This window comes from Eurytemora carolleeae, unplaced genomic scaffold, assembly GCF_000591075.1.
Source record: "Eurytemora carolleeae unplaced genomic scaffold, Eaff_2.0 scaffold1574, whole genome shotgun sequence".
Lineage (NCBI taxonomy): Eukaryota > Metazoa > Arthropoda > Copepoda > Calanoida > Temoridae > Eurytemora > Eurytemora carolleeae.
In genome coordinates, this window is record NW_019397461.1 from 1502 (window position 1) to 66144 (window position 64643).

The following is a 64643-nucleotide window of genomic DNA, read 5'->3' on the forward strand; positions in this document are numbered from 1 at the left end:
ATACTAGAGTATCCTGTATCCAGTATCAAGTATATGCAGTATCCAGTATACACTTTGTATACTATATAGAGTATCCAGTATCTAGTATACACCCTGTATATGCAGTATCCAGTATACAACCTGCATATCCAGTATCCGGTATGCAGTATTCACTCTATATACTACATATAGTATCTGCAGTATCTAGTATCCATTATCTAGTAAACACACATACAGTATTCACCCTTTATATCCAGTATCCAGTATCCAGTATACACCCTGTATACGGTAGGGGGAGAGGGGGGATTTCCTCACTATTTTTTGTATTTATTCTTTGAATTACTATTCTTCTCAAAATCATATTTTACAAATATAAAATTGATTAAATCTCTGGAAGGGTTTTAGAGAAAGGTTAAGGAAGCATTATCTTCTTGTACAGGGTGTCCCAAAAAACATGAGTTTTTAATACTTCACAATAACCTCCCTGGAAGGAGATGATTCATTTGGTGTGTAGTCCCGTTTTGCCGTCCATGTTCTGTCATTCTGGAACATATCCCGATTTTGAAACAGTTACCACATTTCAGCTCATGTCGCGTTTTCGGAACATATCCTGGTTTGAGATAATTACTCGAATTCCTATCAATGTCAATTTACGCAGTTACGTAACAAAACAAGATTTTTTTATTGATATGGGCCGGGATCCTTAAAGCCCAGTCTTTCAATTTTTCACCCATTTCTAACACTCAGTGTTAGAAATGGGCCAAGTGTTAGTTTTGGAACTAATGTCCCCTGTATTTAGAAAATACCAAAATTAAGAGATGTGTTTTACCTTAAGTGCGTTACTATTATTAATGTGTTCGGAGGCCGAATTTAAAGAATTTGAGCCGCAGCTTAGATTTAAGACACGGCTGAAATATGGTTGGTTCCACTTAAAATTGTATCAATGTATCGAATTCATTAAATTCGGACGTTTTGGAACACTCTGTCGAGATATGTTTGCATATTGGTTTTAATTACCAGTTTTTACCCTCAACCGCTCCTCAAACCCCAGAACCCACTCAAAAATGGTCATACTTTTGAACCGTGCCTAAAATACAGAGTGAGTGAGTGAGTGAGTGAGTGAGTGAGTGAGTGAGCGAGTTAGTGAGTGAGTTAGTGAGTGAGTGAGTAATTGAGTGCGTGAGTGAGGGGGTGTGTGAGTGTGTGTAAAGTGTGTAGAATTATCAAACAATAGTCCTATTACTCTACCCTGTATACGGTATAGAGAGTGATATTTCAAGTTTCAATCTAGCGACCATAGATTAGTTTTCATGTAAACCATGAACTATGTAACTTGCTTTGTTCAGGACTCATCTGTTCCGTTTAACCAATGAAATTAAACGCTTTCAAGTCAACACAATGGAAAGATTAAATGTGCAAAAAGAAAAGTTTATCTTCGTGCAAAATTAAGCCGAAACTCGTGGTTTTTCATTCTTTTGAAAAATTGCATAACTTTTAATATGGTTCGATATTAGTTGGCAAAAATTTAGATTAAAAATACATTTTAGACATTTTCTTAAAACTGGAAATTGGAACTTCTTAATTCCCGTTTCATTGCCTCAAATCGTTTTAAAAATTGCAAGCCTGCTTTGTTTCACAAATTAATTTGTTCAATTTGACATTCTATATTTTGACCCTTAAATCAAAATTAAACCTTCATTTCGACAAAATAAAAGAATTTTTAGTTGATAAACAGACAAATTGTGAAGGTTTCAAATTGAAACTTTTCTTATATTTCTCATCTAGAGGTTTGAGATATAAGTAAGAAATATTAATTTCATGCTTGTAATCGGATTCTATTTGATTTCTGTAGATAGGATGAATACCAGGGTTTAAAAAGGTCCCACCCAAGACTTCACGTTCCTTGCTGTACTTTATCCAGTACATGTGCAGTACATGTGCAGTACATGTGCAGTACTTGTTAGTAACTGACAAATAAGTACTCTGGAAAAAAGTCCTATAAATAAAAAGTCACTGGAAATAAAGACTTTATTTTTTAAGAATATTCATAGAAAAAAAGGGGTTGGATATTAAAAACGCCCCTGGCTATATTCAAAATGCAGATGAATAGAAGAAAAGTCATTTTTTTGAATACGTCTCAGACTTTAAGTCCTGTAATTTTATTTCCTGAGACTTTATTGGCAGCCCACATATTATCTAGGAAAAAAGTCCTAGGAATCTAAAAAAACTTTATTTCCAGTGATATTTTGTCCCAGAACGTTAGACTTTTTTACCATAGTTTTTACCATAGTTTTTACTATAGTTTTTACCATAGTTTTTACCATAGTTTTTACCATAGTTTTTACCATAGTTTTTATGTCTAGGTTTTTTTACAGAAATTTTTTTCCTGTGATTTCCTTACATAGATTCGTACATGTTAAAATAACAGCAAATATTAACATACTTAAAAATTAAAATTTAAAGTAAAAGCACAAAATAAACATTTAATGGGTAATGAGGTTAGGACTTGCTAGACTTATAATCGGGACCTTGAGTACAGAACATGACAGTTATGTGGTATAGTACATTACAGTACAGTACATGTTATGGTGCAGCCTCAGAATAGATATACTATATGCTGCTTCTGCCACCTGTTATTCTATAGTATATATATTCTGAGGGTGCAGTAAGTTAATTACACAGACACACAGACTGCTCATACACTATACCTGGATAGGGCGAGCAGGCCTATATTGTCCCTGCACGCCACGTAATGTTTTTGACTGACATCTCACGGCCACTTGTTGTATTCAGGGGTTAAGTTTTACAACTTTTAAAGAAATCTCCAATTTTTAACATAAAACGTTTATGAATTTTTTCTATTTTTTTTAAAGAATGAATTTGAATTTCCTATTCAAAGGATCCTTAAAAAAAATATCCCCGAATACAGATGTCTCTTGATTGGTCGTGTACAGTACTTGTCCACAATAGAACATGCTGTGGAAAATATCGCATATTATAGGTGTTAATCGATCTCTGTAACTCTCTTATCTCTGGTTAATTACAGTACACTGTATCAAGGTAATAAGACAAGGCAATTTGATTGTTGTAGCGTATTCTCTGCGTACATATTGAAACTAGTTCTCTCTGGGCGGTGCTTGTAAACAAGAATAGAAGAATCAGTTTTCCTCTTCTATCCGAGGAGGATAAAAGCATTTAATATTAAAAATTTTGATAATTCACATAAAAATTTCCAATGACCAGAATATTTCATTGGTTTGTTATGTGAAAGATGGATCCCATGTCAGGCTATGCCAACCGTCTTGTGTTCACTTAACAGCCCAGAGAAAGTACACTGCTGTACTAAAAATGCTTACACCTCTGAAATAACTATCCTTGCATTATAACCTTGGATATAACTACCTCTACATTATAATTCTTTGGTACTGTATGTACAATACAGAATACAGCCCAATTCCTTGCAGTAGAGAACGTTTAATGACTGCATGTTTAATGTATTGTGACATATTGTTTATATTTCATGTACCTCCGTGTTTTTTAATGCGTTTAATCCTATTTCTATTTCAAAACAAATTAAGAAAACAACTTTTACCACCGTCTGACACAAATTACAGATCCATTCAGCGTTCTGTTTTAAGAGTGTAGCAGGATATTAATTCGATTGATTCCCCAACCATTTTCTTGCTCGGCTGTCTCTTTAAAAATCCTCGAATAATTTTCTAACAAATCCAAAAATTACAAGTTTTCATTTTCAGTAAAAGAGAAGATATCCAGTCATCCATCTCTTTAATTGCAGGATCAATTTTGTTTGAAATCCCTTTAAATATTGAGTACTATAAACGCTAGTATAAAGAAACATCTAAAGAGAAAGGCTGGTATCCTGGCCCCTAGTGAGTATATTTGTATACCCTCCTCTCCACTCCTCTGCATAAATGTAAATTTAAAAATAAACAGAGAAAACCTGGATTATTCCTCTTCTTGCAAAATTTCTTATTCAGACAAGCATAAACACACCCTGTAACCCCATCCCCCCCCCCACCCATTTGCAAACAGCCATATCCCCCTGGCTCCACTATTCAGCCATACCCCCCTCTAGGACTAGGACAGTAACAAATGCAGGACAGAGACGAATGTCAGCGTTAAATGTATAATAGACACAAATGAAGGACAGAGACAAATGTAGGACAGAAATAAACGTAGCAGAGAGACAAATATAGGACAGAAACAGCTGCTGGACAGAGATATATTAAGGACAGAGAAAAACTAACTCAGAGATAAAAATGAAAAATTAAATAATGTAAGACAAAGACAGGAATAAGACAGACTCAGACAAGAATAGGACAGAGTACACGTATATAGACGATTTGGGAGTTGTCTATACTAAGAACTTTCATGGAAATGTTAGACTTAGAACAATAAAGGATATGTTAGAATAAGAATTGTCAGATATATGTGAGACTAAGGACTACCGCGGATATGCTAGACTAAGAATTGTCTAAGATATGTTATATTAAGAATTGTCTAAGATATCTTAGACTAAGAATTGCCTGAGAAAGGTTAGACCAAGATTTGTCCAAGAAAGGTTAGACCAAGAACTGTCAAAGAAAGGTCTAACAATTGTCTAAGACATGTTGGACTAAGTAGTTTTTAAGAGATGTAAGATAAGAATTGTCTAAGATATGTTAGACTAAGAATTGTCTTAGATATGTTAGATTAAGAATTGTCTAAGATATATTAGACTAAGAATTGTTTAAGATATGTTAGACTAAGAATTGTCTCAGATATGTTAGACTAAGAATTGTCTCAGATATGTTAGACTAAGAATTGTCTAAGATATGTTAGATTAAGAATTGTCTAAGATATGTTTGACTAAGAATTGTCTAAGAATTAATGAAGTGTAGAACTAATTGAGAGATTAATTAATTACGATGAGAAGTGTGTAGTAGAATATAACCCTTTATTTAAAGGTTCGGGCCATGTAACCGGATATTTAACCCAAGTTTCTCTTCGTAATTTAGGAATTCCCCTCCCCCCTTCATNAGTGAACACACTGAAGTGAACACACTGAAGTGAACACACTGAAGTGAACACACTGAAGTGAACACACTGAAGTGAACACACTAAAGTGAACACACTGAAGTGAACACACTAAAATAAATATTACAGTGAACATGTAGCAAATATGGAGGCTCATGGTAAATTACATTGTCCATATAGCTAAATGTGCCCATTAGTAAATACGTAAATTGTGGCGGACAAGTCGTCCTACTTTCCGCCGTAATGTCTGCAAGTAGTTTCCTCACATAAACTCATGTGTTATATATTTAAAAGTCGCCATCTTTGATTTATTATTTCTTTGCACTTTTTATGCAAAATATAATTAGTTAATTTACAAACTTTTGTCTTTTATTTAGCCGTCACTAAAAATCATGTATTGCGATTAACCCATTCATTGTACGTAGGAATAAATAACTCTGTCATACCATATTGTGACTGCTTAACTATGTTATATATAACAGGGCATAACTTTTAATTACGCTGTAAAAGACCCAATTCTAATCTAAACGGAAAAAATATACCTTAGTTGAAATAGAGACTCCGTGCTGTTTACTGTGAGTGAGTAATCGTTCCCTGTTTTCATAAACAGGTTGAGGATTGTACCCATCAATTTGGCATTGATAGTTGCAAGCTTCCAATTGATATTAATAGCTGATGAGATCGGGCCCAGTGGAAGTGGCATTGATAGATCACGGGATGGTTTCCTGTTTTGATAAACAGGTTGAGGATTGTCACATTGTGCCTATTGATTTGGCATTGATAGTTATGAACTTCCGATTGATGTCGATAGCTAATGAGAACGAGCCCAGTGGTATTTGCGTTGATAGTTCACGGGATTGCAGCCGTATGGTTCCCTATTTTGATAAAATGGTTGAGGATCGTGCCCATTGATATGGCATTTATAATTACGGGATTGTAGCCGTTTGTTGACATTGATAGTCAAGAGAATCTGAGTTGTATCCGGATAGATACTTGTGCGGGAGATTGTTATGGAGTAGGGCATTTACTACAAACACATTAAAGTACACACAACCGAAGATAGTTCAAATGAACACACTATAAATGTGAACAGTTTAAATTTTTGGCTCCATGATATTTATCCCAACCCTAATGTTAACATGCTTCTAGACCATTTTATAGTTGCAAAAGGATTTTTAACGATTAATAGATTGTTTAGTTTAAATTCATTAATCAATATTCAATAATGTTCCTAAACCTAGACTTTAATAGATGTAGTTAAAGCGCTCAGCAAGGAGTATATGCACTATGGATTAAAAAACACAAAGATGTTTCCATCTTGAAGTTTTACCGGTCAATTTAGAGCCAGGTGATCAGTCAAAAAAAAAGTCTCTCACTGATCATATCGATAAGAACTGAGCACTTCTAAATTCTAACCTTTAAAGTCTTAAATTCAAATCTTCTAAAAAGCTCCGCATTTAAATCTTACAACGAAAATAAAGATATTGAAAGTCAAAGAAGTTATACTTTTTAAGCTTATTTGTGTGTTATTAAAAGATTTCCCTAAAAAGTATGGTTTGGTATTTTTTTAGATTTTTAATTAAATTTTGTGAATTAAAAACGTCTGAAGAAAAATGTTATTATTAAGTTTCTAAATAAAATTTTTTGACCAAAAATTACTTCCCCTTATGAGCAGTCTTTTTATTTCTAGGTCTATAACTGGTCAAGGATGTTTCAGGGTCAATCTTTGTGTTAAAGATTAATGTAAAGCTAAGAGGAACATGATGATTTAATCATCTAAATTGTTTAAACCCGAGCACAGTGGGCTAATTCAACTCGAACAATTGGATGCACACTGGGTTAATATTGTAAACCATGGACATGTCCTTAGATTTGATAATTGCGTCGTTAAATTAATAATATAATTATGGTGGACCCCTCATTTTCATTTTACATCTTTCTGTTCTACTACAGGGTTACCCACAAAGGATGAGACTTCAGAGACGATTGTACGGAATTTTTTTAGCCCGTTTTCTTGCATTCAGGGTTCCTTGCCGGCAAAAACTGTCTTATTTATGTACTTAAGCTCTTAGTAAACCATCAAATACCTTATTAAATGTAGAAACCAAAAATCAAGCTTTAAATCGTTATATTTTTGAGTCGTCTTTACAGTCTCATCATTCTTTATATAATTCATTTATCACTCATTTATCATTCATTTAATATCTATTTATCATTTACTTATCAATCATAAATCATTAATTTATCTTTTATTTATCATTCATTTATCTTTCACTTACCATTCGTTTATCATTCTTTTATCTTTCATATATCATTCATTTATCATTCATTCATCATTCAATTATCTTTCATTTATTATTCATTTATCATTCATTTATCAATTATTTAAAATTCATTTATCATTCATTCATCATTCATTTATTATTCATAAACATTGATGGGAGTTGTCGGAATTAAACACTTTTCAAAAATTACGATATTTTCCACATTGTTGATCAGATATTGGTTTAAAGCACAATTATCTCTCTAGATGGTTCATCTTCCGTTTTACTGTCTGTAGTCTGTTTGCATACTGTACAATTCTAGCAGCATAAAAGTTAGTACAACTCTAGTAGCCTGAAAGTTAGTCCAGTACTGTACAACTCTATCAGCCTAAAAGTTAGTCCAGTACTGTACAACTCTATCAGCCTAAAAGTTAGTCCAGTACTGTTTAACTCTAGCAGCCTGAAAGTTATTCCAGTACTGTACAACTCTAGCAGCCTTAAAGTTAGTCCATGACTGTTCAACTCTAGCGGCCTGAACGTTAGTCCAGTACTGTACAACTCAAGCAGCCTTAAAGTCAGTCCAGTACTGTACAACTCTAGCGGCCTGAAAGTTGGTTCGGTACTGTACAACTCTAGCACCCTGAACGTTAGTCCAGTACAGTACAAATCTAGCAGCCTGACAGTTATTCCAGTAATGTACAACGCTAGCAGCCTGAAAGTTAGTCCGGTACTGTACAACGCTAGCAGCCTGAAAGTTAGTCCGGTACTGTACAACTCTAGCAGCCTGATAGTTAGTCCGGTACTGTACAACTCTAGCAGCCTAAAAGTAAGTCCAGTACTGTACAACTCTAGCAGCCTAAAAGTTATTCCAGTACTGTACAACTCTAGCAGCCTGAAAGTTAGTCCGGTACTGTACAACTCTAGTAGCTTAAAAGTCAGTAAGGTACTGTACAACTCTAGCAGCCTAAAAGTAAGTCCAGTACTGTACAACTCTAGCAGCTTAAAAGTTAGTCCAGTACTGTACAACTCTAGCAGCCTGAAAGCCAGTACGGTACTGTACAACTCTAGCAGCCTGAAAGTCAGTACGGTACTTCAAATGAACAGGAGTTTAAGCGCAAGTGCACGGTTGTAAATCGGACATACCCCTTTTTAATTGAAAGGTCACTTGAAACTACGTCTGCAGTCCCTTTATTGTTTAGAATTTCTTAATTGTTTTAGTTGTTGCAGTACACCGTGCATATCACTCAATTACTCCCTGCCAGGCAAGAGGTTTTGTGAAGAAAGACGTAGTAATCAATTCGAGGTTGCGCGATTTTTGATTCACATTACTGTGCTAAGATTAATAAAATCTGTGCACAGAAAAATATTTTATTATTTAGCATATTACTGGCTGAAGTGACCGAAAATAAAATATTTTCGAGAAAAACTACTTAGATTTTTGAAGAAAAAAAATCTAATTTTTTAGCCCCCAGCGTATCTCTTCAGCCACAATTTGTTTCGCCAGCTATAGCTAAAATATCTTATTTAGATATTATTATTTATCAGGGATACACAGGGTTACCTGAAAAGGATGAGACTGTAAAGGCGACTTATACCGTCGTCTTGGTGTATATCAACACAATAAAGACGACTTTTTATTTTGATTTTGATTTCTACCAACCCTTCCAACAGTGCGAAACGCTGAACTGAAACATTTAAACAAAGAGAAGTTTTCAATTTTCAGATTCTTTTTGTTTTCTTGTAAACTTGTAATTAGAAAACTGGTTGCTAGGGATCAAAGAGAAGTTTTCATTTTACAGATTCTCTTTGTTTACCTGTAAACTTGTAATTAGAAAACTACTTGTTAGTGATCAAAGAGAAGTTTTCATTTTACAGATTCTTTTTGTTTTTTTGTAAACTTGTAATTAGAAAACTGCTTGTTTCGGATCAAAGAGAAGTTTTCATTTTACAGGTTCTCTTTGTTTACCTGTAAACTTGTAATTAGAAAACTACTTGTTGGGGATCAAAGAGAAGTTTTCAATTTACAGGTTCTCTTTGTTTACCTTTAAACTTGTAATTAGAAAACTGCTTGTTAAGGATCAAAGAGAAGTTTTCAATTTACAGGTTCTCTTTGTTTACCTTTAAACTTGTAATTAGAAAACTGCTTGTTAAGGATCAAAGAGAAGTTTTCAATTTACAGGTTCTCTTTGTTTACTTGTAAACTTGTAATTAGAAAACTGCTTGTTAAGGATCAAAGAGAAGTTTTCAATTTACAGGTTCTCTTTGTTTACTTGTAAACATGTAATTAGAAAACTGCTTGTTAGGGATCAAAGAGAAGTTTTCAATTTACAGATTCTCTTTGATTACCTGTAAACTTGTAATTAGAAAACTACTTGTTAGGGATCAAAGAGAAGTTTTCATTTTACTGGTTCTCTTTGTTTACTTGTAAACATGTAATTAGAAAACTCCTTGTTAGGAATCAAAGAGAAGTTTTCAATTTACAGGTTCTCTTTGTTTACTTGTAAACTTGTAATTAGAAAACTACTTGTTGCGGATCAAAGTCTTGTTTGTTGATTGATTAAAGAAAGGAACAAGATTACAGATGAAGGAAATAAAAAAAAATATGAAAATAGTTACCAGCCTAGCACACTTATGTTTTGTGAGTAACTCTGTATAACCTATTCTGAGAGATACATGTTGTCCCACGAAACATGACAGTTGGTGAATAGTTTAAAATGTCTTCTTCATGCATATTTTGATTTATTGTTTGATACTAAAGAGACTAATAACATATTTTATATTACAGTTATACTATAGTAAAATTCATTTCACAGTAAAATATGTACGAGTTAAAAAAAATTTAAAGAAATAAACTGCAAAAGGTTGTAATATCTAATACAGTATTTGGAAGAAGACATTCAAAACTGTTCACCAACTGTCATGTTTCGTGGGACACCCTGTAGTTAACAAAAATTAATAATTTTACTTGCACAGGGCCGCGTTTTTTTGCTCAGTCTATTCCACTGGCAACACCGAACATTTTGTTATAAGCTAAAGAAATTGAGTCTTTGCCACAAACTCAAATCTTCTAATCCATTTCACTTTGCAAGCTAGTGATGGTGTGAACCTTTTATATTTCAAACTAAGATTATTTGATACAACAGAATTCACAGTTTAAAATATCTAAGGCTCTAACATTGGGTTGCTTGGATGTAGAGGTTAAAAAAAACTCAATTCCTTTGTAAGTGGCACAGGGCAACATGAATTTCTCTAACACTAAACAGTAGAGCTGGGGTTGAGAGGACAAACACGTGAGAAATTACGTGAATGTGAAAAGGATATAATTTAACTTGAATTACTAGTATAAATTATAATTATTTATAATCAACTCCTTCCGTCGTATACTACCTACCCCATTTTTTTAACCCCCTCGGCCCCTCCAGCCCTCCCCCCGAGACGAGCCCCGGTGGTTTAATGATAAAATCATTAACTCTTGAAATTGTCACTTTACAGGAAGTATGAGAGTTGAATAAATCCACGGGAGGTCGGTTACTTATATTACGTGGAGGGGTAATAAGAAGGATTAGCTCTGCAGAGTTAATTTAGGACCATTTTCTTTATATACAATGGTGTCCATAAAAATAATAGAAGGAAGAAGATTTTCGAATTTGCAGATAGTAAAATCAACATGAAACACAGAAATTATGCTGTGGAACACACGCAATTTTCATGCCACCTGGTATTGCCGCCTTCATCATCGCTTTAATGTCGTCTTCCAATTCCACAGTTTTAGGGTTCACTTCATATGTTGTTTCATATCAAAACTTTTATCAACTGTCCTACTTTAAACTACTCTAGTAACCTATACACCGTATCTGTTACTCTGTCTGATATATATCAAATGTATAAAATTCCTGTCCTGAATTATATGGAAGGAATGAGCGAAATACAAGGTCCTTGCATTATCTCCCGCATTTTTCAGATGTTTGAATCTGAAAGATGGCGCGGAGGGGGAGGGAAAGAACACTTTCTTGCATTCCTCACCAGATGTCTAGCCCCAATCATCTCGGACAATGTCTTCTTTAAACATGGAATTTGATTTACAAACATTCAGAGGTCACAGTTTAAAATAAGCCTCACTAAATTCCATTTTTTCAAAGATATCTATTTTTTTTCAGAAACACATTCATCCAAGACTCCATCCGCCTTAAGGTCTTGCGTGTCTGCCTTGAGATCCGGTGATTCTGCATTGAGGTCCTATATGTTTCCCATGAGGACCTATGTGTCCGCCTGGAGGTCTTTGATTTTCACCTTGAGGTCCTGCACGTCTGCCTTAAGGTCCTGTGTTTCCGCCTTGATAACCTGTTGGCTGTGTTTCCGCCTTGAGGTTCGCATATGTCCGCCTTGAGGTCTTATTTGTCCACATCGCGGTCATGTGTGTCTGGTTTGAGGTCCTGTAGTCCACGTACCTTGAGGTCCTGTATGTCCGCCTTTAGGTTCTGTTGTCCGCCTTGAGGTCCTGTTTGTCCACCTTGAGGTCCTGTTTGTCCACCTTGAGGTCCTGTTTGTCCGCCTTGAGGTCCTGTATGTCCGCCTTGAGTTCCTGTGTGTCCGCCTTGAGGTCATGTATGTCCGCCTTGAGGTCATGTATGTCCGCCTTGAGGTCATGTATGTTTGAGATCATGTATGTTCGCCTTGAGGTCCTGTAGTCCGCCTTGAGGTCATGTATGTCCGCCTTGAGGTCATGTATGTCCGCCTTGAGGTCATGTATGTTCGCCTTGAGATCATGTATGTTCGCCTTGAGGTCCTGTAGTCCGCCTTGAGGTCATGTATGTCCACCTTGAGGTCATGTATGTCAGCCTTTAGGTCCTGTGTGTCCGCCTTAAGGTCCTGTATGTCCGCCTTGAGGTCATGTATGTTCGCCCCCTAGTGTTAGGTGAACTTGAAAACAAGCATTGTATTCAGCTTCTGCCTTGATGGTCAAATCAAATTCCAGCCCAGGATTGATAGGTTACAGTATACACCTACAAGATATGGAGGGCTGGGCGGGGGTGCAGGGAGGGGGTATCAAGTGGGGTGCAGGGAAGGTACAGGGAGGGGAGGGGTATTAGTGGTTTAAAATGAGAGGGTGGGGTGAGGATTCAAAGATTTGTAATTCTATTGTATCCTTTATACAACTATGCAGTTCACGTAAATAACGATTCAGGGAGATCTAGTAGATGGAGATATATTAGATAGATAGATAGATAGATAGATAGATAGATAGAAATATAAATAAGAAAATATATTAGGGAACTATATTTTAAAGGTAGAAAGGGAAATATATTAGGGAGATATATTAGATAGGTAGATAGGGGGATATATTAAATAGTTAGATAGGGGGATATATTAAATAGGAAGATAGGGTAGATATATTAGACAGGTGGATAGGATTAGGGAGATATATAAAAATAAGTAGATAGAGAGATATATTAAATAAATAAATAGAGAGATATATTATATAAGTAGATAGGGAGAAAGATATAATAAATATTTCATAAGTTGGAAATTCTATAAATTGTGTAAAATCATAAAATCATAAAATCTAAAATAAGATATAAGATATAAAAGATTTATCTCTTCAAAAATAAATTTTATTATAATATTGAAATGGACAGGTATTTTTAACGATTTTCAAAACCTTTTCTTGGTTACAATTTAAAAATTTATTGAATATACAGGGTTACCCACAAAGGATGAGACTTCAGAGACGACTGTACAAAATAAACACTGTCTTTTTCTTTCTATTTAAGAATCCCGGCCTCTGTGAATCTGTTTTTTTCTCTGTCCATTCATTAAAAAGGCTAGAAAAAGACGATAGTTTTGACAGAATACTTAAGTTAACCCTGGAAACGTCTAATAAAAGAGTTTTAGGTCGTCTTTACAGTCTCATCCTTTGTGGGTAGCGCTGTATGCATAATGTTTTCGTTACTATTCAAATTGTTGGTGTGTTTAACGAAATATTGACTGTCAATACCATTAGAATGGTTGATTTTATCAATAACAAAAATGTGTATGTCAACTCTGATATCGATCATGTTTCAAAATTTCCCCCTGGATTAAAAGGTATGTGTTATAAAATGTCTTGATCAGATGCAATATTATAAAATGTCTTGATCAGATGCAATATTATGCAATCTTAAAAATCATGAATCTGAAACTTGAAACAGAAGATTTCTTGAAATAATGTTGTCATATAACGGATGAAATTTGTCAAGATATTTTGCATGCTTTTTCAAAATATGAATTCTGTTACAAAAAAATTTGCAAGTTTTAAATATTAATATAAGGTTAATCCTACTCAGCTATAATGTTACAGCTTGTACAGAACAAAAGTAATCAATAATTTCAATATTTTAATATATTAAATATGTTATATTTATCCCCTCGGAGATATTATGATAGATAAACGAATTTTTTAAATAACTTAAGAAATCAAAATTGGTTTTTACTGAAGTAGAAACCAATTGTCTAAAGTTTCTGGTGTAGAATTAAAGTGTATCAATACGGTTGGCAGACTGATACAAAGTCGTGATACAGCCTGATGGACATACAGCTTTCATAATCATTGCAGGAAGGGGGGGGGGGGTGCCCCTGATGCAGACATACATCTTTCATAATCATGACAGGAAGGGGGGGTGTTCAATAAGAAATGCGCAATGTCACTTTTGAAGAAAACCCACAATCGAAAAAAAATCAGTTTTCGAAATTATTGACATTGATATCGAATGATATCTAGTACAACGCTTGTAAGGGGTACCGTTGTGAATCGGGCTTTGCAATCTTTGCATGTTAAGTTGATGTCTATATAATCAACATAAATATGCATATTGTATAAATACATACCGAGGGCCTTGTATAATTCATACTTAATCATAACTTCATAATTTTGAGAGATATTTATACCCTTTGATGGATCAATTCGATCAAAAAAGTTTTTGAAATAAGAAATCAATGAGAGAAAAAGCATTAATATCAATCAAAGATGCACTAAACATATTCAAGTGAATTATAATAACCAAAGAACCATCAGACTTTATATTCTTTGATCAATGAAATATTCTTTGATCAATGAAAAACAAAAAACAGCTCTCTCGAAAAATGTGATCTTTAATAAAATCTTTTTAATGTTTTATTTTTTTAATCTACTTTACAAAACCAAATATAACAAAAGTATATAAATACTAACGAAAAATATTTTAAGACAGGCACAATTCATAAATAATAGAAATATCGAATTTGGGTCCGTCTTAAAAGGGAGTGTTCGCGAAAAATGAAAGGGGTATATGCTGATATCGAATTAAATTCGTTATTGATCGCTACTAGTTTTAATTTCATAAGTTGCGCCTAGAAGAAGAAAATGGTTAAAAACGTCTTATACCCAAGAGTGGAATAATGCATCTCCGTGAATATGTATGGGTCCGACGTTCTTTGGTTATGAATCGTTTTTAAGCCTTTTCTCCTTAAAGACTTAACAGAAAGAAGTAAAAATTCAATGCGACGTCAACCTATACCCCCTTTCATTTTTCGCGAACACTCCCTTTAAGCAAAGTCAATGATTTGTTGCGTTGCTAGCAATATGCTTCTAAAACTATTGTGCTAAGCAGCGGCAAATCTTTTTTCCACCGACGGCAATATGAATAGGAAAATAATTTTGGTGTAATTTTTGGCTTTTGAAATCAGCAGCACTTTTAGTATTGTCATTGCGCATTTCCGCAAACTTCTCATTATTAGCAAGATCTTGGTTATTTCCATTATGATCTAGGGCAAATTCATTATGACCAGACCTAGTCCCCGTATTTTTATTGTTATCGTTTAAGAAAGGCATCCAACCATCACTAGTGAGCGTGAGACCTTTCCAATCATTCACTAGTTCTTCAGATGTTTCAAGAGCATTTTCATTTACACCATTAAGAATATCATAGTGATTACTTGGAACATCAATAATATCAGTGTGATAGCTTGGAGTATTATTATGATATAGATTTATATTTGGAAGAACAATCGTTTTATTGTGATCATTTAGTATATCATTTTGAAAATGATAAACATTTGGAAGATCAGAATTTAGTTTTGTATTCTCCATATTTTTTCTCGAATTTCTGATCAAGTTTTTCCGAATCATGTTATTGGGATGGTTACTTGAAAAATTTGTCTTTGGTTGGTCGAGTTGGTCTCCATATTTGTGTTTTTGTTTTAAAACGTTATCCTCAAAACCCCGGAACCGATTGTAAGGGTTATGATAATTTACAAGTTTTAAAGGATCTCTGGATTTTCTATTTTGATGCATCAAGTATCTTAATCTGCTCATTTTCAGATCTTTGGCCATATTAGTTGGGTATTTGTTTGATTTAACAAAGGATTCAGTAGTGATCATATTCCCGTTCATTTCCATATTGGTTTTCCCGGATTCCTTGTCCATTTGGGTTGGATAATAGTTTTGCTTTCTAGGGGGTTTAGTGCTGTTTTCCTCGTCATCCATTTCCAGCTTGGTCTTCACAAAATCTTTGAATTCTCTGAAAAAAATTAAGTTGCTTATCGTTTAAACTTAATTAGTTAAAACTAAGTAAAATTATTACTAATTTAAAACATTTTATTTTAACATAATTTCCAGCAAAATTTTAGAATTTGGAAAATGATGATAATCTCAAATTTTAAGTTATTATAGTTATTATAGTTATTATAGTTCAGAAAATTTATTGAGATTGGAACACTACTAAAATTATGTTCACTTAACAATGCCGCGCGGAAAAAAGACGATTTATCAATTGTCACTAAATTTCCATGATTTTTGGGACACCCTATAGAGAAAAAATCAATTAAAAATAAAACAAACAATAAGTGATTCAAACAAATAACATTATAATACCTTTGCACCAGGCCCTATATAACTAAGGCAAGAATATTAAGAATAAGAATCTGAATACATAATCAAAACTATTAAATTCGTATTTTTGGATTGGGAAACCAAAATATTCGCAGGAAGGGATTGTTCATATACTTTGGTATTAATTAAGGTAACAATTATTGAGTGTTTTAACTCGAACCTTAGCAATACATTTTCTGAGAGAGCGTTCTCAAACCATCCATATTGTTCTCAAACCGACCATATCGTTCTCAAACCGACCATATCGTTCTCAAACTGACCGTATAGTTCTCAAACCGACCAAATCGTTCTCAACCCGACCATATCGTTCTCAAACCGACCATATCGATCTCAAACCGACCATATCGTTCTCAAACCGACCAAATCGTTCTCAAACCGACCATATCGTTCTCAAACCGACCATATAGTTCTCAAACCGACCTATTCGTTCTCAAACCGACCATACAGTTCTCAAACCGACCAAATCGTTCTCAAACCGTCCATATAGTGCGAAGAAATTAACGAATGCAATGAAAATGATTCTTGAAGAAACTGAAAGAATCTTATATAAACGAAAGAGGAATGTACGGGTTTAGGCTCATCTTCAACTTCATTCATAAAATGAAAGACATCGTTAACGATCACACATTGCTGAAGATAAATCATGGTTAACAATCAACCATCGTTATCGAACTAACTGTCAATGAACGGTAAATTTTATTGACAATCGTTAATAAAAAACGGAACAAAATTATTTTTGGAACAGAGCGATTTGGAAAGGAACGAACGATCCAGCTTAAGGCTCTCGTTAACGAGTTGGGACGAATTATTTTTAAAAACCAAGGCCATCCCAGTCTTAATTTAACTCTCTTGTCAAAAATAAACTTGAAACTCTGACTTTACCTGACATTTTGAATTAATGTGAATGCCTCGTTGAAGAACTCAAGAATTAATTTATACTCCTGAAAGAAAGTATTTACAAACTGTTAATATTTGTTTACCTATAACCTAAAGTACCTACTACATGTGTCTAAAGTACAGTAGGTTGTGAACCTATTACATAAAGTGCCTACTACATGTGTCTGAGGTACAGTAGGTTGTGTACCTATTACATAAAGTGCCTACTACATGTGTCTGAGGTACAGTAGGTTGTGTACCTATTACCTAAAGTACCTACTACATGTGTCTTAAGTACAGTAGGTTGTGTACCTATTACCTAAATTACCTACTACATGTGTCTGAAGTACAATACATTGTGTACCTATTACATAAAGTACCTACTACATGTGTCTGAAGTACAGTAGGTTGTGTACTTATTACATGTGTCTAAAGTACAACAGGTTGTGTACCATTACATAAAGTACCCACTATATGTGTCTGAAGTACAATAGGTTGTGTACCTATTACCTAAAGTACCTACTACATGTGTCTGAAGTACAGTAGGTTGTGTATGTGTACCTATTACATAAAGTACCTACTACATGTGTAAGTACAGTAGGTTGTGTACCTATTACCTAAATTACCTACTACATGTGTCTGAAGTACAATACATTGTGTACCTATTACATAAAGTACCTACTACATGTGTCTGAAGTACAGTAGGTTGTGTACCTATTACATAAACGACCTACTACATGTGTCTAAGTACAGTAGGTTGTGTACCTATTACATAAACGACCTACTACATGTGTCTAAGTACAGTAGGTTGTGTACCTAGTTTTCCGTAGAATAAGAAGACGATATTTTTGCAAATTTAGTGTATTTGATGTTTTCATAAAGAAAATTGGTTCAGTTTGAGTAGCTTGAGCTTATCAATTGAAATGTGCTTGTCTAGTGTCTACATTTGCTATATTTCATGTTCATTGGAAAATTCAAATTCATACAATAAGAGCCAGAAAACAGTGGAATAGAAAGACGACATTTAGAGCAATAATTAAGTGCATTTAATGTTGTTACAAAGCTAATTGTTATACTATTAATAACTTATTAAATTATTTATTAAGTGAAATGGGTCTGTCTACACTGCGACTTTGTTGTGTCTAATGTTTATTGGACTATTCAAAGTCAAACCTTGAGTCTAAAAGCCGTCTTTCTATTCCAGAGTTTTATGGTTCTCCCTGTATACTTTAGTCATGCATGTCGTCTTTTTTTCCCCAGCTTACTGGGTCCCACTGCACTCTGAAGTACAGGGCAACCCACAAAGAATGAGTCTTCAATGACGACCTTAAGAAATATTTCATAACAATTTAAAGGTTGAATTTGCTCTCCTATTCTGTACTGTAAACTGTAAACTGTAAACTGTAAACTGTAAACTGTAAACTGTAAACTGTAAACTGTAAACTGTAAACTGTAAACTGTAAACTGTAAACTGTAAACTGTAAACTGTAAACTGTAAACTGTAAACTGTAAACTGTAAACTGTAAACTGTAAACTGTAAACTGTAAAATGTAAACTGTAAACTGTAAACTGTAAACTGTAAACTGTAAACTGTAAACTGTAAACTGTACCGTCTTTACAAAATTATATTTAATGATTTGCAAGTAAAAATTCAATATAAGAATTTTAAAGCTTTAGGTCGTCATTATAGTATCATCCTTCCATGTAGCCCTCATATAGTGGCAGGGGATTATATCAACACAATGAAGACGACTTTCGATGTCAATTTTGATTCATATCAAGCATTTAAACAGCACACTTAAACATCTGGAGAACCCAGACCGCCATCGGGTGAACGCACTCAAACATAGAAGTCAAGAGAGGCTGTTAATTACTACACCATTTATTTATGTATTTATATCTATGAGTGTGAGTAAATCTTTATAATAATAATAATTAAAAAAGCTTCTCTTTGATCACTTGTAAACTCTTGCAAAGTTTTAGTTCGAAATAGCTTGTTAACAATCAAAACTAAAATGAAAAAGTCGTTTTCATTGTGTTAATATAATAGCCTACAAATGTAGCCCCTCCCTGTATACGCCGTGCAATGCATGCACCTACCTTGGTGCCTGGGGGATCAGGCCCAAACGGGAAAAAATCTGGTCCAAAGAAAAACGGTGCACTGTTCTCAATACAGGAGAGTTTCTTTCCAGTTTTATTTTAAAACTTCAATTTTTACTCTTTCATATCTTTAAAGCATGAGTTTGTTAACTCGTGATATTTCATAATTATGAATATTAAATATAGCAGAATTTCTAGTTTAAAATATTTAAGTTATATAGTCGTCGTCATAATAAAATGAAGACGACTTTCTACTTCAATTTTGATGTATACCCTTCTTTCAAACAGCAGAGACGTATAAACATGTAAACAAAGAGAAGCGGTCAATTAACAGGTTCTCTTTGTTTAATTGTAAACTTGTAATTTGAAAAATGCTTGTTAGGGATCAATGCATTATAAATTAAAAAGTTGTCTTCATTGTATTGATATAATTGCTGACTTCTGGCACAACATCAGAGATTGTAAAGTTAAAGGATTAGAAAATTAGTTAATGTGGTTTAGTTCCTCTCTTATTAAGAAAACGACGGTAAAATGATAAGAATTAAGAAACATAAAAGAAATTATCAGATTTTTTTTTCAATCGAAAACAATAAAAGAACAATTTTTTAAATCGTTAAAGAGTAGAAGATGTAATATTTTAAAAAAATTCTTTGTGAGGTATTTACAACATTCTACAGTGGAATAGGAAGACGACTTTAAAGCAATAATCAAGTGCATTTGGTTTACTAGTAACTTTTAAATCTGTTCTGGAGTAAAATGGTTCTGTTTAGACTGAACAATGTTCATTGGACTATTTGAAGTCATAACTTAAGACTAAAAGTCGTCTTACTATTCAAAATTTCAACCAAAATGTGCTTAATTTCGAATTTTTCTGTAGTTATTTCATAATCTAGCTTGACTTAAAAATTATTGATTGCAATTAAAGTTTTCTCTATATTCCTTGAGCCGGTCTTAATCAAACTCACTGCCACAAATCCTGGAAATAATATTAAAAATGATATCCAGAAAAAAAAATACATCTCAGCTACTATATCTATAACAATACTTTGCTTGTCTAGTCTGTCTGTTTGTTTGCATCCAATAAATGTCAAAACGATTGAACCGATCGGGCCCAAATTTGTGTAAGGCCCAGGGAAGGTTTATAAATGCTTAGAATTTCAAAAAATTTAGAAAGTTCACGAGAAAAAAAAAATTATTATTGCTTCGTCGAATAGAAAATGCGGAAAGATTGAGCAACAATTAAAAGCTGAAATAGACGATGGACGCGAAGCGCCTGATAGCATATTTAATTGAAAAATTAATACTAATTGTTTAAGAAAATTGATTTTAAAATCTATTAATTCAGAAATAACTAATCACACTTTTACAAAATAGAGTAACCAATGACATACAACGAATATACAGAGAGATTCAGAAAACTTTGGAATGAATGCTGTCGATTTTTGTTCTCGCTCTTATGTAAATTTTAAAGTGTTGCAGTGAAACGAATATATTTTTAAAAGGTTCAGAGCTGAAAACTTTAGAATGGGATATCCTCAATCCCGATCTGCTAATTAATCTGGAGATTAATAACATGAGAAGAACAAGCAATATTTAATCTGAACTGAAAACTTTAGAATGGGATATCCTTAATCCCGATCGTTCAATTAATCTGGAGATTTATAACGAGATAAGAACAAGCATTATTTAATCTCGAGATTAAGAAAAAGAGTGGATCAAGCATTAATCCCGATATCCACCATTCAAAATTTCCCAGCTCAGGACAAGTTTTAGAAAAAGTTCAGTTGCAAATTACAAAATCGGAAATTCCCATTATAAAATAAAATGTCCGAATAAAAACACAAAACTAAATTATAAACAATAAAATATAAAGAATAAACTAAACCTGTGAGAATTGCTGAGAATATATGCATATTGATGGCCTGCATAAAACTGCATTTATTGACTAGACTGTCACCAATGTTTATACCATTCTTTAAATCATAAATCTAGAAACTGCAAAGAGTAGGGCTGGGCAAGATAGAACTTTTTTTAAATACGTTCGTTAACGGTTTGTTGAAGAAACATAGCAATTACCGTTCGCTCGAAACCAATAACTTGAAGGTTCTTTTCGTTGATAAACGGATATTTCCGATGTGGACAGAGGTTGAGTAGAGTTAGAGGTTGAGGATAGCTTTTTTTCATCGGAGGAATAACTAAAATGAAACGAATTCGCATAGATTCTTGAATTAAAATTGCCCACAATGGATATCTATATCACGCAATTAGTATAATGAGTATACAACAGAATAATTCCCAGCTCTGAAAAGACAAACTCTGAAAAAATAAAATAATGGAAAGTTTTAAATAAGGCATTCATATTTTTTCTTTTATTCTAGACCAGGTTAGACCATGTTAGACCAGGTTTATCTGCCAGGGAGGATGAGCACTGCGGATAGAACAAGCTGGAGGCATGGGTCGACTTTGAAGTGTCGCAACGCCTTGGCCTTAAATTTTACCTTATTAACTTATTTATACTGTTTTGTAGCATTACATATGTTTATTTTAGAACTTATTCTTTAAGGCCAAGGCGTTGCGACACTTCAAAGTCGACCCATGCCTCCAGCTTGTTCAATTACTTCTCTTAAGCAATAATAAGCAAAGGTCTTACAGATTTTTGGGAGAGAGCTTGGAACCTCTGTATCACTGTGAGTTATCGATGGCTTTTGGTCTAACTTTTTTTTATTAATTGCAACCTCGTTTTCGTTTTGACGTTCGTCATTAAAACTTTCACTAATTTTTGAAAAACTTTCGTTTTTTCAAACAAAACTTAGCCAAGCGTCAGCCCTATCTAACAGAGAGAGAGAGAGTGAAGGTAAAAATATATTTTACAAGATTTGCATCACAAAAAATCACCAAACATAATCAAAACGTATCTTTTAAATATTTAAAAAAATTCAAAATATACATTTTGCTAAGGTTATTTGGATGTTAGATACAGGGTGTCCCACATCAAATTAGACCGCGTCAATGGGTCTAAATTACGATTTGGGGGACAAATCAGAAAAATTAACCCTATCCCCGCTGGGGTACTTGAAAACCAGGATACGCTGGGGGGGGGTCAATTTGACCCCCCCCCCTCTAAATCCCATGTTTTATGTCCAAATATGACAAATGATACATCATTAGAAAGCTCTTGTGCTCTACTTTTAGAAATTTGCAAATTTGCGAAAATTGAATTTTTTATCGCAAAATCCAGTTTTATAGTAAAAATGTTTGCAAAAAAAAATTTGTCCAAAAAATGACAAATTATACATTTTTGAAAAGCCCTTGACCATGCCATTTCAAATATGCAAAAATTTTTGCAAAATTTTAAATATCCTGATTTTTAATCAAGAAAAACTAAAAATGTGCAAATTTCCTTTGACAGGTTGTTTGCAAAAAATTTGCAACTTTTTTTTCGCAAAACTTGTGCAATCCGTTTCCTTATGTCATAGGCTTTCCAAAAAGCTAAATTTTATCAAAATCTGACAAGTGAAAGTGGGTCAAAAACAAAGATTTAGTTTGCTACAGGCAAAAGCAGTCATTCAGGCAGTGTGCCTGAGGACTCAGGCAGTTAGTATTAAAGCCCGGTTTTAGGCCTAAAGGGAGGGCTTTGGGTATGTAAGAAAAGTCAGAAAATTTCAACAGCCTCAGACCAATACTTTTTGAGTTATGTAAAAAAAACTACAGGGGGGGGTCAATTTGACCCCCAGCGGGAATAGGGTTAAGAAGAATGAAATATTTTGAAAAATTTAATAAGGCTAATAGAACTTTTTTTCCCAGAAAATGCTAGATTTTTTGAGTATTATGTGCGTTTTTTGGCGTTAAAGATTGGAGATAATCTAAATATGATATGGGACGCGCTGTATGATTCTAATCTTTTAATTTAAGGTAAGTACGCTTATAGTAAAGTTAAAGTAATAACAACTGAAAACGCTCTTCAGTTGACACACGTTTTTATATATCTTGACAGAAGACTGAAGGGGTATGTTTGTAACATGTAACAAATATAAATCTATTCATTTTTGTTTTGTTTACATTATTACTAACAATACAAATATAAGTTGCAATAACATTTTTCGCATAAATAAACATTTAGTGAATTGTACACTTTTCAAATACAAAATAATAAAAAACAATATTTAGAGATCTATAATGGTTTCTGAAATTCACTTGACCCTTCATTTGCCATGTCCGATGCAGGGAATAGGAATAAAGGGAAAGGAAATGGCGCTGGTCTGGCATGAGAAAGCCAGTCACACTGCTTTGCAGACCAGTACGTTAAACTAACACACACTCTTTTGGTACAGACACACAACATAATTACAGTCAAGGAAATTGCAGAACAATGTTGTCAATTATAATTAAACTTGAATAACGACTTTATTTGTTGTAAACTTTAATCAAGTTATATTCTTTGCATGAACATTTGGCTTATAGTGTTGACTTAAATATATAAATATTAAACTTATTTTTAAGTAAACAATTAACAATAAACAAATGTACTCTCGTAGACTGTACAAGTACCGAGATTCGTATGTACTGCATATACCTACAGTACACACCTTCGGTACTGTAAACTTACACACACTCTTTTGGTACAGACACACACACATGACGTTTCCGCCCCCTGGTCCGATGTACAAGGATGACTTGAGGTACACATTTGCCATGTCCGATGTACAAGGATGAATAAGGTACACATTTGCCATGTCGGATGTACAAGGATGAATGAGGTACACATTTGGCATGTCCGATGTACAAGGATGACTGAGGTACACATTTGACATGTCCGATGTACAAGGATGAATGAGGTACACATTTGCCATGTCCGATGTACAAGGATGAATGAGGTACACATTTGGCATGTCCGATGTACAAGGATGAATGAGGTACACATTTGACATGTCCGATGTACAAGGATGAATGAGGTACACATTTGACATGTCCGATGTACAAGGATGACTGAGGTACACATTTGCCATATCTGATGTACAAGGATGAATGAGAGATACATCATGTTTATACTTTAGCTACTGGATTCTCTGTAAAAATGATTGCAAATTTCTGCTTCTGCAGGAACAACGAAAGAATTGTTCAGAATTTAACACTTTTTAAGAAAGAAAAGTAATATCCTTCAAATGTTACAAGCTTTGATCAAGATTAAAGGTTGATGTTGCGAAATTTGACACGCCAATCTTGGAGGAACACTTTAAACCACGCCAACTGTCACTTTAGGTCAAAAATGACTTTGCATAACTTTATTTTTTTTGAAATTTAATTTACTTCAGAATTATATAGAATCTTGAAATTTTTGAAGAGCTGGGGGTAAAAATTGAAATATTGGACATGAAAAGGCAAGTTTTTAAAATCCTTTTCATATTTTTTTCCCAATTTTTTTATTTTCCCCTAAAACCTATATATGTTCCCTTTAATTAGCGAATTAAACCCTTTAAAAATACATCATCAACTTCTAGCGTGGGGGGGTTTATTTTAAATGTGGGGGTCTTTATTATGCTTTCTTTCCATCCACTTGGGGCCTGAAAATCCCATGAAAACTATAGATTTCACCGATTCACGGATTAAGGAAGTTTAAGACTTTCGATTCCCGAGGGGGTGGGGGGAAATCGTTACACACATAAGGAATGAGTGGGTTCAGATCTATACATCATAAAAATTCCTCTCTTAACAAAAGATCCACAAATCTAAAATGATAAGAAGGGTGTGCATGAAAAATAGAAAAATTTTCAGATATTGCATTTAAATGGTAAACCTTGCAAAATTAGGATTAATTCGACTTACAGTATTTCGATAATCCAAAAAAATATTTTTTTCAAAAATAAAATATAATTTTTCACACAACCCAGTAGAATGATATTTGATTTTGACCAGATTTCTCCCAAGTATTGAAGTATACCAAGAAGAAAGAGGAAAATTGATTTCTTCCGCCCAAATATGGAGATTTTAGATAAGTTTATTTTACGCTTGGATTAGATATAACTGTATCCAGCTGAATCACGGGGGCTCATATTTCACAACACATTGACTAGACGTGTATTTTTTCAATAAATTTCAGAGCGCTACTCGCCCCTCCCTACCTTTCCTTTATCTGATATAGACAACAGGGTGTTCCAAAAAACATGGGAATTTAGTGACGAATTCGATATCGTCTTTTCAAATAATTCTTTGATTTAGTATAGTGATACCTACTGAGAAAGCTGTAATCTGTAAGAGTTTCGTCTGCTATGTTCACATTTTGTTTCTTTATGTTTTGACTGCATACGGTTGTTCTTAGTAAAACAAGAAAAATCAAGTATACAAACAGAGTAACAAAGACGATATCGAATTCGTCACTGAATTCCCATGTTTTTTGGGACACCCTGTATATACTGCCCCTCCATGCCTTTCCTTGTACAGAGTGTCACAATAAACATGTGAATTAGGTGAGAAATTATACACTGTCTTTGTTCGTGAAGCATTAAGAAGTAAAATCAATTTTAGTAAACGTGGTCGGCTTTTATATCGATGCACTAAAGACGACTTTTCTATTTAATTTAATTTTATTTTATTTCAAACTTACGCTTTTTTCATGTTACAAGTAAACAAAGATTAACTGGAAATTGATAGCTTGTCCTTGTGTCCATGTTTATTCATGTTGTTTGAAAGCTTGGTAGAAAAAAAAATAAATACTAAGTCGTCTTTGTTGTATTGAGATATACGACGACAAACATCTGTTAATTCTCTTGGAAATTCAAAAATCTGGTTTACCAGTTTTGACGAAGATATTGAGAAATATATCCAGATTGCTCCAGTTAAATCAATATGAACGAAATTCTTCAAATGTTTTAAGATCCAAAGAAAGCGGAGCTAGCAAATTAGAATAGACGTACAGTATTTTCGCATTATTATTCAATTACAGGAAATCCATGACGGTTTTCTAATCTTCACTAAATTTCCCTTTTTTGGGGATCCTTAGGATAACATGAGGTGACAAGTAATTACCTTTAAACGAAAAAATTGTAAATTTAATGTCTAAGATTCCAAAATGGAGAAAAAATTAACGGAAAAAATGTTAATTCAGAGTTTGGATTTGCTAATTATATGGTGATACTCTGGAATAGAAACTCGACTTTTAAAGGGACCGTTCACTTATTTGGGTAATTTCAGGGTAAACTAAACAGCCTATTCGCTCTTGATTGGTAATAGTCTTACTTTCCAAAGACAACTGTGGCCGGAGAAAAAGCCGATTTTTCGTTCAGAATTCGAGCGTAAAGGGACGGTCCCTCTCTATAGACACTATTTGATGCTTTTTTCAGTAACAACAGCCCAATAACATTTAAATCTATTATATTTTAATGTCATTATGTGTTCGTTATTATGTACTAAAATATGAAAACTTTTTATATTTGAGTTAGCAAGAAATTTACGTTTTTCGTATTAAAACATGTAAAATGTGTATACAAAGACGACGTCTCTACGACAATCAATTAATCATTACGCGTATTTTGGTTCGTAGATTTTATTCGCGTATGTGCACAACTTTTCATTTTTCATGCCGCGTTCAATTCAGCTTTTTACACAGGCAATACACAATTTTAAATGCGATTAAATAGTGTTATTTTAGAAATAGAAAGTTAAAAACAAAAAAAGATAAAAAATACTGACATTTACAGTTAACGATTAGATACTACAGTTTAATTTTATATTCGAAATTTATTTTGATTCACTACATACTGGAAAAAAAACATTAAATAGTGTTCATAGAGAAGGACCGTCCCTTTGCGCTCGAATTCTGAGCGAAAAATCGGCTTTTTCTCCAGCCGCAGTTGTCTTTGAAAAGTAAGACTATTACCATAAATCAGTGAATAGGCTGTTTAGTTTACCCTGAAATTACCCAAATAAGTGAACGGTCCTTTTAAACTAAAACTTTTATTTGGTCCAGATAGCATAAGGCACAGCAATTGTGATTTAATAACTAACTAGTAAAGCTACTTGCTTTGCAACAACCTCAATATTGTTTAATGTCGTCTCCCTATTCTGGTTAGCCCAGTTTGTTTCATGTCGTTAGTATTCTTTAGACATAATTTCGATCGACTCCGTTTTTAAAGATGCTCGTGTCCGCTATGCAATTTTCAAGATATAAATACGACGATATCGATATCGGGTAGAGGTTGTGAATCGACTTACCATTCTGTTCATCAGGGGAACCTTGATGTCTCCTACATGAAACTCTGAAATAGTAAGACGACTTTATCGCAATACTTGGCGTTACTACAAAGGAAATAGTCTTACTACAGGTTAATTAAATCCCAAATTAGATGAAATGAGTTCGTTTACACTGTACAATTGCTGTGTCCCATGCTAATTTATAGTCTTAACTTGAGTCTGCAGGTCGTCTTCCATATTTAGGAGTTTTCTAGTTATCTCTATATGAACACTGTATCAGGATGTATTTTAGAAAAAAAACGCTTGTGCTACTAAAAATATATTATATTTATTAATATATTATTTCAATTTTTTCAAATTTTAAACACATTTTTATTTTCCATTTTAAACTTTGTAATGATCCAGTCAGGAAGTCGTCCGCCAGTGTAATCTCGATGAAACCTGAATAAGGATTAAATAATTGAATTATAATGAAGTAAAATATACATTTAAATTAGTATGGGTATGTAAACAAACATGGGGGCTTCAAGTGCGCTTCTTGCACTCTTTAAAGGGAATGTAAGCGTAACTTCAAGTGACCCTTCATGCGAAGATGTTAATGATAGGAAAAACACATCCTTTTTAATGTTTAATTTTTCCTTCAAGAGTATCGAAAATAGGAAAACCTATTGATTGGTGTGTGGTTAGGTTACCGAGTTAAAATATGGAAAACCTAGTGATTGGTGTGTGGTTAGGTTACCTAGTTAAAATATGGAAAACCTAGTGATTGGTGTGTGGTTAGGTTACCTAGTTAAAATATGGAAAACCTAGTGATTGGTGTGTGGTTAGGTTACCTAGTTAAAATATGGAAAACCTAGTGATTGGTGTGTGGTTAGGTTACCTAGTTAAAATATGGAAAACCTAGTGATTGGTGTGTGGTTAGGTTACCTAGTTNCCCCCCACCTCCTTGGAATTTGAAATTAAAAAAAGATAAAGCCCAACACACTTTTGAAGAAAAAGCATACTTATTCTGTACAATTTGTTGCAGCCTGACATCTGTAACAGTAACTTTCTTAATATCGGAGACTTCAATGCTGGAATTCCGGCGCAGTTCATCAGCCCAACTGATCTCAACCTGAGAGGGGAGAGTGAATAAATAGAATGCCGAAAAAGATGTGAAATACAAGGCAGCCTCCTTTTCCGTTTTTGTCTCATCTCAAATAAAATGTAATCAAACATTGCACTAGACTTACTAACTTATTTTTATGTCGACATTTTGACATAATTTCATGTAGTTGTTCAAAGATGATTTTCTATCTGCAAGAACGATGATAGTTATTTCTTCATCTATTAAGGGTTTGCAAGGGACATCAATGCTTAAAATCCAGCCAGGACAATCAAGGGGTTAGCCGGGAAAATGAAGTTGTAAGCTGGGACAATCAAGGGGTTAGCCGGGATAAATAAGGTGTAAGCTAGGACAATAAAGTGACAAGCCGGGAAAATAAAGTTGTAAACTGGGACAATAAAGGGATCAGCCGGGAAAATAAAGTTGTAAGCTGGGACAATAAAGTGACAAGCCAGGAAAATAAAGTTGTAAGCTGGGACAAGAAAGTGACAAGCCGGGAAAATAAAGTTGTAAACTGGGACCATAAATTGGTCATCAGGGACAATAGAGTGGTAAGCCGGGACAGTAAAGTGGACATAAATAGAAAATAATTAATTATGTACCTCGGTTCTAAACCGTTTCAGTTCAACCCTGGAGAGAAGTCCTCTCAGTTCATCCATCTTATTCTCAGCTACACATTGGAGAACAGCAGGCACAGCTACCCGCACACCGGATTCAAAATCTTCTTTCCTAATCAAGCAAGCAATCAATCAACCGTGGTTTTCTTTATATATATACTTTGCTTGTCTGTCTGTTGTTCTGTCTATCTGTTTGTTTGTAATTGTATCCAATAACCGTCAAGACGGCTGAACCGATCGGGTCCAAATTTTGTGCGGGACTTCACTTATCACCAAAGAAGGTTTACAGATGATTAAAATTTCAAAAATTTGCCTCCAAGAAAATTATATTTTCATTAAATTTAAAAATCCATATTTTTTTTTTAAATCCGCGAACTTTTGAATTTGTTCTTGTTTTACAAAGGGAAAATGTTCACAATTGAAAACGAAGATGGGCGGGAAGTGCTCTAAAAGCCTAGTTGGGTTTATTTTGCTAACACAGCATAGTTATAACTGTGGGGATCCCAGTGCTGTCTTATCTCCATAAACTTGAGATGAATCTTGAGAATGTTTAACGGATTCTGAATATGAACAATAAACCTGAAACATGAATAGAATAAGATTTGGTTTTGCGTTTCGATACCATGAGTCCCATTTAACTGTATTTAAGCGTTCTTATGAGTATTTTATGCGACTAAAAAGTGAATAGGTTTTCCAGTGACTTAAAGACCAACTTATTAAGTAAAATGGGTCTAGGTAAATACACTGTAAGTAAATTGTACATTGCATAATTGCTGTGATTCTTGTTAATTGGATTATTTAAAGTCATAACTTGAGCCTAAATGTCGTCTTACTATTCAACAGTTTAATGGATCTCCCTATATTAAAAATCCGCGAAAATAATAAGAAAAACCTGTCTTGATGAGATGTTCTAAATCCTCTAGAGCTTTGATATTGAATCCTGTCTTGAGTAAGGTTTAAGTTGCCTTCAAGACCAGCTGTTTGAACTGATGCATGTCCATTAGTAGGTGAGGCATAGAAGCTGTTTTTATTTGATGGTCTTGCTAAACGAACAGGAAATCCATCTTTCTTCTCTAAATACGAAAACATTGTAAATAATTCAGACTTTTTAATTATAACAAAGGACCTCATTTTATCCTATAAGCAGACTGAGAAAGAACGAGTAACCCGATCCATCAGCTCCCCCATTAGATAAATAGATGTGGGCCTCAGGGTAGGGGGCTTGTTAGGATCGTTTACTGGTAAATACGACCTATAAGGTCAGGCCGCATGTAGGACTTAATGAACCACAAGACATAGTTCAACAATTCGTCTGCAAAGTTCAGATACTTGAGAACATAGTAACAGTGAGAACCAGAAAACTTAGGAATGAATGAATCTTTGTGTCCTTTAAGCGAACTTTTTTTTACATAAACCTTAAGTTGCAAATTACAAATTCCTGAAATTTTTTTAACTGTTTTCTGCTTATTCTCACTTAAAAAAATAAGTTATTTCATCAAGTTCTCAACATGTTAGCCAACATATCTATTATTTGACTTAAAGGTAAATTAGAGGTAACTTTAAGAGACTCGGATAATAAAGTGACGAGGCATTCACAGCAATAAGTTTTAAATCTATATTTGAGAAACAATTATATTTTCATCCTTCATCCTGCAGCATTTTTTTGCTCAAAGGTTTAAATGAACTGTTATTAATGTAGAAGGTTTACGTAAACCTATGTCGACAGTGTCCCTTTAAGTTCTAGATTTACAATGAACAATTATTACCTAAATAATAAGCAACTAAGGGTAGAGCAAGTTTATCTTTCTTCCAAGATTTTTTATTTTTAAAATTCAGCTGTTTCCATCCTTCCTCATCCACTTCCTTTATGCCCTTGGTAACCTTCACAGGGTCCAGAACCAATATTTCAACTCCTGTATCAATATATCAATATCAGGTTGACAATTAGATGTCTAGACATTCATCAAACATATTAACAGAGAGACGACTTATAAATCGTCTTCGATATTTCAAAGTACTCTAAGTCTCATATGACAGTGGCTAAAATGTCGATGGCAAGCTGTAGCTTTGTCACCAAAAAAAACAGCATTATATAACTACAAATTTTGCGTCATGTTAAGAATTTTAAAAGCTTTTTAAAATTTTTATTTCTATTTTCTGAATTAGTCTAAAGATACCTAAATGTATGTAGTAGGAGTTACAATGTTACTGATGTAGGTTCGCTGGGAAATGGTTATCATAATAAATCTCTATTTGAAGGTTTCTTCTGTTAGTAAATAAGGCAGATTTTATGCATATTTAAGTAAATTATATAATATGATGATTACCTGCTTTAATCTGCTTTAATGAGAACCCTGCTTTAAGAAGAGTCCCAAGGTTTGTAATATACGATTCCAAAGGCTGGGAGCCCTAATCATATATTCAATTAAAATTACTGTAAAGGAATTGCAAGTAAACCTCAATTCAATGACGGCAATGTTTGATTAACAATGGAACCCTTGAAACCTTTGAATGTTCGTCTTGTACAAAGATATGTGTAAACTTACCTGAACCCGCGGCAGCTTGTACGGTCAACTGAAAATGCCGGTTGGCCCTGCACTGTATTGAGTTGAGACTGTACCTGTACACAGCGGCAGCGCACACCGGCATTTTCAAAGGGGCACTTGAAATTACGCTTACAGTCCCTTTAAGTTATGGAATGGTTCAGTACATATACTAAATGATAATTTACCGAATTACTGACTTTCTAGTTTATCAATTGTGTGAATCGTTTCGTAGTTAAAAATAATGCCAACTTTATTGCAAGATTCACAATAGTACCCTGTAAAAATTGACAATATTTTAATCAGATAATGTGTAATTGGTACCATTGTTCATTGGATACGCAACTTTTCAAATTGCGTTAACAGTCCCTTTCAGCCCAATTAACTTTAAAATGCAATTTATAAAACTGTTATTTACTGCGAGTTTGAAAAATATTTTATTTACTCTAAAAAATAGATAATTCTAATCAATATTCAAATGTTAATTTATGTTATTTACAAATTGCATTTTCAACAACTTGCGATCAATTCAATAACTCACATAGAAGCTGTTAGCCTGGTTGATCCTGAAACCTAGTTGAGGTTCATCCTTCAGTCTGTCATATATTTCCTTTAGCTCGGATGAACTAAAATAATATTGTTTTTATTGGCCAATCAGGAGTAACCAGCGATATTGGTCAAAAAAAATCTTATAACAAATTGAACTTTTTTAATGAAGAAAAAGTCTGAAACGAAAAATAAAAACGTTGAGAAACCATTAATATTTCAATAATAAATTGATTAAATCGAAATATACAGCTACATGCAGCTGACTGGTTAGTAAATCTCTTTCAATTGCTAGATATGCAAGGCGTTCCGCGTCAATGATCCATCTTTGATCACATGATCTGTGACAAGGGCGGTACCTAAAAAATAAAATGACACCTGTGTTTAATATTTACCAGCCGGTCAGTTGTCGACTCTGGATCAGGCAATTTCCAGTTTACCATTTTCTAAAATAAACTTCTCTTTAAATAAATATTAAGAAGGTTATTTTTCTGTTTTCGTAAAAAAGCTAAAATTTAGGATTAAAGAAATAAAATAAAATAATTTAATTCAATTTTTTTAAATTATGTACAACATTAAAAACGTTGGATTAAATATGAAACAGAGATCAAAATTAATAAAAAGCGAGAAGTCACTTAAAAAGTCTACTTAGTCTAGTTGAACTTATTTATTTGTTAATCTCCATGGCAATTAAAGTATTTCAGCTAGGCCGGAGAAATTCTTCCCCAAACAAGTAAATTCAGCTCAAACAAAATTAAAATTTTTACATTAAGTCACTGCAGTTAAAAATATCCTATCGTCGTATTCATCCTTTATGTGACAAACAAGGAAAAACCTACGATATCGGTCCATGAGAACAAATCAAAAAATATTTTAAGCAATTAAAGTTCTAACCTTCAGTATATTTGTATGTGGGTCAGGTTGTTAAGCGTTGTCTGACCAATTGAAGTTCTAACCTTCAGTATATTTATATGTGGGTCAGTTTGCAGAAGCGCTGTCTGATTCTGGGTTAACTCACTCACTCTCCTGCTGTACTCTTCACTTCCCACTAACAATCAAAATTCATTTTTTTTCAAACAAAAATTTTAAAGTGCTAACCAGAAAACTATGGATTAGGAAACCGACATTAAAGCAATGATTTAGTGTAGTTGATGTTATAACAAAAGCAAATAGTTTTATTAATAACCTTTTGAGTCATTCAGTGAAATTGGTCTGTTTACACTGCAAAATTGCTGTGTTTCATGTTTATTTAAATATTTAAAGTTATAACTTGAGTCTAAAAGTCATCTTCCTATTCCAGAGTTTTATGGTTATCACTGTACCAAAATTTATACGTAGTGCATTAGATCGAATCCATTATGATTTTAAACCCGTTACTGGGAAAAAAGATGGATTTGAATCCAGATCTGGACTATCTACAGTGATAACCAGAAAGATCTGGAATAGGAATACAACTTTTAGAGTCAATTTATGACTGCACAGAAGAACCACATTTGCTCGGTGTAAAAAGGCTCAATTCTCTTAATAAGTTACTAGTGTCACTATTTGCTTTATATTTGTAACCACATCAAACGTAAGAATAATTGCTGTACTGTCGTCATCCTTTTCTACAGTTTCTTGGTCATCACTGTAAGAATCAAATGTTCGTAGAAATGGGGCCTTAAATGGATTAAGTTCAGCAATTATCTGCACATTCATAAAACGAATAATAAAAGTCTAAAACTTTGATAGAAAAAATTAGAAGTTTTGTTTTAAACAAACTTGATATATGAATCCAAAGCGCTTAGCGATAAAAAGTACAAATGGTCATTTGTCCCTTGAAAGTCTCCTCCTAGCTCATCATTTATTTGAGTAACCAGCTTTCTCAGTAATCTGATCAGGTTGGGGTCACCACTGTACAACAGCTCACTAAACCAGTTCTATTGATAAAACAATTCAAATTATCTAGGGTCGGATGTTTTGTATGAAAATCAACAAAGGAAAATTTGACATTGATAAAATCATATCAATCAGACTTTTGAAGATACAAAATTTAATTCAATAGAAGTTGTTGCCTAGAATGATTGCTTGAGAACCCTACACTGATCAAAAACTCGTAAAACTGATGAATTGATAAAGATTCATCGAGAAAAGGAGCTTGTGTTGTCAAAACATTCTTAAATCCTAAACATTAACTTTTTAGATTATTTAGAATTTAAGTTTTGTAAAAACATAATTTATTCAATAATCAAACATAGTGGATTACTAACACGAAAAGGAATACAAAAGATTTTGATAGGTGTTTTGCTGTGGTTAACTCAAAATTTCTGTTAATTACAAATTGCGTCAGTAAAAGAAATTTTGTTTTCATTATGAAAAGTTAAGAACAAACAAAACACGTGGAAAATATCATTATAAAGATTCAAGGAAGATGTTCAAAGAGAAGCTCAAATTATGATTTCTAAAAGTCCATTAAACATGAATCCCCAGAAACGTGAGGTGTGCATTGTACACCCATGTAACTGCAGTGAATCATTTTGCTTTATCATGATATTGGTTTCACATAAAATTGCATAAAAGTCGTCTTCCTAGCCTATCGTTTAACGAGCTTCATTGTATGAATTAAAATAGAAAAAAAATAAACGGGCCATCATTTTTTCATTGGGAAATTTGTATAATGTAGATTAACCTGCTTTTATCAATTGAGATCTGTGCTCTAGTCCAGTATTCTGGAATAGCGTTGAATCTACAAGGTTTAGATGAATAAGAAGCTCCAGAGGATTAAGTAGAGGTAGAATATTTCCATTCCTTCAAAAAATCTGGTTTCATCGGTTGATATTTTTTTAATAGAATAGGGAAAAAACCAACTGATTCTTTTATCAATAACAAATGTTTGCTCCAGATTTTTTATTTAGAGCTAAAAACAACATTTTTACCTATTTCCTGAGAAACCCTTCAGAAACGAACTCTTCAATTCAGTAAAATCTAAAATTTTAAATCTTTTTTAAATATTGAAGTGACCTTTTAACTGTGGAATGTGCATCTTCAATTTTCCTTTAAATTGTGAAGTTTTCTAAGGATTTTAAATCTTTAATTTTAACTTAAATTTTTTTTCAAAGGTAACGTTACACATTACAAAATTTTACAAAAAAATAACCAACATTCTTTCTTAATCCCACTACGTCAGATATATAATTAAGAATAAAAAAGATCAAAAGCACGCACTTTATAATATTCATTTATATCTTTAGAGCTTCAAAAACTATAGAAGATTCCATTTTTACATTTTAACAAGCTTGGGAATCCAACTTGAAACTTTTAACCCAAATAAACTAATATTCAAGTGTTTTCAACGAGTTCCCCAATCAAAATTTGAGGCAAATTGGTCCTCCGGGGGTTTCTTATTTATGATCACTGATCAGACATCCAAACATAAAGAAGTACTCTATATAATATTTACCTATTTGCATAATATTTCTGAATATGTACACGTTTCTTAATATATTGAGTCTGCTTAAGAGAAAGAATGGGTCAGATATCATAGCATTGGATTTACCACCCGGTGGAACTTGAAATTCAAAATCTTCTAAAATTTCAAGCAATTCAAACTTCATTATTCTTTAAAATATTAGAATAAAAATATAAAATTAAATAAATCATAATCATAAAAAAGAACAATATCAAGGTTAGGTTAAGAAATTTAACATGTTCATTTAAGGAAAAAATGGCTCTAATAAGATAAAAATATTTCCGTTTTTGAAAAATTTGAGTTTCTTTAAGCTCGAATTCCCTGAGCTGAAAGGTTGATCTCTGATTAGCTGTTCATAATTTAAAATTTCTCTTTGCATATTCACCATCTTCTCATCCTGCATTTCAGAAATAAAACCCTTTATCACCTAAAAATATATTTAAAAGAATTTAACAACACAGAAGGATGTCAAATACAGGGTTACCCACATAGGAGGAGACTACAATGACGACATAAGACTTTCATCAATCCGAGTCCGAATTTAATAAATTTGAGCCATGTCTCAAATCCGCCCAAAAACCGGTTTAAATTGAACGCCGGCCTAAATCTTGAAACATTAAATAAAATTTTAAGTGGAACCAACCCAATTAGAGTCGCGTCTCAAGTTTAAACCGTGGCTCAAATTCTTTAAATTCGGCCTCAGAAGGCTGAATTATGTTTTCTTCCATGCATAAAGTTGTTAAATTGAATACTTGATTAATAATTTGGCAAAAGATTCAAGACATAACATTCGCAAAAATGTTCTTGTGTAAGATAATAAATAAGATAATAAATCAGAGAAAAGTTTTACCTTATTTTTTACTTTAGTTTGTAAAATCTCAACTGCAGAGACGGCATCCATATTCTTTTCCAATATAAACTCAATCCTTGTTTAAAAATAATAAAAATTTCGTTTAATTAAGAAATAGACAATAACACCTGAAGTTTTGGCAAAAATGCGTTGATTCTCTTAACCAAAACTATCAACCCAATTATTTTCAAAGCCCAGAGGTCGAATTTCAAGAATTTGAGCCGCGGCTTAAATCCGCCAAATTCCGGTTAAAAGAAAGCGCCGGCATAAATCTTGAAACATTTGATACAATTTTAAGTGGAACCATCCAAATTTAAACCGCGGCTCAAATTCTTTAAATTCGGCCTCAGTACTGATAAACATTTTACCTTCTTGCCACACATTGGAATGCATAACTGTTCTTAGTAGAGTCCATGAGAGTATCCAGGAGTTTGTAACTTGCAAACCGAACATTCTTGTCCTTTTAATCGATGCATTGGAAACTTTACATAAAATTCAGATATTTCAGCAGGATCGAAAAGATAGTAAAATGCAAAGATGGGAAAGAACAATAGAATGAGAAATAACTGAGATATATCTACCTTTTAAGAGCCATATGAAAAATCTACAAAAAGTTTTTTACTCTTCAATTTTTTGTAAAGCTTAAGTTTCCGACATAATAAAGACTACATTACTTTAAATCCCCAAAATAAAGAAGGTTGATGATATGTTCGTATTTTAACGGAACGTCACTACTGTAGTTTAAAGTGACCCTCCATTTATAGAGTGGCATGTTCAATTCACAATACTACCCTTTAATCCTTTATTCGAGTAACAACGGGAAAGATATCGTCTTATAAAATATATCTTGAATAATGTTGAATTTAAACTATTTCCTTCTTTGCCTCTGCAAAAAAAAACCACGATTTCAAATAATTTACCAAAAATCAAAGGGTACCAGTGTGAACGTAAATGCCACTCAAAAAACGAAAAATCACACAAAATTCAGCAGACTGTTCCTTTAAATACACTTTTTATGGTGTTTACAGAATATTACTTTTCCATGCGTTAGTTCCTTTAAGTTGTTTTCATTTAGTATCCGTTGAAGACGTTCAGCTTTTATATCACAATTGATGTGGGAGAACTGGTTTTTAGGACCGGGGAACTCTTCAGAGAGCAAAATATTTTGGCATCTTATTCTCTTCTCCTGGGTCCCTTAATTTTCATATACATATATATAAGAGCGCAAATGCAATCTTCAAAATCCTCATAGATTGTTCATTTTAGAGGGATAATTTTGAGAATCGGTTTTATTTAAATTATTAAAGAAAACGTAGCAAAAAATTCTACAAATAACTAATTAGTTGCTTAGGAACAGGTTGAGAAAATAAAAATTAAGTAAAATAAGTATTCTTATTCAGTTATTGGTTTCCGTAATGTCTCAATGGTCAAAACGATTCTCTAGAAGGAAACAATTTTATCTAACATTTATTTCATGACAAATTTCTTATGAGAAATATGTTCCTAAACATCTTATTATAACTATTAATTACTACTTAACTAACTATAGAAATTCTGTTACATTTTTCTTCGTAGTTTTTGAATAATTTCGATAAAACGGATTCTTAAAATCATCCCTCCAAAATAGACAATTAATGAGGATTTTAAATATTGAATGGGCGCTCTTGCTGAACAAATGTGCACCCTAAAACAGTCTGATAGGTCTCAAATAAATCCTAAAATAATTCTTAATGATACTGCAATCTCAGTTCAACTACCATACATTGCCGGTCACTCACTTTTAACAAGATTCGCCTACAAAAATGCATCGGCCAATCAAAAGCCACAAAAATCTGCCAATGAGAAATAGGGAAAAAAGATTAAGCTTAATTTAATTCAGGATTTAATCGAAATTAAAATCATTAGCGTAACGCTCTAAATATCGAGTATAGATGTTATTGATTAGCCCATAAAAAATCCAACCTCAGTCATATCATTATTGGGACCCAAAAGCTTTAAAGTCATTTGTTACTGTAAGTTCAATAAAATTGTTGACGTCTTGTGTGTATTTGATGTTATGTTATCCAATAGTTTTACCAATTGCTTTAAAATAAACTTTTTAATTAGAGTGCACTATTACCGTGTTTCATGTTCAATGCAGTATTTAAATTAATAAATTTAGTCTAATAATTGTCTTCAATTTCCATAGTTTTATAGGTCCCACTGTAACACTGTATTAACCTATTTTTAAGTAAATACATTGAATAAAAGATCTGGTTAGTACCTGACAGTTTAATGTTTGCTAAAAGATGAGTTTGGCTGGAAATATAGTTCATCTCAACAGGATTCAATCCTGGAATCAAATATCGCAGGTTTCTCACATCTTCATGAACAAAACTGAAAAAGAAACAATTTAAATCTATATTTTGATGATAAAAGTTTTGAATTAAGAGTTTAAAAAAAACCTTTTCTGATTCTTATACAGGAAAACATTCCATTTTAATCTTGAAACATTCATCTGAAATATTTTATCTTAGACAATCACAGAAAAGTCAATAAACAAGTGTGGAATAAAAAATGAAACAAGAACGTAAGGAGTCCAAAAAAGAATGACAGGAGAAATAAGATTTCCAGAATTAAATAACTTTCTTTGATTAAAATTTTAAAAATAAAAAAATATTTTCATGATTACCCATTTAGACTCCAGTTTATCAACAGTTAAAAAATACTGCTATTTTTCGGTTCAAATTTCTTAAAAAAGAACTTTTTACAAAAAAAAAACTATAAATTTTCACAAAAATCAGGTCACCGATCTACCAAGGTACTTCCTAATTAACAAACAATTTTTAAAAAATGATTTTTAGCTGAATTTTTTAACAATTTATCTTCAATTTAAATTTTTTTAACAAAATTTTAACAGAGCAGTGAATTTTTTCTCCGACCGTTGTATCTTTTTTATCTGATCATACATCTGTTCTTCTCTTTTAGATCTACGCATTCTAAACTCTTATATACAAGGAAAAAATGCATTTTGACACATATTTCTGATTAATACTTAATTTGATATCTTGGCGCCAGAAAAATCAAATTAAAATAACTTCCAGAACTTGTAGATAAAAAAAAAGAAAAAGAAAGAAATTAAAAATTTAACTTTAACATAAAAATGTTTTTAAATATTCAAAATACATTAAAAATCATTTTAAAAATGTTTTCCTTGGTTACAGTTGGGTTATCTGGGTTTCCGGTCAGCGTACTCACAATCATATACATGTACAGGAAAAAACTTGCCAGATGATATCCCATAAAACCTAAAAATTAAAAAATGTTTGCAATTTCTCACAATTTTTGCAAACTTTAGTTTTTGATGATCTTCCTGGTTCAAGGTTACGAAAAATCCGAAAAGTTCAACGCAGTTAGCATAAGATACATAACAGTTTTGAACATTTAAGCTCTAAAACACATGTTTGGGCTATCAAGGTTGAGTTAAGATTTTAGATTAAAAAAGTTTGGTCATTTGTATTTTGAAATGTTAAAAAATCCCTTCAGAGCTTCATTCTATCTGAGGAAAAGTCGTACAACAGTCTCATTTTTATTTCCCTTTCTCTAGTAATGAAAGGAGCTCGGTAGGTTTAACCAATTTGAATACATTTCTGACTCCTGTCTTCTTTTTTTGAGGAATCTGAATGAAATTTTGGATATGGGCATTATTTGTGCTCTTTTTAAGTAAAGTAAAAAATAATCAGTAAACAAATATTTCCTCCCCCTTTTACTCATTTTTTCTATGTTTTTTAAAAGCTTTTTTTTTCATTAAAAAGTCTGATTCAAATATCAGCTAGGCGTTTTAAACACCGGCTTGTTAGTCAAGAATATAATTACTAATATCAGAACGAAGTTTAAGGTTTTTCATATCCCATTTTCCCCTATTTTAAAATATTTCTACGTTGTAAATATTTTCAGAGTTTCTGCATTCATGAATTAATTTAATTAAAAAATGTTTTTCAAACAGGCCTCAATTGGATAGTATTGTAGAACAAAATAAAAAAGGTGAACAAATTTTTCCCCCTTTCTCCATATTTTTTAAAGCTTTTTTACCAAAAAGTCTGATTCAAAGACAAGCTGTTAGTCAAGAATCTCATTACTAACATCAGATGTAAGTAATGAGATTCTAGACTTTGAAGGTAGGTGTTTAAAACCCTTAACTGGTATTTGAATCACACTTTTTGGTGAATAAGTTTTAAAAATCATGGAAAAAGAGGGAGGGCGGAAATAATTTTTCACAACTTTTTTTGTTGTTTTTTAAAAAGTATCCAATTGAGGTCTGTGTGCAAAAGATTTTTTAATTTCGATGAAAACTAAATCCATGAATCTAGAAAATGTGATAACTATTAACAAAGTGGGCAAAAATATGATAAAATAGGGGGAAAATGATCTGAAAAAACCTTAAATTTCGTCAGTAGGTAGGTGTTTAAAAAAATGAAATAACTTCCTTTTTGCTACTCAATAAAAGATTTTAAGAGTACTGTTGTGAATCGAGCATTAAAATCATTAAATCGAAGGTCTTTTTTAAATCACGTCGATAATTCCATTAATTTGTTGAACTATACCTAGACATTCTGCCAAGTTAAATCTCAAATCATCCCTAAACTATACCTAGACATTCTGCCAAGTTAAATCTCAAATTATCAAACTATACCTAGACATTCTGCCAAGTTAAATCTCAAATTATCCCTAAACTATACCTAGACATTCTGCCAAGTTAAATCTCAAATTATCCCTAAACTATACCTAGACATTCTGCCAAGTTAAATCTCAAATTATCCCTAAACTATTCTTAGACATTCTGCCAAGTTAAATCTAAAATTATCCCTAAACTATACCTAGACATTCTGCCAAGTTAAATCTCAGCTTATACCTAAACTATTCCTAGACATTCTGCCAAGTTAAATCTCAAATTATCCCTAAACTATATACCTAGACATTCTGCCAAGTTAAATCTCAGCTTATCCCTAAAAGAAGTAAATTTTAAAATAAAATAATTGTTGTCTATTATAATAATAATGATGATAACGGTCAATACTTCAAATTAAGATTTTAGAGTCAGGATTTAATTAATTTGAGCCAACTCTCAAAAACCGGGTTCAATTGAGCGCCGGCTTAAAATCTTGAAACATTTAATAAGATTTTAAGTGGAAACAACCATATTTAAGCCGCGGCTCAAAATCTTTAAATTCGGCCTCAGATTGACAAAATTTGCGCGACACAAATAATTTATAAGTAATAAAAGTTCTTCATTTTTGAATCATTTAAAACCATATAATTTTCCGAAAAATGACTGATTAAACAAGACCTGTTGTGGATCTCTGTTGGATCATATAGGCCTGAATGTCCTGGAGCTTGCTTCAACTTCCTGCAAATATATAATGATAATAAAACTATTATAAATAATTACAGGGTGTGTCCCAAAAAAAAGTTTTTTACGGGGGAATGAATCTACTCCCTCCCCCTATTGAATACGATAATATGCGAAATACTTTTACAATTATGGCTTTCCTTTAAAAGTAACCTGTGGATTTATGCCTGAGAAACACTGAAGAAAATTTGCAAATATCTATCTATCCAAACATATATATTAAACCTAGTAAATGATCTAGGATCTGTTTACCTATAAACAAGCCAGGAGGAGAAGGGAAGAGAAATAATTAATATTTTCCACTCTCCAGAACAGAGAAGGACCACACTGTGCAAAATCTAAATTAAACTTTTTGTATTTGTCCTACTGGATTTATATATATATATATATATAATCACCATTTAAAAAAAGTTTTTTTCTTGAAAATTTATATGTACTTTGCTCGTCTGTCAGTCTGTTTGTTTGCATAAAATAAACGTCTAAAAAGTATTTTTTTAAAGGCGCCAATTATAATAGAAAAATACTAAAGTTTGAGAGTGATTAAAAACTTCAAGTGCATCAGTTAAATGCTGAAATTTTTATAAGCCTAGTCTATTTAATATTTCGATTGCATATTTGATCACAGTTTAACAATATTCAAGTTACCACAAAAAAATGTTTGATAAAAATGAATGAAAAACTTGAAATAATTAATTATTAACCTGCAGTCCTATTCTTGGAAGAGTCCAAAAATTCATTTTTGCCGCACAATCTCTAGTGTTCAAATTCATAGTTTATTTTTAGCATAGAAACTTTTGATCTGTATCAAATATTTTTTCTTTGGAACGAAACACTTTGTCAGTGACGACACACTGTAGAAAACATACAACAACACAATACACCTCGATGGATTGATTGATTAGCTGGAAATATAAAACTTCATCCAGCTGACTGTTCAGTAAATCTCTTTTAGGCTAGATAGGCAGGGATGGTCCGTGTCAGTGATGAATCTCTATACTACCTGATCTGTGGGGACTATATGCACTTTTGAAATTGAGGGTAATCAGGGGCGTATATAGGAATTTGTCCGGGGGGGCTAAAAAAATTTTTCTTTCCAGTGGCCTGAAAACCCCCTAAAATCAAAAGATTTCACTAGTCCAGGGGGGGGGGGCTTAGCCCCCATAGTCCCCTAAATACGCCTCTGAGGGCAACTGCTTGATTTTTCATTTAAAATTTAAATATGACCATCACAGAGTATCGAAAAGAACTAAAATAATACGTAGCTCTGTATTAGATCAATGCTTGTTCCTGAGATTCACAACAAAAGTTTGAAACATTAATTGCCTGTATGTTATACATTTAAAAAATTAAAAATGATCCGAATCGGATGTTTTAAGGGCTACGTCGAACAAACATTATACATTCTTTGCTAATATAAAGTTCAGGATTCATGGGCGTTATCATGATTTGTCCAGAGGGGGGCTTCCATTTTTCTTTTTTTTTCCAGGGAGGGGGAATCAGCACCCATTGGGGCCTGAAAACCCCATGAAATACATAGATTTCACTGGCCCAGGGGTGAGGGGGGGTGGCTTAGCCTCCATAGCCCCCTCCCCCTCCGACTTTGCATGTCAGAATTGTCCTTAAGGTCGAGCCATCAAAGGTTCATGACAATCATCGATTTTGTGAGAAATTATGAAAATGATGAATTCCTGCTGTTAATATAATCAGATTCAAGATCTCCCAGCGTTATCATTAAATAAACTTATAAAAACAAAAATATTATTTTTAAACTTCAGTTGTATTTTCTCTATCTATAATAAAGTGTCCCAATAAACATGGCAATTGAGAGACGACTTGAATATCGTCGTGTATTTCCAAAAATTGATAAATGATATTAAGATTGAAAGTCTAATGAGCTTTCCAAAATGTGGTCTGTCTTCTTTGTATCTTAAAATTAAACATTTGAACAGTTTTGTTGATTTTCAATAAACTGGAATCTGGACAAATTTCCTAATATCTTCGTTAATTTTGATGGTATAAAAACCATTTTGGAAATCCCGAGGTGTTAAATGTTTTAACTGTGATACTACAAAATTATGATAACGAAAAAATCCCACAAGGAACAAAGGCGATATAGAGGTCGTCATTAAATTCCCATGTTTATTGGGACACTGTACAATAATCCGCTTAAGGAACGAAGACGATATAGAAGTCGTCATTTAGTTCCCATGTTTATTGAGACACCCTGTACAATAATCCGCTAATGAATATGTGATTATATTTAAAGTTGTCTATCTCTAAAAAAGTGCCCCGTATATTAAAAAAGAAATACACTGCAATATTCTGCTTTAAGTGGATTAAAAGAAAAGGGAGTATAAACTTAAGTTCAAGTAACTCCTAATAAATAGTGTGCCAGGTTCGATTCACAACAATACCCTTAAAAGCTTTGCCAGATCAAGATGGCTAGAGATATAAATCATCTTCTCTTAGAAAGTTGATTATTTTCAATTGTGCTCTATATATGTGACTGAGGATTTCTGCTTCAAAAGCAATGTTGAGGAATTTGTCAAAAAACATAACTTTTCAAGCTAGAAAATAATAAAAAGTTCCAAGGTTACCGTTGTATATCGAGCATTCGCTTCATTAAATAAGAGGTCGCTTGAAGTAACAACGAACTTCCCTTGGAAAAGATTTTTGAAAAAAATGCCTAAACAAAACTAAGAGTGTTAAAAAAATGTACTACTTTTTTCTCAGATTTTTTTGTCCCTAGAGTATAATTACAAAAAAATAATTTTTAACTTTAATTTCAGATTCACAATTTTTTTGTGCTTAGTTAGAGGACTTAATGTATGAACTAAAAAAAACTAAAATGTGAAAAAAAACACCAAGGTTGATTTTTTTTTATCAAATTAATAATCGAACTTGGGGCTAAGAACTTATTCAAATCCCATTTTTATTTCAATGTGTGATGAGGGGGGGGGGTCAAATCCAAAAAAAGTGGTAAATATTTTTGTTCCTGTAAGGAATAACAGCAAACTGGAAACCAGGATACAAATCATGTAGAAATATTCAGAATCCATTTTATATCTGAAAATGCAAATAATCTTTTAAATCTTATTTTTATTTATTTCTAAAAAAAACTGGTTTCCAGGGTTTCTCAGGCGACGCAAGAACACAAGGGCATCTGGATTCTGAGTCCTGAAAACAAAAACGAATAAATCAAAATGCGATTTTAAAACTTACTAATTTTGTTAAGCTTTTTTTTCATACCTTAAGCAATGTTCAATTTTACCCTCTTCCAGCTTTTGCAGTCTTAATTCTACAGCAAGTTCATCCAGCCTAGCAGTGGCCAAAGGAACCTTAACACATAAACTCTGACACAAATTTCTATCAAATTCAAAAAGTGACAGCATTTTCGAAATTTTTAAAAACCGCACTAAACAAAGAATGTTCTTACTCAACAATTAACAGATATTAACACTGATTTCTTTATCCTTGACGATCAGTTTAAAGGGTACCATTGTGAATCGAGGACGTCCGTCTTTACATGGAAGGTAACTTAAACTCACGCTTACAATCCCTTTAAGGGTGAATTTGGAACCCGTGTCACAAACTAATTTGATGATCCTCCAGAAATTAGTTTACTTCACGTTCCTTCTTCTTAAAATAATTTTACCTTTAATTGATACTTAAACTGCAAATTACAGGATTTTCGGTGGATTTTCATTGAATCATTTTATTGTTATATATTTCGACAGATTGAGGTCATGAGTCCATGAAATTTTTCTTTTTATATATAAAAAAGTACAGTAACAAAAATGCCAAATATGTAAATTTTGATTTGAACTAACCTGGGACGGATTGTGTACTAATATTTCCATTTCTCCAAGAATAAATCCATCATCAAGTTTGTCAATACAGATATTAATATCATCAATTCTCCACAACTCTCTAAAATTATGAATATTCTGTTTTCCAACTGAAGTTTTTTTAATGCAAATATATTCATTGCATATAATACTTGCGTCATGCGTGAAAGCTGGAATACAAATTTCAAAATTTAAAACTTCCATCTTTTTAAGATTATCTGATTATTTGTTGGCGAGCTTAGTGTATGATAAACCCAACAAACAAAATCTATAAATCTTTAAATATTCGGTTAATTGAACAAAATGAATATATATTACTTATTTTCAAACTCATCAACGTATCACCTGGTTGTTGTTAGTGTGAGCAAAATCATCCAGTCATTATCCGATTTATCTTCAGAAGTAGCATCAGGAGTATTTTCAAGGTTATCATTCTTTGCTTTCTTACCAAGTACATCTCCAGGTTTAAGATCTTCTAAATCTGCTGGAGATAGGTTGGGAAGTTTGATACCAAGTTCTTCATTTATACTTCGAACATCTTTCAACTCTCTAGGGAAGCAATCATGTCATGTCATTTTTAAATATTTTAATGATTTGATATGATATATGATATATGATATATGATATATGACATGACATGACATGACATGACATGACATATCATATCATATATCATATCAAATCATTAAAATATTTAAAAATCTAATTACAACGGACAATGACAATGAGCCAGATTAAAAAAAAGGATCCGATATTTCTGCTTTTATTTGGGTAAATTCTTTTAAAAAATAAACTTTTAAATTTTTTCTTTTGTTTAAAGAAGAAACTTGATAAACCATTCAATGATTTGGCTGATATTAAAATTAAGAATAATGTTTTTGAGCAATCAGTTTTTTTTTTGATGTTTTGGTTGATATTTTGCTACTTGGATCCGGCTCCTAAGCACTGCTCTGAAGGTAAGAACAAGGCAGTTGCATAATATTCCTGCTAACCTGTAAGTTGAATTAGAGTTCAAGTGATGAATATTCTTTACAGGACACTTTAGTTCAACCTTGCCATCCCTGCAAATCAAATCAGATCAAATCAAATCAAATCAAATCAAATCAAATCAAATCAAATCAAATCAAATCAAATCAAATCAAATCAAATCAAATCAATTTTTAGGGACGTCCTACAACCAAATAAACAATCTTGAAATGAAAGGTTTACGATTCGTAACGATTGTCCGTAGTTGCAATCCAATGCGATCATTAACAATTTTCCATGTTTAAAAACTACATGTCAGAAAGACAATAAATTATAAATTTGATCATTATGTCAGACATCCGACATTAATGCCAGACAAAGAACAATTTTTCACTTTTGAAATTCAACAGTTTAAACTTAAAAATAACGTTTTTTGTCTGGCTTTAGTCATAATACGTTAATTGTACAAACAAATATTTGAGATTAAAGGGATTGACCGGCTATGTAAGGTAGTCGAACTGAGTATGCAGTGTTGTGGAAAACTTCTTTCGGATTAATTTGAGACATATTAAACTTTTTAAAGATCTGTAAATCCTGAGTTTGAGCGCAAATTCGACGTTCAAAACTCTTACTTTGAGGGTGGATACGTTTTCAGATAATTTTTTAACTGATATTATTTTTATCCATCTTTTTTATTTGTTTTTAATCTAACCTGAAACGTAACCAATGATCTTTCTTTAGGAGCTGCAACCCTTGTCTATCAATATACACATCAGTAAACCTGGAGGTCTAAAATATAGACATCAGTAAACCTGGAGGTCTAAAATATAGACATCAGTAAACCTGAAGGTCTAAAATACAAACATCAGTAAACCTGAAGGTCTAAAATATAGACACCAGTAAACCAGAAGGTCTAAAATATAGACACCAGTAAACCAGAAGGTCTAAAATATAGACATCAGTAAACCTGGAGGTCTAAAATATAGACATCAGTAAGCCTGAAGGTCTAAAGTTCTACATCAGCAAGCCTGAAGGTCTAAAATATAGACATCAGTAAACCTAAAGGTCTAAAATATAAACATCAGTAAACCTGGAGGTCTAAAATATTAACAGCAGTAAACTTGGAGGTCTAAAATATAGACATTAATAAACCTGGAGGTCTAAAATATAAATATCAGTAAACCTGGAGGACTAAAATACCCCCTTCAGATTTTTTTCTTCTATTTCTCAGAAATTCGCAAAAAAGATAATTTATAATCTAAATGATTTTCCAAGAGGACGTTCTTTGAACATAAAATTCAGTGTTAAATAATCTTTTATTTTATCAAATCAAATCTGAAATGTAGATGACAAAGAATCATTTTAGAAACAGTTTTCTTATTCAATTCTTTAAATATTTAACCCTGCCTAATATAAACCAAAGCTACCTTAATCTGTTGAGCTCCTATCTTCTCCAGCATGATATTGGTATATTCTGAAGAAACCTGGAACTTGAACTCAACTTCTAGTTCTTCACACATAGGGACACTTCAAAATAATCCAATAGTTAGGAATCGAAGATTTTTCACTCTTTTTAATAATTCTAGTTTGATATTTAAGATTTACAAATTCTATACCTAAAGATGGAACAATCGTGTATAACTCGTGAAAAAATTAAGACAATCTCAATTATCTGTTGTTAATGTTGATGCTACATCAACAACACCATCGATTGTTGATACTTTGATACACTGTCGTGAATTGTTAATACACTTTTTTCAATTGAAGATCGCTTTAAACAATTTTGTAAGACTGTTATAAGACTATAAGTCAATTTAAAGGGAGAGTTAGCAAAAAATGCAAGGGGGTTTATGCTTACTACTTTGAAAAATATTCTTTAGTGATTGCTACCTAATCTTACTTATGTTTGTTTCGTCTATGAGGAGAAAATTGCTAAAAACGACTCATACCAAAGAAAGTAGCGTCCATACAAATTCAGAAAGTTGCAATACTCAACTTGGATAGTACAAAAATTTATTTAATTCCAAACATCATTCAGATGTAACAACTAATAATCATCGATTTTTTCTGACGCATTCGTATATAGTTGATATTTCATTATATTTTAGATTTAAAAAAAATTAATATTACACAATACAAGTTTACAACTTGTTTTCAAGGATTGTGCTGGATTATCGAAAGTTCCTGGAAAATGTGAATATGTCGTCTTCATTATCAAAAATCCTTGAAACAGAAATGAATGTTTCCAAAGTAACTCTAAGATCATAAAAAAATTATTATGAAATATTAACTATACAGGAATGCGTCGAAAAAAATCAATGATAATAGGTTGTAATATCTGAATGCTTTGTTTGGAATTAAATTGATTTTTTTAACGATCCGAGTAGAATATTGCAACTTTCTGAAGTTGTTTGGACGCTGCGTTCTTCAGTATACCTCGTTTTTAACAATTTTCTCCTTATAAACGCAACAGATATAAGTAAAATTAGTAGCGATAACCATTAAATATTTTTCGAATAAGCCTACCCCCTTTCATTTTTCGCGAACATTCCCTTTAACGATTCTACAGTCTACACTCTACAGGGTATCCCACAAAACACGAAAAGTTAGAGAAAACTACGAAGAATCTCTTGTTCATGTGTTCTTAGATGGAAAATAGGTAAAATAGCCCTAAAAACAGTGAACAGGCCCTTTTATAAATAAAAAAAATCTTTCCCAGGCGTATATATGGGGGAGCAGTGTCTCCCCCTAAACCTCCCGCATATCCCCCCCCCTGATTTATTTCTGTATGCGCCCTTAATTCTTTCGAAGCAGTTGTAATGTAACAACTAAAAATGTATCATGAATTTAGAAGTTCATATCATACTTGCGTCGTCTTCAAATTATCATGTAAAAACCAATTCCTTTACCTGGAGCTTTGATCTTTGTTTGCCTCGTAGACCAGCCTAGCCCAAATGCCGCGGCAAATTGTTACAATCTTTGCAGTTCCCGCCAATTCCCGCATTCCTTCAATATCAATGGAGGGTTTACTTCTGTATTTCAAATAAAAGTTGTAAAAGTTAGATGACAGTTAAATTATTATGTCAGAAGTAATTTACATAGAAATCGTTTCAAGTAAGAGAAAGTTATTTATTTTTTATGAAAAATAACAAAAACAAAATTAAGTTTTTTATGAGAAAATATTAAAAAACCCTCCCAAAGCAGAGGTTGTGGGAATATTTCCCCCCAATTCTAAAGCGTTTGTAGCGTTTTTAATATTAAAGGTTTACTTAAAAAATTAAAAAAAATGTCTTCAGTCGTTGAATTCAAGAATAAGTATATGAAATGAAGAATATAACTACCAAGTTATGACAATTTCATTGCCAGATTCTAAAGAACAATTACAAAAATTGTGATAGATAAATACCTTTTGCTTTAGTTTGTTTGAAAACTCTTTTTATGATAGTTGCTGAGGTAGAATACTTTCCTTGCTGCATACTGGACATGGCAACAAATAGCCAACACTAAAATACAAAATTCTTAATTCAGATTAAAAGATACCTTAAATACCTTAAATACCTTAAATACCTAAATACCTTAGCAATAACAGTTTTATCGCCAAATTTCATGGCAACAGCTAATTGTTTCATGGCATTCTCTCCTGCTCTGACTGCGAACTCCTGAAAAATCTAAATTGTAGAAAACAAGTGTTACATCTGTACTGTACTGTACTGTACTGTACTGTACTGTACTGTACTGTACTGTACTGTACTGTACTGTACTGTACTGACCTGTCTATGTTCTCCTAGGTTAGAGAAAGCACCACCTAGTGTAGAGAGCCAGTGAAGAGCATCCTCAAGTTCAATAAACTCCCAGAGCAACTACAGAGGGCGCTATTTTAACTTTCGTTTGTTGTTTAAGCAAAACAGATTTTTCGTCGATAAAAAGAATAATTTTTAAGAAGTTTATGGCAGAATTTTTATTTTCAGAACAAGAAAAAAATGAAAGCGGAAATTTTTTAATCCATTAATAATATTGCAAAATAAAATGTTTTTCAAAGTTTCTATGAAATTCTGAAAAAGGAGCTGAGTTCTTGCAACAAATTGTTAATCGATTGTTAAATCTAAACATCTTAGCATCCCTATGTCAAGAAACTTTCATATTTCAAACTATGATCTCTGTTGGATCAGTCTAAGTTTGAAGTACTTAAGGTTTACATCATCAGTTTGAAAAGATGTAGAGATTAGAAAATTTATGTTTGTGACAGGAACTCGAGTTCCTTTAAAGGGAGTGTTCGCGAAAAATGAAAGGGGGTATAGGCTTCATGCGATAAAAAAGCGCTTTTGATCGCCACTATATAGTTTATATTTTATAATATTTTTTAATTAATTTGTTTGTTTCTCTTATCGCTTGCGCAACTATCTAAGAATGCCGCACACCACTCACAATTTTAGAAATCCGTTGAAAACGTTTTCTAAAAAAATAAAATTTATAAAATATAAACTATATACAAATGTGGCGAAAGATAATCGATGACTATTTGTTGTAATATTTAAATGATTTGTTTGAAATTAAATTGATTTTTACGGTCTAGGTCGTATGTTGCAATTTTCTCAATTTGTATGGCCGTTAAGTTATTCGGTATGAGACGTCTTTAACAATTACTCCTTATAGACGCAACAGATAGAAGTAAGATTAGTAGCGATCAAAAGCGCTTTTTTTATCGCATTAAGCCTAAATCCCCTTTCACGCGAACACTCCCTTTAATAAAAATATTAAGACGAGTAAAAAAATGAGATCTAGTCAATTAATAGTTTATCTTCCTTGTTAGATATGTGGCATCCAAAATAATCAACAGTTCTTACAGCAGGTAAGTGCAGTTTTATTTTTAATATCATATTAGGATCATCTCTCTTAGCCAGGGGAGAAATATTCCGTATCCCTCGTCGGGTCCAAAACCGACAAAACTTCCTCCGATAGATATCACTTTTTGATATAAGATCAAAAAGAGCACTGAACAAAAATTCTATAAATCAGTCGCCTTTTAAATCAAAGATTTTTAAGAAAATAATGTTGTAAAATTCAAATAATAATAATAATATCTAATAATAATATCTGGGCTGGGAACTCTTGTATTGTGTATATCGAGATCATTGATCTCGATATTTTGTTAATCTTTTTTCGGTATGTTGATCATGGTATGTTAGGGATTTAAGAAACTTTTATAAGGGGAGGCATAACTGAAATGAAAACATAAAGCATTGATCCTCACATTGTTAGTGCCCACAATGGATTTAGGGATCAAGTGAGACTCTAGGGAGCTCTGTATAGTCTAAAGGAAAACTTTCGACACAGACCTTGCGTGTTCAGGATCCATAACTAGATTCTGTATCTGCGTATCCTCACTCAGGAGAATAGGTTGAGCAGTAGATGGTTCGGCTGGAAACAGGATGGGTGACCCATCTCCTCGGGGAGCAGGGGATCCAGATCTCGGTGAGCTAAATACATATTATTATATTAGATCGTTGACGTCAATCCTAAATTATTATCTTCTTAGTGTTAGAATTTTTAATAACACAAGTTGCAGGAAATATGTGATTGCAGAAAAAAAATATATATTTAAAAAAAAATTAAAAGTTAAAATAATAAAATCTCAAGCACGAATCAAAATCTCAGTGTAAAAAAATATTTAAGAACGATAATCATAGTATTTAGTAAATATCTTCGTGTCAGTTTTTCAATAAATTGCTGTGTAAATATGCGAGTACAGGAAAAATATTTTTTTTTTATACCTAGGTGGAGAGATGTTGACAGCTGTAAATGTCTGTATTTGGTTACAGCTGAGAACAGCTGTGTCTGCATACAGTTGACCTCTGCTGTTCATAACAAGCTGGTCAACCAATACATCACTAGCAAGTTCAATTATACTTCCTCTGCTTTACCATTCATAATATTTCTGCAGAAAGTACTGTACTGTACTGTACTGTACTGTACTGTACTGTACTGTACTGTACTGTACTGTACTGTACTGTACTGTACTGTACTGTACTGACATAATGTAAATAGTTATGAGTCATCCATAATTCAACTCTCCCTTTAAAGGGAGTGTCTGGCTAGACATAGTAGTTGAGCTAAGAGTGCAGTATTCTAGAGACATTTTTAGGATTCATTTGAGCCCTATCAGAAGTTTTTACGGTGCATATTTGTTCAGCAAGATCGCAAATTCAATCTTTAAAATCCTCGGCTCAACAACCATGTCTTGCCAGACACTCCCTTTAAGAAAATTTGCGAAACTCCTGCAAAAAATGATTAACGAAGTATTGCAACTTTCCTGATGTAGGAGGCTTGTATGATAAGATCCATTTTTATTTTATTTCGATCCTTTTCACTAAACCTTCTTTCAACAGCCGGGATTCAACAAATTCTAAAATAAATTTTTAAAATTAAAAATATTAAAATCTTTTCAACAAAAACTTTTCGGGATATCATTTTGTAACTTTGCTAATTACAAGATTCAATTGATTCCCTAGACTAAATAACAAAATTAAATATTTAATAATATTATGTAATTGTAAATTATTTTATTAAACTAGGCTTTCAGGCGCCAATATTCTATTTCAATAGTAAACATATTTTCTTTGTATTCATTAAAAAGAAAAAACAAACAAAAGTTAACAGATTTTCAAAATTTAATGAAAATCGATTTCTGTTGGAGGCAAAATTTTGATATTCTGCTCGTTCATAAGCCTTCATATGAGATACCACACAAAATTTGGGCCCGATCAATGCAGCCGTTTTGGCGTTTATTGGATACAAACAAACAGACAGACAAAACAAATTTATATATTATAGATTACTGGGCTATTTCAATTGTTAACATTTTCTCGATGTATTCATTAAAAACAAAAGCAAAAAAAAAGTTTGCGGATTTTATAAAAAAAAATTCGTCGATTTACAAAATTTAATGGAAATCGAATTTGGTTGGAGCTTCCTTTTTAAAATCCTTCCCTGGGGTCACGTGAGGTCCGATCGGTTCAGCCGTTTTGACGTTTATTGGATACAAACGGACAGACAGATAAAACATACAAGCTAAGTATATATATATATATATATAGATGGATAGATAGATATATAGATTTAATATAACAATAAATGAAAGATCAGAGCTGAAAACTTTAGAATGGTGGCTATCGAGATCAATGCTTGAACCTATCTTTTTCTTTATCTCGAGAAAAACCTAATCTTATGTTTTTATCCTGGAAAGTGTATAAATTCAACCAATCAGAGTGGAGTTTAAGGAGTGGGAAAATTTGAAATTTTGCGCGCCATTTTATGAGAGTTCTCTCATAGATTAATATACACAGTCGGGAGGGACTCTCTAATTTTGAAAATACCGGTTTTTGATTTTTCTTTACTATATCTAAAAAGAGTGGATTAAGCAAGAAATAAACAGTGTCCACATTGGATATTCGGATTGAGCAGTCGGGATTCAAGGTATCCCATTCTAAAGTTCCCAGCTCACACCAAATTTACCAACATTCACACGCATGATCTAGCAGTCGATGAACAATATTAAAATGTAATTAATTTAATGCGTCAAATAACTACAGTGCGTACTACATAATTCGTCCAATAGTAAAGCGTCATATTTTAAAAATTAGAAGAGATATGAAGTAAAATTACATTTTTGGTTTATATACGCTTTTTTATTAATAGAAAATAAAAAGGGACTCTGCTATGAGTTTGAATTGATACCAGAAAGAGGTTTGAATAAAGCTTTAAAATTTAAGTGATCTTTCCAAAGAAAGCGGTCAATATATTTACGTGACTCCAGTGATTGGTTGGGGTGGGGGGGGGGGGGGGGAAGGGGGGGGAAGGAAGAAGAGGGGGTAAAATTAAAAAGCAAAGTTTACCCAGAGCACTACCAGGTCGGATAATCCTATATTGACCAGGAACAGATAGATCAGCTACAGTAGATCCTAATCAATTAAACTTAAAGAGACAGTTGGTGTAATTTGAAGCGACCCTCCTTATAAATGGTTAAACTATCCTTGTTTTTCTGTCTTAAAAAGGATTATTTCTAATTGCGATTTCTCTCAGAGGCAAATTGAAGAAAAACAGAATTTGCTATGTTTTAAAGGACAATACTCTCGATTGATTATTCACCAGAAGTTCCCAAGTCACTTGGGTAAAAGAGCCACAATTTAAAATAATCAATTCTTAAAGAGAAAAACATAAAATATACATAAACTTTCTGATATGTCGTCTTCCTATTCCACAGTTTTTTGAGATATCCCTGATCCCTGTACCTAGTCTTGACTGTTCAGTATCTCCTAGAGGGCCAGCATCAAACACAGCCGATAATCTGAACATTGTGAAAAACTAACATTTTAATATAACTGTAAAAATAATTTCCAATAAAATCCAGATCTTTGATTTTACTGTTTTTTTATGAATTGTTTCTTGCAAGAATTACCTTTTAAAGAAATTGAGTCTTTGCCACAAACTCAAATATTCTAATCCCTATATCTTTGCAACTTGTAGTTAACCTTTGATATTTCAAACTGAGATTATTTGATCTGACAGAATTAATAGTTTTAAATATCTAAGGTCTACAACCTAGAGTTGCAAAATTTAAGTTTGTGGCGAAGGCTCAATTCCATATCAATATTTGTGTGTTTTAATTTATGGTACATTTCTCTGTTAAATCCGACTTACCTCTCGTGTAAATAGGAAAACTCTTGTACATCCAGACAACTCTGACCAGCACTATAGTTGGCAGAGGTCAGAGCAAGAGGAGAGTCACAGTTCTCGCAAACACTTCTAAAAATATTGTTTTTAAAGAGTTTAGTATTTAGCGAGTCATTACAAGGGTCTTAAGGCGGAATTTCAATAGCAGCATTTCTGATTGAAGCTTGTCTGATATGTTTATAATCTTGAAAACTGATTATATTCAACTGCGGTTTCTCTACATGAATGAATTTTGCTCTACTTCAGCAGGAAACCAATGTAAGAATGATCAGAATTTAACAGTTTTTAACCAGAATGATCGACGTTTTTTCCAGGTTATTGGTCTGATCAAGGTTTCAGAGGTACCGTTGTGAACTTGTGAATCGGGATTTTTTAAGTATAGGGTCACTTGAAATTAGATTTCTAAAAATTGACTCAAGTTTTTAACTTTAGGGATATAAATGATTATGTACCTGATAAATGTGTTGTCTGGTATACGAACTCCAATAAGCTCAGTCTCAGGATTGAAATTTTTATTCAACACTGATTCAAAATTCAAAATTTTAGGAACATTCTACATAATCTTATCTTTAAGGCTATTTCAAGATCATGAGAGCTATTAACAATTCAATAATGTGACACAAGGTGGCGCAGACTAAAATATTTGTATTATATATTATTTTTGTTTAATTGAAACTAAAATACAGAGGGAAAACAAGTGTATTTCCATTTTGAGATTTGAAATAATATTTTGAATTTCCTTGAGTTCTATTGAAAACTAAAGTAACAGGTCCAGGGAGCAAACTTTCAAGTAATTCACCACTCACATTCACCTAGATAATTCATTCAAGTAATTCACCACTAACATTCACCTATATAATTTATTCAAGTAATTCACCACTAACATTCATCTAGATAATTCATTCAATTAATTCACCACCAACATTCACCTAGATAATTCATTCAAGTAATTCACAACTAACATTCACCTAGATAATTCATTCAAGTAATTCATCTAGATAATTCATACAATTAATTCACCACTAACATTCACCTAGATAGTTCATTCAAGTAATTCACCACCAACATTCACCTATAAAATTTCACCACTAACATTCACCTATATAATTTATTCAAGTAATTCAACACTTACATTCACCTAGATAATTCATTCAAGTAATTCACCACAAACATTCACCTAGATAATTCATACAAGTAATTCACCACTAACATTCACCAAGATGATTCATTCAAGTAATTCACCACTAACATTAACCAAGATAATTCATACAAGTAATTCACCACTAACATTCACCTAGATAATTCATTCAAGTAATTCACCACTAACATTCACCTAGATAATTCATACAATTAATTCACCACTAACATTCACGTAAATAATTCATTCAAGTAATTCACCACTAACATTCACCTAGATAATTCAAACAAGTAATTCACCACTAACATCCACCAAGATAATTCATTCAAGTAATTCACCACTAACATTCACCTTGATAATCTATATATAAATTTGGCTTGTCTGTCTGTTTGTCTGTTTGTTTGTTTGTATCCAATAAACGTCAAAACAGCTGAACCGATCGGCCCAAATTTTTTGTGGGACATCACGTGACCACAGGGAAGGTTTATGAATGATAAAATTAAAAAAAAAATGTGTTTTAAAGGTTTTTAATTTTGTGAAAAAATTTTAATTCTTGAAAATCCGCGATTTTTTTTTTAAATCCGCAAACAATTTTTATTCTTTGTTTTAAAATGTAAAAAAAAGAACATGTTCACAATTTAAATAGAAGATGGGCGCGAAGCGTCATAGAAGCCTAGTTCTATAAATTTGGCTTGTCTGTCTGTCTGTCTGTTTGTTTGTATCCAATAAACGTCAAAACGGCTGAACCGATCGGGCCAAAATTTTTTGTGAGACATCACGTGACCACAGGGAAGGTTTATGAATGATAAAAATTTAAAAAAAAATGTGCTTTAAAAGTTTTTAATTTTGTAAAAAAAATTTTAATTCTTGAAAATGTGAACAAAAAGAACATGTTCACAATTTAAATAGATGAAGCCTAGAAAGAAGGGCGCGAAGCGCCTTGAATTTCTAGTTTTAATAAAAAAAACACAAGTAGAAAGCCTAGGGCTTTTTTTCAATAATCTGCAAATCTAAGACAGGGTCCCCCCCCCCCCAGTAGGACTAGGGTTAAAGAAAAATAATCGTCGATAGTGAATGTTTGCAAATTATGTATAAATTAGTTTCTTTTATCTCTACTGACTTTTTGTTATGCAGGTTTTATTATTATTGTTAAAACTGAAAAGCGTCCACCAACAAAATAAACTCTAAAAAAATGAAACTAAATTAAAAAAATTGAAAATGACATGTAGGTATGACAACACGGCCAAGGAAATACTGAAAGAATCATAAAGCAGAATTTACCAATCTATAGCTTTGGTGATAAGCAACCTTTTCTGCCTTTCATTTAATAGGAAATTTTATCCTGCAAAGCAAACTGTATTAGTATCTCTATAAATAGCCGGCTACATTCTCGAAACAAGGAACAAGCATTAAATATAAAAAAACATTTATTTCTATCTTCTAAAATCACAATGCCTGATCTGATTTACAAAAAGGGAACCATTCAAAACATGTCCAGAGTGCAGTAGGAATTATGTCTCAGGCTTTATTTAGGTAGAAGTGATGAACTTATTACAGATCCATTTCTGATCATAACTATAACAGCGTCTAAGATCCCAATAGCAAATAACCCCAACCACAGGCCCAGTGCACTTCCAATTTCTACAGTCAAGGCCCAAGCATCATATCCCGAGATGCTTTCAGTTAGTTTGACAGTTGGACTAAATTTGATCTGAATCTTGTTTTCTCCCTGCAAGGATGTGTCAGAGCTTATAGCCCTAACATTTATACTGGTACTTAAACAGGGGACTAGACACACGTTGTTTTCTGGCTCTAAATTTAACAAAAGATTTAAAGTATATGATCTAAGCACGTCAAAGGTTCGCGGTTCAAAGAACTTGTCGATAATTCCAACACAGCTGTTGGTTGCAGACATCCAAGGTATGTTACAGCCAATATCTTGCTGTACTTGTCTGTTAAGAGTCATTTCTAGGCAATGGGAAAAATTATGGAATTGAAACCCCTCTCCATAGTTAGTGCATTTCTGACCTTCTTGTGTAGGATCAATAGCTGTTTGCTCGATTTCAACTAAAAAATCGAGCAATTTTTTGAATTTTGCATTTTCATTGATTTCCAATTTTAATTCATCTCCAGTCATTGACAGTGTCGAAACTTTGTAATATAAGGTTTTAGCAGGGTCAGTGATGAAAACCTGAATAATTGTGTCATTGCTTCTTACTGCCAACGTTTTTCTGTTGCCTGGTGAAACCTCTCTACAATTTCCATATGGAAGAAGGAATCTGTTTTCTGTCAATTCAGAATCAGAACCAATACTAATCGAATCAAAATTAGCAACAAACACTTTATTTTTGCTAGCTTCAAAAGTTTGTTCTCCGATTCCTTGCCAGGACAAATGATCAACAGTGCTTTTAGGTCTTCCAAAATAAAAATCTGATTTGGACCAATATCCTAGGCTCTTTGCTGCATTCCAATCCGTTTGATTCATTGGACATATCATTATTGTTGGAAAAGTTATATTATTAATGTTTCTGATAGAAGTTGTTATCACAGTAGGATGAGAATTGTATTTGATAAATGCTATTGTTAGCTGGTAAATAAGAAAAACTAAAGCAATCAATTGGAAACAACGCCGACCTAGCTGTAAGAAATTCATTCTTGGTATGAGTGAATGTTTCCAGTGTGAAAGGTCGAGTATAAGGTAACACAAACTTTAAAGGCCTAAATAAACAAACCTTACACAATGCACATCAAAGTTACAAGTTTTATAATTTCTATTATTATACAAGCATTAGGCTTTCCGTAATAATTCGGTTTAACTTCGTTGCGATTTTTTTTTTACATTTTGTGAGACTATTCAATTTTAACCTTATTGCACGCAATAAATGCAATTAATTATAGCACAATCCGTTTATCTTTATTAAGATAAAGAAAATTCAGTTTGGCAGCGGTATGCAATAAACGCTTATGATGAATTTCACTGATATTTTAAAACTAAATCTCATGTGATAATAGATACAGTATTCATTAAGAAAGAAAGTTGTTGTTTATTAGCTTAACAACAAGAAACTTTAAAATTTTGAAGCTGTTGACAAATTAAAATTTCAAATGAACATAAAATCGGCATTTGTAAATTCTCACAATTACAATTAATCTGCTGCATAAATTTATAAGTCACAATTCAAAATTATTGTTTTTCAGTTTTAAAGCAATTCTGTTGCACACAATTCCGCAACATTCTGCGAATATTTAATTGCTTCCCTGTTCGCAATTTTAGCGCAATTCTAAGCAAGGTGCGCAAGCAGAATCCATCATTGCGCGAATCGCGCAATATCAACTCTAGAACATTAGCTTGGTTCAATGTTTGATTTAGTGTGGAGTTGTGACGAATGTATGGTACATTCAAATATTTGCTAAGTGAATTAATTGTGCTTTTTTCTTATACATTAATTTTCCTGTGAAGACCATTTATATGTTTAGACAAAATTTGGTTAAACAAATTATTAAACGTTCTCTAAACTAACTTAATGTTTATTAAAATAATTTTTTTTTGTTTAATATTTAGCTTAATGATTAACAATAATTTTCTAAAAAGATTAAATCCATTTAAATTTCAAAAAAAGGCAGAATTTGGTTTAAAAAACCTACAAAAATGTACATTTCTTTAAAACAAGCATAAGTCAATTTTAGAAATTTTTCAAAATTTCAATGGATTTAATCCTTTAGACAATTATGAATTTGTATGACTAAATGTCACTTCATTCCAGTCTGCATCATACAAATATCCCAACTTGGTCTTCTTTGGGGTACCCTAATGATGCATTTATAATGAGAGTTTTACCACATAACATCATATTTTAAAAATTATCATGGAAGTATGTTCCAATACACATGTTAAAAATATCTTCCGGGATTCATCATTCCATCCATACCCATTACCCAATTTAAAGTGGCGTAAATGTACTCTTAGCAACGAGGTTATAGTGTATAGAGTGATGATGTACGCTAATCCTTTACCAATTGTATAGGCCATCAAGTATACCGAGAGCGTACTGCATATTTGTTTATTATAGGGAGATTCTGGCCAAACCTATAGTATATCAATATTTGTACACTGTACAGTACAGCTAACTGAGCACACAGGTAGGGAACTATCATCCCCCCTGACTCTTGGCAGACGCTGAACTCCAACCTTCGAGTGTGCGAGGTGGGGAAGACTTCACTGCAGATTTTACTTTTGTGCATATCACTTTTTCAACAATTTTTAATTAAATTAATATTTATTCAGGGTTAGGTTAGGTTAAGACACTTTCTGGGCCGAGCGCTGCGGCTAGGACAAGCTAGGGGCCGAGCGCTGCGGCTAGGACAAGCTAGGGGCCGAGCGCTGCGGCTAAGGGTTAGGTTAAGTTATGACACTTTCTTTTATTTAGGGTTAGGTTAGGTTAAGACACTTTCAGGGCCGAGGCTGCGGCCAGGACAGGCTAGGGGGCCGAGCGCTGCGGCCACAAGTTAGGTTAAGTTATGACACTTTCTGGGCCGAGCACTGCGGCTAGGATTTAATCTCGATCTACAAATGTCATCCCCCCTTAATCATGGTTTTAATAAAGCGCGGCAGTGAATTCTTCCCCACCTCGCACACTCGAAGGTTGGAGTTCAGCGTCTGCCCTGACTTTATTAGCGACTTTTAGAAACATCATTTTGCTCCAAGACCCCTGTACATTTTCAATCTAATCTTGCAAGCATCGTCACTCCTGGATATACCTGGGCATATGTGTGGATGTCTGATATATTAGATAGACAGATAGCTACAGGTTTCAGAGGATCCCTTCCCTTCTCAAACAAAATTCAGTTTTATTTTAAATAAACTACTTTTACTCAGTGTAACAGATGTTAGGGAGAAATATAATTTCCGTAAATTTTAGAAATATTGCTCAAGAACTGGTTTCAGTGAAAAATATATAGCTGTAACAGCTTGTACCCAGACGAGTTCTGTTAAGAAATTGTAATCTTTTTTGTTTTGATATAACTGGTTTCTAACATGTCCTTAAAGCGGCGTAGAATTTTTTAATTTGTAAACTTCAGGGAACATTAGTTCTAAAACGGGTGTATCATAGGTATTTTTAACATTCAGTGTTAGAAATGGGTCAAATCAAGGTACGGAACTAATGTCCCCTGTATACAAAATGAAATTATTATCAAAAATATCCAGAATTTAAAAATATCTAGAATTTAAAAAATGGTGTAAATATGTATCAAATCTCTCCACACAAATAATGCACATGATAGTTTTCAAACTCAGTTTTAGAATTGAATTTCAGGATAAAATTAAACATGATTTTCCTTTATTTTATATATTTTTGCCACAGCTTCTGAGTTCTGCACCAGTCCTGCGATTCCGTAGATAGTATCAGTGGGAAGTCCAACAACTGCAAATGATAAAATTAATTATACATATTTATAGTAGTAAACTTTGTTTGTTTGTGTTTGTTTATTAATGTTTGTTAATGTTTGTATATCTGATCATAACTCATGAACCCAAAACTGCTTATTTTCTACGATAATATTCATTTGCGTTTTCTTCAAAAATTGACTTTCAGATTTATTCAGCAGAAACAACAGATTTATTCAGCAGAAACAAAAACGGATTTTTTCGGCAGAAACAAAAACGGATTTATTCAGCAGAAACAACAACGGATTTATTCAGCAGAAACAAAAACGGATTTATTCAGCAGAAACAAAAACGGATTTATTCAGCAGAAACAAAAACAGATTTATTCAGCAGAAACAAAAACGGACGATATATATTTTTTATAAGAAAATTTCTGTTGTGAATCAGGTGTGGAATGGAAACCTGTAAACAAAGGATTCCTCAAAATTCCGTTGATAAATCCTGTAACTAAGTGAAACAACCCGTCCAATATCAGTCAACCAGGACACCATCTTATTACCTTCTCCGCTGTTTAGTAGATCTGCGGCAAGCTTTACCGAAGCTTCAGACCCCGTCAGTCCAAGTTTTATTATCTAAAAAATAAAACCATTCTTAAAGAGAGTGTCAGCGTAATTCCAAGAATTAAAGGCAATGCCCGATTTACAACGGTACCCTTTTGAACCATTAATCTGATCAAAAATGTGGGGGGGAGAGTTTCTACGTTGCTTCTTATAAACAAGGAATACGCAAGTAGCTTACGAAGAGAATCCGCAAATGAAAATAAACAGTTTCAAGCAACAAAAAATTGAAATCTAATTAATGCTTGATTAAAAAATCGGGCATTAATTTTCTACAAAAATCAACACTGAATTTTTTTTTGATTAATTTAAGAAAATATATGTTTTCTACCTTTGACATGAAGCTGAAGTTTGTTTTAAACATTTATCTAAACAGCTGAACAACATTAACATCTGAAATATTACATCATTTTATCTTTAATTAAATAATTTAAAATTGTTATTATAATAAAGACATTATGAAAATTGAATATTTGAGCATTTTTTTATCATTTAAAAAAACTCGAGATTCAAAAATGTTTATCAAATCAAATATTTCAATTTTGTACTCATTATATTAAGCGTATGGTTTTCTGAATCACAACCTCGATAAAACAACATTTAAAAATGATATCTTCTTAGGAATAACTGTAACCAAATTAATAATAAAATCAGCAAAAATAACCCAACAAGGTAGTTTTACACTCCTAGAAGTCATATAAGACCACTGAAGGTCACTTGGGACCACTAGAGGACACATAAAACGACCCAAAGGTCACATTAGACCTGTGTAGAAGATCACTTTAAGGTCACATTAGACTCCGAGAGGTCAAATTAAATTCTGAGTGGTTATATTAGGCCCTGAGAGGTCACTTAGACACCGAGAGGTCACATTAGAACCCTAGCAGGTCAAATCAGACCCCTGGAAGGGCATCAGAATGAATTGCCAGAGACCACATGATTGGACCTTTAACAATGATCATCTCCATGCTGGACTTGATGTTGGTAAACCTGAAATATAAAAGTTTTCAAAGAAAGGAATCTATGTTAAGCTCAAGCTCAATCTCAACTATCGATAGCAGAGGAAAGGAAGGCTAACCACATCATTTCTGCATCTGATATTCTAAGGTGGCTCGGAAGAAGATTGTGACTTAACCTGGGGTGCAGAAATCATGCACCTGGCCTTCCCTCCCTCTTTAGGATACTAGCTACTTCTCAACTCTTTACTAGCTGCTCTTAAACTCTAAACCATCTCCTGTCTACACATTAACTGTTTATCTTACCTTCTCTTGAACTCTATACCATCTCCTGTCTACACTATAACTGTTCATTTTACCTTCTCTTTAACTCTAAACCATCTCCCCTCTACACTATAACTGTTTATCTTACCTTCTCTTGAACTCTATACCATCTCCCCTGGAGAGCCTAAAGTCCAATAGAACTTGTTTATCCATTTCTATGAGGGTTGCCTTGAACACCAACTGCATCCCCCTCCTAGAAAATGTGGGATATTTTACTGAATAAAACAAAATTAACCAAATAAAAAGCTTAGGGATGTCCTATTCGCCCCCCCCCTTCCCTCAAACTTGAAGTGAATATATTATATCAAGAATGAAGTGAAGTATTCAAATTTCTAATCCTGTATTAATATCTTTGCAACATGACGGTGTAAACCTTTAATAATTCAAACTTATTTGATTAACAGAATTCAAAGTTTGAAATATCTAAGGTCTACGATTTGGGTTTGCAGAGTTTGTAGCAAAGACTAAATTTCTTTATTGTGAATATTACCAAAATGTTTACAAAATATTGTTTGTTTACAAGAAACCCAGTTATAGAACTAGTTCTTTATTGATTAATACCTTGTAAATTGTCTAAACAACACAATAGCAGTATGAGTTTAGAACAATATAATCTAAGGAAGGTAAGAAAACCTAATTAAATCACAATCATTGTAAAATAAAATCCTAGTGTTTAAATTAATAATAAGTACTTTAAGGAAAAAAGTAATATAATTTTTGGAATGATGTACTGATCGAATAAGACGGAAAACCCTCAGAAAACGTTAAAAATATCTATAACAAAAACGGATTTATTCAGCAGAAACAAAAACGGATTTATTCAGCAGAAACA

At 32.7% G+C, this 64643-nt stretch overlaps 5 protein-coding genes and 1 long non-coding RNA gene across 9 annotated transcripts; all 6 read right to left on the reverse strand.

Annotated features, from left to right (window-relative positions):
• Window positions 1-14417: 14417 nt before the first annotated feature.
• On the reverse strand, window positions 14418-19218 carry LOC111714429 (homeobox protein 2). Its single transcript, XM_023489533.1, has 3 exons — window positions 19162-19218; window positions 17068-17126; window positions 14418-15814 (listed from the first exon to the last, which is right to left on the reverse strand). The coding sequence occupies exon 3, from the start codon at window positions 15778-15780 to the stop codon at window positions 14890-14892; it is 891 nt and encodes a 296-aa protein (XP_023345301.1). The 5' UTR covers window positions 15781-15814; window positions 17068-17126; window positions 19162-19218; the 3' UTR covers window positions 14418-14889.
• Window positions 19219-27670: 8452 nt separating this feature from the next.
• On the reverse strand, window positions 27671-28275 carry LOC111714426 (uncharacterized). Its single transcript, XR_002767976.1, has 2 exons — window positions 28088-28275; window positions 27671-27789 (listed from the first exon to the last, which is right to left on the reverse strand). It is a non-coding gene; the product is annotated as an uncharacterized LOC111714426 (long non-coding RNA).
• A 1259-nt stretch (window positions 28276-29534) lies between these two features.
• On the reverse strand, window positions 29535-39067 carry LOC111714428 (uncharacterized). The gene is made up of 18 exons (XM_023489532.1): window positions 38902-39067; window positions 38721-38833; window positions 37512-37651; window positions 36826-36917; window positions 36458-36533; window positions 35929-36034; window positions 35599-35724; window positions 35075-35123; window positions 34828-34946; window positions 34214-34322; window positions 33976-34067; window positions 33116-33207; window positions 32538-32605; window positions 32155-32239; window positions 31398-31479; window positions 30837-30983; window positions 29963-30143; window positions 29535-29649 (listed from the first exon to the last, which is right to left on the reverse strand). The coding sequence occupies exons 1-18, from the start codon at window positions 38952-38954 to the stop codon at window positions 29535-29537; spliced, it is 1845 nt and encodes a 614-aa protein (XP_023345300.1). The 5' UTR covers window positions 38955-39067.
• A 103-nt stretch (window positions 39068-39170) lies between these two features.
• LOC111714425 (protein cornichon homolog 4) lies at window positions 39171-44911 on the reverse strand. Of its 3 annotated transcripts, XM_023489529.1 has the most exons (8): window positions 44842-44911; window positions 43535-43586; window positions 42548-42599; window positions 42099-42184; window positions 41784-41843; window positions 41408-41442; window positions 39650-39744; window positions 39171-39264 (listed from the first exon to the last, which is right to left on the reverse strand). In XM_023489529.1, exons 1-8 carry the CDS (start codon window positions 44903-44905, stop codon window positions 39250-39252), a joined length of 459 nt encoding a protein of 152 aa, XP_023345297.1. In that variant the 5' UTR covers window positions 44906-44911; the 3' UTR covers window positions 39171-39249. The 3 variants fall into 3 exon arrangements, with proteins under 3 accessions (XP_023345297.1, XP_023345298.1, XP_023345299.1); XM_023489530.1 differs by lacking the exon at window positions 41408-41442; XM_023489531.1 differs by lacking the exon at window positions 44842-44911 and having other exon boundaries at window positions 42548-42597.
• A 1-nt stretch (window position 44912) lies between these two features.
• Window positions 44913-54618, reverse strand: LOC111714423 (uncharacterized). Of its 2 annotated transcripts, XM_023489526.1 has the most exons (16): window positions 54553-54618; window positions 52971-53063; window positions 52432-52548; window positions 51997-52137; window positions 51463-51652; window positions 50431-50520; window positions 50236-50319; window positions 50067-50163; window positions 49570-49666; window positions 48088-48187; window positions 47373-47449; window positions 46687-46755; window positions 46040-46243; window positions 45677-45776; window positions 45096-45184; window positions 44913-45023 (listed from the first exon to the last, which is right to left on the reverse strand). In XM_023489526.1, exons 2-16 carry the CDS (start codon window positions 53000-53002, stop codon window positions 44933-44935), a joined length of 1578 nt encoding a protein of 525 aa, XP_023345294.1. In that variant the 5' UTR covers window positions 53003-53063; window positions 54553-54618; the 3' UTR covers window positions 44913-44932. The 2 variants fall into 2 exon arrangements, with proteins under 2 accessions (XP_023345294.1, XP_023345295.1); XM_023489527.1 differs by lacking the exon at window positions 45677-45776 and having other exon boundaries at window positions 44938-45023.
• Window positions 54619-63004: 8386 nt separating this feature from the next.
• Window positions 63005-64004, reverse strand: LOC111714424 (serine/threonine-protein kinase grp; the record flags this gene model as incomplete). Its single annotated transcript, XM_023489528.1, is given in 2 exon segments — window positions 63005-63521; window positions 63900-64004. Coding segments are annotated over 2 exon segments (202 nt in total), but the record flags the coding sequence as incomplete, so codon positions are not given.
• Window positions 64005-64643: the final 639 nt, after the last annotated feature.

Coding starts and splice junctions, on each gene's coding strand:
- LOC111714429 (XM_023489533.1), bottom strand. CDS start 15,780: ATGGATGACGAGGAAAACAGCACTAAACCCCCTAGAAAGCAAAACTAT.
- LOC111714428 (XM_023489532.1), bottom strand. CDS start 38,954: ATGAATGTTTCAAGATTAAAATGGAATGTTTTCCTGTATAAGAATCAG. Junction 37,652..38,720: donor AGCAAACATTAAACTGTCAG/GTACTAACCAGA, acceptor ATGAAAATTAAG/GGACCCAGGAGAAGAGAATA. Junction 36,035..36,457: donor AAACTAAAGTAAAAAATAAG/GTAAAACTTTTC, acceptor ATATATTTTTAG/GTGATAAAGGGTTTTATTTC.
- LOC111714425 (XM_023489529.1), bottom strand. CDS start 44,905: ATGGATTCTGAATATTTCTACATGATTTGTATCCTGGTTTCCAGTTTG. Junction 42,600..43,534: donor TCTGATTATATTAACAGCAG/GAATTCATCATT, acceptor TTTGAACACTAG/AGATTGTGCGGCAAAAATGA. Junction 42,185..42,547: donor TTCCAAGAATAGGACTGCAG/GTTAATAATTAA, acceptor AGTTTAATTTAG/ATTTTGCACAGTGTGGTCCT.
- LOC111714423 (XM_023489526.1), bottom strand. CDS start 53,002: ATGGATCTTATCATACAAGCCTCCTACATCAG. Junction 50,521..51,462: donor GATGCCACATATCTAACAAG/GAAGATAAACTA, acceptor CGCCCTCTGTAG/TTGCTCTGGGAGTTTATTGA. Junction 50,320..50,430: donor ACCTAGGAGAACATAGACAG/GTCAGTACAGTA, acceptor TAGATTTTTCAG/GAGTTCGCAGTCAGAGCAGG.